The sequence below is a fragment of the Pleurodeles waltl genome, chromosome 1_2 (genome assembly GCF_031143425.1).
Source record: "Pleurodeles waltl isolate 20211129_DDA chromosome 1_2, aPleWal1.hap1.20221129, whole genome shotgun sequence".
NCBI classification, from domain to species: Eukaryota; Metazoa; Chordata; class Amphibia; order Caudata; family Salamandridae; genus Pleurodeles; species Pleurodeles waltl.
In genome coordinates, this window is record NC_090437.1 from 1,085,022,711 (window position 1) to 1,085,094,799 (window position 72,089).

The following is a 72,089-nucleotide window of genomic DNA, read 5'->3' on the forward strand; positions in this document are numbered from 1 at the left end:
TTATTGGATTGGGACCAGAAAGTGCATTGCTGACATACCAAGCCATTGGACGAGGCTCTGAAATATGCAAAGTATTGGGGTGATGAACAAGAGGTGAAGTAAAGGAAATATAAGGAAAAGTATATGTTATCCCAGACAAAAAAATGGCACAGAAATGCTTTCAGAATCAGTCATTTGCAGGGAATGTTGGTGCAATGCGAAGTGTTGATTTTCCAAATGAAATGCAAGGGGTTGCGTTTCAAGCTGGAACTTTAAGCTGATCTAGGAGGCATGGTTGATTGACAGGGTAGAGGTCGAGGCATTCCGTTTGATCTGAATTCTGATGTAGATGTTGCAATGTTGAAGAAAATGGCTCCCTGTCACTTCTGTAACAAGATTGGGCATTGGAAGAGGAAGTGTAGGCTGAACCCAAATAGAATGAGTGGTAATAACCAAATGCTGGGAGAAAATCAGATGCAGAATGTATGCATTCAGCAAATGCAAGTGCCCATGCAGACACAGGTTCCAATGATGTAGGTCCCACAAGCCCTGATAACGCCACCAAATGCAAGCAACCCCATCTTTGACATAAATCAGATGCCCAATGTAAACAAAAAGTCATTCCAGACCCAGAATCAGAAACCATTTCAACAGTTTACTATGTTTGACAGTGAGAGTTTTGGCTCTGACAATTTGCAATGACGGTATCTGAGGGGGAAGGATGATTGTGTATATTGCGCAATCTTAAAGGAAGACCAGAGTAGATAATTTGTTGAAGATACAAATGGTATCTTGGCAGATGGTCACTAAGTATCATTTCCTATTAACACCAGGGCTACCCGTTCCACTGCAGACGTCTCAGATCTAATCCTCTTGGGAAAGATGATTCAAGTGGTTGGAGTTACAAATAAACAGATTACAAATCCAGTTTCAGAAGAACTACCTGTAAAAACTAAGCTCATACAAAAAAGCACCAGTTTGTTGAGTGTAACTCGATTCCTGTAAATCTGCTAGGAAGATATTTGTTATGCAAGTTAAATTGCACAGTCTGTTGCACACCGAATGGAGGCGAATACGTGATGAGGATATGGAATTTAAGTTGGTCTAACAAGATACTGTAGGGTTGTATCCCATGGGAACAGTAGAGGAGTTACCTCCTGGTTTGAGAGGGACTATGAACCGACAAGTATGGGATTTTACAGGAAAAGACATCAGACTAATCAAAGGTGCAGAACCAGTTTGTATCACAGTGATGCCAAATACAGAGAACACCACCATACAATTTGACCCCTGATACAATGGTAGGAATAACACCATTAATTGAGGATATGTTATATATCGGGATCTCTAGGGACATAGTTGGGAGCCCTTGCAACTTGCCAATTATGGGCTTGAAGAAACCCAAGGGGATGTATAGGATTGATAAATAAAAAAAGATTACACACGGTTCCAAACAATAAAGAAGGTTTCTTTCAAAGGGGTGGTTCAATCAGTAAATGGAAACCAATTTTTTTTTCGAAGCAAGAGCCCTCACTCACCTTCCGGTGACATGCTTCATCATAGGGCTCAGCTCCTCGTCAGGCCGGCGCTGCAATGCCTGACGGGCCCCACAAGGGGGCTCTTTGCCGGAGATCTTTTAAGAGTCGTGTATAGCCGGTCAAGAAAAATATAGTGAAGGATTGGTATATGGGAAAATATTAAAAATGACTAGAGGTAACTAATAATGATTTTTATTCTAATGCTGATACCTCTGACATGATTAAAACCAGTATGCGGGGAATTAGTGGAATGATGTCTACATCCCCCATAAAAAACAGGTAGGTATAATTGCTATGTCTCATAATAGAGAATAGTAAGAAAGAGACAGTGAACACAGGATCCCCTATATCACTCTATATAGTTGGTCAACATGTTTCTCGCTTTTTTCTCGTCACAAAATGATCTTATGCGATTCATCAGGACCTAAGTACATACCTAATCCTTTAAACAATGGGTAATCCCAAAAATAAAGAAATCAAAACCTAAAGGAATTTGGAAAGAAAGAAACCAAGGTTAGAACATAGCATGATTTGCAAGGACAATGTGTTCACAGTATCCTATGTTGTGAAACCCCATACGTAGGTGAGGGATCCCAAAAGTGCCATGTGATGAAGGAAAGTTATATAATGATAACATTATTAAAAATGTGCGAAAGCCAATTTGGCAATGAAAAAAGATCCACATTGCTTACCCTCCAAAAACTAATGGTAGGGCCTCATCGGGTGGTACCAGGCTCTAAAAATCCACTATGATCTATGTATACACACAGAAAACACAAACATCACTATTATATATGGTAGTCAACAAATTTGTTTGCGCAACACATTGATTATGACTACAAAAGATAGAGTGAGTTATTCAATATAAAACTCCTTTTTTTAAAAAATAATAGTACCAGACCTCTTATTATGTCAGGTAAAATACATCAAATTGAATAAATCATATAAGAAAAGATCACATTGTAGAGGTAATAACCATCTTATTGGTGACATAAGTATTCGGTTAGACAAAAATCCATGTGGAATTGCACAGGCATTTTATAAAAAAAGAAAGTTCCCTATTGAGACACACATCAAAGAAAGAAAGAAAAAAATACAGAAGTGGCACAAGACAAAACTGTCATTGGTATAATGAGGAAAGAGCTCGACAGTGCGTCATAATTATAGATATCTCGAAAAATCGACGTAGGTGGAATGCTAGTCTGAATGTCAAAAGGACTTCAATCTACACAAATTACAATATCCGCAGTCGGTATAAATTTAGGAACACGCGCCATTTTCAGCGCGTTCGTAGTCACGAAGAAGGTTGTACTGAAAAGGAGTGAGCGCGTGAGTGTTCCCACGCGTCTCACTAATTTGCCAGGGAGAGACGGGAGAGCGCGCGAAATCAAAAGCGCGTCTCTCCTGATAATCCGGTGCCCAGGCGCCCAGAGGCATTCTACTCTGTGTCCGCATAAAAACGCGGGCACACACGTGTAACGTCAAAGAAACATGGCTAGAGATACTAGCCCATGTAACAACGGGACTCTAGAAATACCAGTCGAGAGTTTTAACAATAAAGAGGGCACTTACTTTCACAGAAGTCGAGCAATGCAGGACCACCTACGCCTGTTCCTGTCCCCCGGTATTCAGAAGACAACTGATACCGAGATGTTTTTTGAAAAAGGAAAAGGAAAGCTTAAACCGAGAAAGGACTACCAAAAAGGTGAATGTATTAGATGTATTTTTTATGGGGGATGTAGACATCATTCCACTAATTCCCCGCATACTGGTTTTAATCATGTCAGAGGTATCAGCATTAGAATAAAAATCATTATTAGTTACCTCTAGTCATTTTTAATATCTTCCCATATACCAATCCTTCACTATATTTTTCTTGACCGGCTATACAAGACTCTTAAAAGATCTCCGGCAAAAAAAATTTGGTTTCCATTTACTGATTGAACCACCCCTTTGAAAGAAACCTTCTTTATTGTTTGGAACCGTGTGTAATCTTTTTTGATTTATTGATTATTGGGAACTTTACGCACGGGACCAGAAGTTTGCACTCCAAATATCCCATTTTTTGCCCCTCTTTTTGTTGTTTCCTTGATGATTTAGTGTAGCCTTTGGCTACGGGGCGTTCTCTCTTTCTCTTTTTCTGCACTCCGATAGACTATATCCAGTGGTGAAACATGTCGGACCTACAGGGTCTCAGCTTTGATGATAGTATGGTGCAGGCTATTCTACAAACTCCCTCTATTCTTGGGGACGATAGTAGCGGTCCCTCCAGCGGCACTAAAGAAGACTGGACAAAATTATCGGCTCTTAAGAAAGAACTCATCAAGACCGTTCTACACGGTACAATTATGACTCAATACCTCAGGGCTAATATATCTCCAAACGGTCTTATTGTCACCAACGTGCCGAGGATCTTCCTACAAGATCTTCAATTTCGTTTGGATTGGTCACAGATATCGTGGAAATGCACTTGTGATTGGTTGATCTTTATTATCAATACCTCTAAACGATTGGCGGACTCTATCACCATCCAGATCTCCATTACTGAAGCAGCCATGAAGACCACAGTCCAACTTGCACAATTTAAGTCTCGCTTAGCCGAGATCAATATAGAACTAAACGAGACTAAGGAATACCTGACACACCAAAAAGTTAACAAACTACAGAAAGACATTAAACGCTTTAGCAGAGAAAAAGTTTATCCTTATACTAAAGATGACTATCAATGCGAGGGTGCTTCTGAAACTTCAGATGACTCAGACACTCCACAACGGAGGCCCCGCACACCACAGAACAGTTCCAGTTCGGATGACTGGAGCGGTGATGAGGGACAGACAATGAATCGGAATCGCTACGTCCCACCCACCCATTTCAACTCTCCTTTTCCATTCCAGCCGATGCCACCTTGGCAATCTATGCCTATGCCTTTCTTCCAACCACAGCCACAATACAACTTCAATCCTTTTTTAGGAAGAGGCCGGGGCAGAGGCAGAGGCAAAAACAGAAGGAGAGGAAGAAACGTCCATTGGGCACAGGAAGAGCCACAGATGATCACCAGAAGTCGCAGTGTGACGAACCAAAAGAGACCCTAGTGGTCAATCTTTCCAGTTCCATCTTGACCCCTCCGGAGCTGGCAGTCCTAGAGAAAGGCCTAGGCTTTGTACCCACCCCGAAGGAGGATCAATTCAGACTACATTGCGAGATGGCAGCCTTGTTTTGCAAGGTGAGGCTGCACTTTTTCTTTAAGGATCGTCCACAATTGGAGATGAGGGGTGATACCAATTTAAGGAATCCTTCAACTTTCATGCCCCCTACTACTACGGTCCCTTTGGAGGTACTTACCTTTGAAAAGGCGGTCCGCCATGAAATTCAACGTCTGGACTCTAGAAAAGTTTTCCAGAATGTCTCCAAATCAGAACGGGCAGCTATTCACTCTCTATCTTCCAATCCTGATATCACGCTAAAACCAGCAGACAAAGGTGGTGCTATTGTGGTTATGGATACAAACTACTATAAACAGGAATGTCTAAGATTACTCAGCGATACATCCTATTATCGCCCTATCTCTACCGATCCGACTCCGCGCTTACAACGCAAGATTCGCGGCATGATAATGGAAGCAGAAGCAGCCGGTTGGATTACCCAACAAGAAGCGGAATTCCTTGATACAAAAAATCCTAGGATTCCATACTTTAATTGCCTCCCTAAAATCCATAAGGGTCTTCCTCCCCCAGGATGCCCCATAGTGTCCGGGATTGGTTCTCTTTTAGAGCCCCTGTCTAAATTTTGTGACTTTTTCCTGCAACCTATTGTCCAGAAAACATCTACCTTTTTGAAGGACACAAAAGACACATTGGTTTTATTAAATGACATCAATGAAACAGGTACTACAGATATATTAATATGTCTAGATGTAGAGGCTCTATACACTAATATTCCGCAAGAGGTCACACTCGCAGCTGTGGAGGAAATACTCCTGACAGAGACTTGGACCTACAACACCCCAGTGAGCTTTATTATGCAATGTGCAGGTGTGGCTCTCCAAGAGAACTTTTTTCAATTTGAGAAAAGTCTCTTTCATCAGATACAAGGTACATCTATGGGGAGCACTTTCGCACCTAGTCTGGCCTGCCTATATATGTTTACCTTCGAGCAACGCCACATTTTGACTCCTGACCAACCTTTCTTTTCCAACATTAAACTGTGGCGCCGATATATAGATGATATCCTAGTGATTTGGAAGGGCGATATGGATCGTGCCATAGCTTTCACCCAGTGGGTCAACACTTTGGATACCCACCTTCGTTTCAGCTCCACCGTCTCTGACAAAGAAGTATCCTTTTTTGACCTTCAAATCACACTCAGAGATGGATTTCTTAACTCGTCCGTATACCACAAACCCACGGATCGAAACAGTCTTTTTCTTTACAACAGTCACCATCCAAAAGCCCTGCGAGATAATTTACCTTTTGGGCAATTCCTGAGGATACGACAGAACTGTTCAGATAAAAATGATTTCCACACACAAGCTAACACTTTATGTCGGAAACTTTGTGAACGTAACTATCCTGTACCTAATATTCGACAGGCAAAGAAAAGGGCCAGTAACATCCCTAGGGAAATATTATTGACTGACAATATTCGTACACAACAATCGAGATTAACCTGTGTAACCACGTTCACCCCTCTTAGTAATCAAATAAAAGGCATTGTCCGTAGGCTTTGGCCCATCCTCACTAGTGCAGGCGCTACATTAGAACGTCCTCTATTTGCCTTTAAGAGAACCCCTATCATTAAGGACTTAGTTGTCCATACGAGACCTACGACAAACAGGCCCCTTGACAATTCTGGCTCTAGCCAATGACTTAAAGTGAAAGGACATTACCCTTGTGGCTGCTGCAATGTTTGTCCCCTTACTGACAGTATCCAAGAAGTGGAAATAGGTGAACAAAAGACCTGGCAATTGATATCCCATACCAATTGCCGTACTAAGAGTTGTATTTAAATGATTACATGTCCGTGCAATTTAAAATACATTGGTATGACGACTAGAATGGTGAAAATTTGAATTAACGAACACCGTAGTACCATTAGATGTAAGAGATCCTCCACCAAATTGACCAACCATTTTATTGAGAAACAGCACACTCCTAATGACATCAAGTGGATTGTTCTAGAAACCATGAGAGATAACATAGACTGTACAAATAAACTCCTAGAAAAAGAACAACGGTGGGTCTTTAGACTTAAGACCCATTTATCTGGTCTAAATGACGATATCCAGTGGACCAGTTTTATTCATTGACAACCACACTTTCGTGTTCACAGTTACCAATACTGATTTTTCTATACAACAGTTCACACACTTATAGTCTTTTAGAATGGCTACATGGTGGTGTCTTATGTTTGAAGGACTGGTGGTAACGATTTTACTTATTTTACTTTTTCAGAGGGGATTACACTTGATGGCTTCGTGAACAGACCACTTCAAAATGGCCGACACCATTTCTTAGTCCATCTTCTAATACATTCACCCTTTTGGTAGTCCTTTCTTGGTTTCAGCTTTCCTTTTCCTTTTTAAAAAAACATCTCGGTATCAGTTGTCTTCTGAATACCGGGGGATAGGAACAGGCGTAGGTGGTCCTGCATTGCTCGACTTCTGTGAAAGTAAGTGCCCTCTTTATTGTTAACACTCTCGACTGGTATTTCTAGAGTCCCGTTGTTACATGGGCTAGTATCTCTAGCCATGTTTCTTTGACGTTACACGTGTCTGCCCGCGTTTTTATGCGGACACCGAGTAGAATGCCTCTGGGCGCCGGATTATCAGGAGAGACGCGCTTTTGATTTTGCGCGCTCTCCCGTCTCTCACTGGCAAATTAGTGAGACACGTGGGAACACTCACGCGCTCACTCCTTTTCAGTACAACCTACTTCGTGACTACGAACGCGCTGAAAATGGCGCATGTTCCTAAATTTATACCGACTGCGGATATTATAATTTGTGTAGATTGAAGTCCTTTTGACATTCAGACTAGCATTCCACCTACGTCGATTTTTAGAGATATCTATAATTATGACGCACTGTCGAGCTCTTTCCTCATTATACCAATGACAGTTTTGTCTTGTGCCAATTCTGTTTTTTTTCCTTTCTTTCTTTGATGTGTGTCTCAATAGGGAACTTTCTTTTTTTATAAAATGCCTGTGCAATACCACATGGATTTTTGTCTAACCGAATACTTATGTCACCAATAAAATGGTTATTACCTCTACAATGTGATCTTTTCTTATATGATTTATTCCATTTGATGTATTTTACCTGACATAATAAGAGGTCTGGTACTATTATTTTTTAAAAAAAGGAGTTTTATATTGAATAACTCACTCTATCTTTTGTAGTCATAATCAATGTGTTGCGCAAACGAATTTGTTGACTACCATATATAATAGTGATGTTTGTGTTTTCTGTGTGTATACATAGATCATAGTGGATTTTTAGAGCCTGGTACCACCCCGATGAGGCCCTACCATTAGTTTTTGGAGGGTAAGCAATGTGGATCTTTTTTCATTGCCAAATTGGCTTTCGCACATTTTTTATAATGTTATCATTATATAACTTTCCTTCGTCACATGGCACTTTTGGGATCCCTCACCTACGTATGGTGTTTCACAACATAGGATACTGTGAACACATTGTCCTTGCAAATCATGCTATGTTCTAACCATGGTTTCTTTCTTTCCAAATTCCTTTAGGTTTTGATTTCTTTATTTTTGGGATTACCCATTGTTTAAAGGATTAGGTATGTACTTAGGTCCTGATGAATCGCATAAGATCATTTTTTGACGAGAAAAAAGCGAGAAACATGTTGACCAACTATATAGAGTGATACAGGGGATCCTGTGTTCACTGTCTCTTTCTTACTATTCTCTATTATGAGACATAGCAATTATACCTACCTGTTTTTTATGGGGGATGTAGACATCATTCCACTAATTCCCCGCATACTGGTTTTAATCATGTCAGAGGTATCAGCATTAGAATAAAAATCATTATTAGTTACCTCTAGTCATTTTTAATATTTTCCCATATACCAATCCTTCACTATATTTTTCTTGACCGGCTATACACGACTCTTAAAAGATCTCCGGCAAAGAGCCCCCTTGTGGGGCCCGTCAGGCATTGCAGCGCCGGCCTGACGAGGAGCTGGGCCCTATGATGAAGCATGTCACCGGAAGGTGAGTGAGGGCTCTTGCTTCGAAAAAATTTTGGTTTCCATTTACTGATTGAACCACCCCTTTGAAAGAAACCTTCTTTATTGTTTGGAACCGTGTGTAATCTTTTTTTATTTATTGATTATTGGGAACTTTACGCACGGGACCAGGAGTTTGCACTCCAAATATCCCATTTTTTGCCCCTCTTTTTGTTGTTTCCTTGATGTATAGGATTGTCCAAGATATCCCAAAAATGTATGACATTGTTCTTCCATGTGGTACCGTGGTACCACCATTCTTTTCTAAATTCCATGCACTGCAGAATGTTTTACCATTGTGGATCTTTGCCATGCATTTTTCTCCATACCACTGCATAAAGACACTCAATTCTTGTGCACTTTCATTTTTTGTGAAAGAGCTTTGGCATGATACTATTCACAAGTGTATACTGAAACTCCTTCTATTTTCAACCCAAGAAAAATCTTGAGTCTCTGTTGATGCCTTTTGATTAATTACTTGTGCAGTAGATCGATGATCTATTTGTGGAAATGAATACTAGAGAAACTTGCAAACAAGATACCATTGCCTTGTTCAATCATCTAGCTGAGAATGAAAAAAAAAGACCCTCATTACGAGTTTGGCGGTTTTCGGGCAAGACTGCCATGCGAAATGGTGCCACCATACCGCAAGTGGTGGCGGTATAGCGACTGTCAGATTACAAGTCTCAATACACAAACCACCTAAAAACAGACACAAAACCAACACCACCAGGGCAATCCATGGCAAAAGAGTGACTGATCAACTGCTGTCCTGGCACGCAGACACCATTCCAACCCTCATTTTTAGAGGCAACCTCCAGCACAGCGGCACATGTACGGTGGTAAACCGTTGGCGGTTTGCACAGCAGTGGTACAAAAAGGTACTGCAGAAAGTAGCCACACCACATTGGCCAGTTTGAATGTCCCACACCTGAAACTCATACACACACCATGCACACGCCACCTTACAACACCCCCACACACCCACCCACAATCCCTAGTGACAACTATGAGCAGACCACTCGACATGAAGCACACATCAAACACAATAAGGTCAATCACACTGCACACATTCTACAACTTATCACCACAGCCCACCAGCATCCACAGCCAAACACCCCCACATCACCACACACCATGCACTGTACCCGACACACACACCACATACCCACTCTACAACATGTGATGCCAGAAACACCCACGGTTCACCGACAATGAGTTGCAGGTCATGGTGGACGAGACCATCAGCGTAGAACCACAGCTCATGAGAGTCCAGGTACAGCAAACATTGATATGCATGAAAACTGAGTTATGGCAGAGGATCGTCAGCAGGGTCAATGCAGTCGGCACTTACCTACGCACAAGGGAGGACATCAGGAGAGATGGAATGACCTCAGGCGTCCAGGCATCAGATAGTTATCAACAAGACTGGTGGTGGGCCCCCACCTCCTCCCCTTCAGTTGACAACCTGGGAGGAGAAGATCCTGGACATCATGCAACCCGAGGGCCTGACTGGCATCAGCAGAAGGCGCAACTCTGGTAAGTCAACAACACGCCCCAAGCACCAACTACTCCTGCCCTGCATGCCTCCCCACCACCCACTACCCACCAACTTACTACAACCCACCCCGCTGCACCTCTCCCAAACATCCCACACCTCCCCTCTGCATGCCACACCACCCCACTCCCACCAACCCTACTCACTCACGCCTAATGCATGGATGACAACCACAATGTGGAGAACCACAGCTCCCACAATCCTGCACAACCCACACAGCAACAAACCACAGACCCACTGCACAGTGGAAAATCTGCATGAACAACCATACCACAGCCCACACCAACTGGTTGCCACAACTTCATCCCAACACATGGCAATGACAGCAATTCCAGCCACCATCCACAACCCCCCAGGCCACATGGAAAACATGCCACAAACTCCTACACCACATCAATGTCTACAGTGCAGCCACTGTCATTGCCATCACTGGGAAGCAAGTCGAGCCACTGCATGCATCACAACAGGGGCATAACAACTACAGTAACACAACTAATCTGTATGATTTCTTTCCACAGGTACCCCTGTCACTGCCACCCTGCAGAGGATGCCAGGCTCAGACAGCCCCCCCCCCTATATGAAGGCCCCACTGGAAGTCTGGATGGGTACGACTTGCCTGGGCAATCTGGGTCCACTGGATAGTCCACTAACAGCAGACCCACCCTGGACACACCAGACGCTCCCACCCATGTGGCAACTACACCACAGCCAGCCCCTGAACCCCAAACCTGTGCCACAGGGACCTCACAATCAGAGGTGTGTCCCATAGTACTGGGGCCAGAGTCAAGGGCACACACCCCAGACAATGAAGGCCCTGTTGCTACTGGGAGTGGGCACACTGTGCCAGGGGCATAGGCATAGGGGGGCCAGTGGTAGTGGGAGGGAACTGTGGTCCAGAGCTTGGGGCAGTCACACCAACTGACTGCCCAGTAGACCCTCAACCAAGTCCTGGGTGTATACCAGCAGACCCAGGACACAGTAGCCCAGATCCACGCTACCATTCTGGAGACCCGGAGGCTGCAGGGGGAATACCATCAGGAGGCCATGCAACAGTGGCAAGCCCACAATGCCACCATTGCCTCCATAGCAGGGGTGTTCAAGGACCTGAACACCATCATGCGTGAGTCCACCACCACCAGCAGGCCCCTTCCACTGGCCACATCACATCAGAGCCCTCCACGTCAGCGGCAGCCAGTGGTATGGAGGCCCGGCCACAGGACATGCAGGACTTCAGCACACCTGCCCCTGTAGCTGAGGAACCCCCACACAAGCGAGGATGTCCAACTAGACATCCAGCCAGACATGATGTTGAGACCACGACCACCGCCAGGAAGTGACCCTCTCCTGAACATTTACCCTTGTGTGTGACTGAGACACCCTGTCCACTGTCCGTTCTCCTGTCTCCTTTTTCCCATGGCCAGTAGACTGGACCTGGACTAACCACAGCTGGCCTCACTAGTCTGATGATCTCATCCGCCATGACCCTACTCTTCACCTTTGCACTTGTCCCTCTCAAATAAACATCATTGACCACAGTTATTGCCTCTGTCTTTATTTATCATGAGTATGAATGGAACTGCCAATACATGTGCAACTCGCAACCCATCACCCAGCACATGTCGGGGAGGGTGACAAAGGGGGAGCAAAAGGCAGGGAGGTCAATCGTGGAACAGCCAGTGGTTGGAGATATGTGTCAAGGGTGGCAACAGGTCAGGCAGGGACCACCACTACAATGTCCTGAAAGTAGAGCAAGACAGGGACAACAATCACTATATGAGTCACAGATGCCAACTCAGCACAAATGCACTGTAGAAACATGTATCCAAAGCAGTTATGGCAGTCAAGTCCATGACGATATGGCCAGTACCGACACACAAAAATAACACATACCAACCCAATGGTACCACCCTCACAGCACCCAGCGCCAGAACTGACCCCCTACCCACTGCCACCAACCAACAATGTAGCACTGCCACCCAATGTCGACTCCCAGGATAGATACTGCACAGATGCAACAACCCTGTGTGGCACACGCAGAGCACTTGAACTGGCATCTCAGGGAACATTGTACATACACGTTGATGGCACTAGTGTACCAGCACAATAGCTGCCTGACTATAGGCCTGACCTATACACTGTGACTGCCTAAGTCATGGGCACATGTGACACCTTCCCAATCTACCCACAGGCAGAGCTCAAACCAATACTGTCAGTGGCCACAGACAACCGGTGGTAGCAGGGACAAGGCAGACAGTCATAGAGGACACATACCAGACAGTTAACACATACCTGCATCTCAGTAGAAATATTGTTGAATCAGCTCTGCGCTGGAGTCAGCTGCATCATCATCATCCTCCTCTTCATCACTCCATATGTCCCCTTCATCAGCCACTGGTACAGCTACCCCCTCCTCTGCATCCAGCAATGGGATGTGATGCCTCAGGGCCAGATTGTGCAGCATGCAGCAGGCCACCTTCTGTGGGTTGTAGAGCAGGGCACCCCCGGAGATATGGAGACACCAGAATCTGACCTTCAGCAGGCCGAAGCACCTCTCAATTACCCGTCTGGTACGACCGTGGGCCGCATTGTAATGGACCTCTGCATCTGAAGTTGGATGCCTTATGGTTGTCAGGAGCCAGGGCAGGTTGGGATAGCCAGAGTCACTTGTGTGCACAGAGGTAAGAGGCATGTCAAGACCGGGAGGGTGATAGGGCAGGGACAAAAGAGTGCAGACAGCTGACCGGCACACGTATCCAGGGGTACATATCGATGAGCCAGGCCCGGGCCCTCGTAAGTAGTGCCATCATGTGTGGGACACTGCTGTCCTGCAGGATGAATGAATCATGCACAGAGCCTGGGAACCTGGCCGTAACCTGGGAGATATATTGGCCTGTGAGACACACCACCTCCACGTTAACCGAATGAAAGTTTTTGCGGTTCCTATATACCTGTTCACTCCTCCTGGGTGACACCAGGGCAATGTGGGGGCCATCAGTGGCCCCAATGACATGAGGGATATGTGCCACTCTGTAGAACTTAGCCTTGACAGTGGGCAATTTTGCACGTTGGGGGAACCGTATGTAGCCGCCCAGATGTTTGAGCAGGGCACATAGTACATCCCTCAAGACGTTGCTAAACATGGGCTGTAACATCCTTGCTGCCAGCCCCACTGTGATCTGAAAGGAGCCTGAGGCAAAGTAGTGGAGGGCTGACAGGACCTGCACTGTGGAAGGGATGGCATTGGGATGGTGAATGGCAGGTACAAGATCCGGCTCCAACTGGGCCACCAGTTCCATGATGGTCTCACGGTTCAGCCGATAGGTCTGGATGACATGACGCTCCTCCAGGGTGGCAATGTCAACTAGGGGCCTGTACACCTGTGCATTCCTCATCCTCAACCTTACATCGTACCTGGGAACAAGAGAGAGTGGGTATAATGTCATGCATCATAGACTGTGTAGAAGGTGTTGATGTGGCCACAGGTCACCAAAAGTCACCCATGACGCACTAACATTTCACCCACAACACACATTGTGGATGTAAAATGACAGCCACCTGTCCTGCATGCATGGGACAGGTGGAAGTGAGCTCATCCCACCGGCGTAACACATCATGGCGGTAGGCGGTCATGACCGCCGTGCAACTCACCATTGGTTAACACTGTTGCCTATGTAAGGCAGGAGCCTATGGTGATCACTGCCAGTGGTAATGGTCATGTCAGTGGACAGGTAATGGCTGTGACTACCATTTAATGTGCTCATGCTCACTTGACACTTGAACCTTGTGCACTGAAGACCTCCACTGCATGTGCTGCTGTGTTCTGACTCTGGTAGCCAAGATGCCACGTCCTGCAGGAGATAGGCCCCCAGCCTTCACCCAGGAAGAGTTTGAGGGGGGTTGTGCCCCTGTATGGAAAGTTTTATGGGGCACCAGAGCAGCAGGGGAGCCCAATGTCATTGTCCTGTATGTGAGTTGTGCTCATCGGGATGGAGGCCTTGGTGGGTGGCTGTGTGTCTGGAGCATGGACATAGGTGAGGGACCTAAGGCTACTTTGGGTTACAACGTGTGGGTGTGGAAGTGTGATATGTGCTGTCCACTGCTGCCCCAGGGATGCCACTCTACATGATTGTGTCCTTCGGTCTGTGTCTCCCATGCAGGTCAGCGCCCATCAGAAGAAGGGGATTTGGCATGCCATCACCAAGCAAGTGTGGACCCTGGGGGTCAATGTCTGGCAGAGCATTCACTGCAGAAAGCGGTGGGAGGACCTGAGATGCTGGGCCACGAAGACCGCGGTCACCAGCTGGGGATGTCCTCCCAACTAGGGAGGGGTGCCTGTCAGACCCTGACCCCCCCCTAACGGCACGCATATTGGCGGTGGCTTAGCCTAAGGTAGATGGGCACTTGAGGGCAGCACAGAAGCTACATTGGGGTAAGTACCCACTCTCACTTGCTATATGAGTTGCCAAAGTGGCCCTGGGTGGGCACCATTGGGTAGCTGTGGCGTGGGTGCTTGGTACAATGATGTCCACTGTGGGTAGTGTCCATCTGGGCAGAATTGGCATCACAGATGTGGGTAATGCCATGCAGTCAGTGGTAGCGGGGCAGCTTCCTCCAATGTTGAAACATTGTGGCCACCTACTGGATAGTAGTGGCAACAGGATGATTGGACCTGGGGTGCCAGGCCATTGTGATCAGTCGTTGCCAAACACTGTGCCAGGGGTGGATTTCGGGACCTCAGTCAGCTAGCAGGCACTGCATGTGTAGTGGGGTAGGGTGCACCAAGTGATCACACTGCTAATTGACAGTAGCCTAGTAGGCCTGCCAACTCGCCATGCAAGCTTCTGTTGGGTGTGCAGATATTCTACACTGATTGCAGCCGGTCTCTCTCTAACTCTCTCTCTCCATCCCTGTCCTTATCTGTCTTGGTGTACATCAGCATCATCTGGTGAAGGAGAAGGGGCACCGGCGAGTGAGGAAGCTGCAGCCCACGGGACCCAGGAGGCTGACACCAGTGAAGGTGAGGGGACCAGTTTGACGGAGGGCGAGGTGAGTGCCACAGGGGAGACAGGATCGACCACACCAACTTCTGATTCCACCCCTGATGGTGGCTCCCTGGCAGTGGCAGACCCATCTCGGACCACCTGCGCCCCATCCTTGTCCACCACTCCCTTACCAGCACCGCCATCCCTGTAGCTCCCCACCCAGTTGCCCATGCCCGCTCACCCAAATGGGTGGGCAGCTCCTTCGCAGCAGGCACCTCTACGCCTGCCCCAGTCAGCCCTGCTGCCCTCAATGAGGAGGCTATTGACCTCCTAAGGTCCATCTCTGTGGGGCAGACAACTATTGTGAATGCCATCCAGGGACTGGCATCCCAGATGCAACAGACCAATGCGTTCCTGGAAGGCATTCATGGTGCCTTGTCTGGCCTACAGAGATTGTTTCAGGCTCTGGCCTCCTCCTTGATGGCAGCCAGTGTCCCTTCTTCTGCTGTCCACCCTCCAGCTACCTGTTCCACAACCCACAATCAGTCACTGATCCTGCCACATGTGCCCTCACTGTCATCGTCACCACATTATCTGACCCCTGTTCATGCACCCTACACACCGCTGGCGCAGGCACGACTGTCAGCCCACCCACATGCAGCACATCCACCCTACCTGCAGACACCACCCCAACATACATTCACACATCCCCTGTCATGCCCTGCATCTCCTCCCCATCTTCTCCCAGTACATCTAAATGCCTGCACTCACCCACCCAACAGCCCACCAGCACACATATTTCATTCACCCATGTCCCTGCACCCAAGGCACCTGAATGTACACACCTCACAGCCTTACCCACTCCCTCCATTCCCAAATGTCCTTTCCTTGACCTCCCTTGTGTCCCGAAAAAACTTTCCTTAGAGAGTTTTCCCTGTTCCCCACCACTGCCCCAGTCCCTGTTCCCCCCAGCATCCTGCTACCCTTCTAAGGCCCCTGCCTTCCGCCTCCCAGTCCACCACTGCCCCTCGCCATGGCCCTCCATCACCTGTCACTTCCTCCCCTGTCATGTCCACTGCTCCTCCTGACAAACCCAAGCCCATGCCAGCTCCCTCCACTTCCAAGGCCAAGCCCACTCCCTCCACTTCCACTTCCAAGGTCAAGCCCACTCCTTTCAGTTCCAAGGCCAAGCCTAACCCTGCCCCCGGGTAAGCCCTCACCCTCCAAGGGCAAGCCCAAGAATCCCCCTCCAAACCAAGCCCAGACCAAAGGACCCCCCCCCTCCAAGCCCAATGCCCCGCCACCCCACCCCTGAGGTCCCTGGACACCCCATTCATGCCCCTGTCCTGTGGAGGCCTGCACTTTATAGTCAGGAGTCCAGCTGGGGTGTCACATTGTGCCCAGTGTTCTCAGGGCTCTGTGGGACTTTTAGACTGGCCCTTGGGCTATGTGTACATGGTTTTATTCCAGATTTTAACATGTATAAGATATCTGTGCCACAACACCATTGGTGTTGATAGTACCTACCTAGACCTGGCTTTCCTTCCACATGTATGTGTGGTGTTTGTGTGTATTTGTGTGTATGCATGCATGTGTATGTGTGTGTGTCTGTGTTGGTACAGGTGTTTGTTTGCGTGTGTGTGTGTGTGGGCATGGCTTCCTGTGTTGTGTGTGTGTACTAACATTGTTCCCTTCAGTGTGTGCTAGGCTGGTGTACTTACAGTTGGTATCTTGGTCGCCGTCGCTGGTCCAGGAGTTTCATGCCCAGGTAAAGCATTGGGAGGAGTTGCAATTTGCATGGTTCCTACGGGCGTGCCTGTGTTCCTGAAGGTGGATGTTCCCTTTTATATTTTTCATTTTTGCCAGGCTTTTGGTGGCGGTGGATCCGTTCCAGAAACCCTGCCGGTGTGCAACCTTGTAATGTGGTCATGGGCTACTGCCTGACCGCCGGCCTGGAGATGGCTGCCGCCAGCCAGGCCGCCCCTCCGCAGTGGCGGGCTGAATGGTAACTTGGCTGTGTTCTGCAGGTGCCTTCCCAGCACTTGTGATATGGCGGTCTTAACCGCTGGGCCCACGATGGTGCGACTGCCAACCCCACAGCAGCAGTCTGCTGACCACCAAGCTCGTAGTGAGGGCCAAAGTGTCTCCAAGCAAACTGCAATACTATCAAAAAGAAGTCCAGTACTTTCGATATATCATTGAAAAAGGAACAAGAAAGGTGTCACAGGAAACAATTGAGGCAATATTAAAGATCAGTCCACCAAAACACAGAGAGAAGTCAGAATGTTTTTGGAAATGGTTGGCTGCTGTAGACAGTGGATACCAAAATGTTCCTTAGTGGCTAAGCCTTTACTGAGCCTGACACACAAAGATGTGCCTGATCCGCTTCCAGGGGACTATGAATGCTTGAAAGATTTCCTAAAGCTGAGCGAAAGTCTCTGTCATGCCCCGGCACTAGGAATGCCAGATACAGTAAGATGTTAACATTGTTTTGTAGTGAGATGGATGGTTGCCCTCTCTCAGTGCTTACTCTGATGCATGGTGATTCAAGAAGAACTGTGGCCTACTTTTCAATTACCCGGTTGTCTAACATGCATGGCTGCTGTTGGTGTCAGCATTGAGCGGTGTGAAAGCATAGTGATGACACACCCTTTAAATGTTATGGTCCTACACTTGGTGGAAATTCTTCTTACCAGAAGAAAAACCCAGTACATGATAAACTCCAGACTTATGAAATATGATCAGCAAATCCGTGCTTCAGAGAACATTGTTTTAAATCAATGTTAGATTTTAAACCCATTCACTTTATTGCTGTGGCCTAAGAATAATCTAAATGAGGATGATGATTTTGAGCATGATTCTCTAAAAGTCACTGATTTATGCACCAAGCCACGGCCAGATATAAAAGATTAACCTTTCATTGTGTCAACAAGTAGCAGGAATAACAACCACTGCCTTCTTCTGATGCCAGGACCCTTTCTATAGCTCCCTTGGCCTACAGAGCTGTAACTTCCTTGTGGAGCAAAACCATTCTTTTGATGGAGGCATTGGAGGCGGGAAAGACTGGAAGGGGGAGGAATAGCCCTTCTGTATGATCTGCAATACCCAATTTGTCCGATATTATGGCCTGTCAGTGAGGGATCACTTTCTCAAAGCTTTTGGAGCCATGGTCTGGCAGTCTGAGCATGACTTTGAATCATGGTTGTTGGACCTAGCCCTTTTTGCAAGGTCATCCCCAAACTTTTTGCCTCCTTCCTCCTATTTTTCCTGACCTGTTTTTGTTGGCTTTGGAACTCTGAGCACTTTACCACTGCTAACCAGTGCTAAAGTGCATATGCTCTCTGTGTAAACTGTACTGTTAATTGGTTTATCCATGATTAGCATATTTGAGTTACTAGTAAGTCCCGAGTAAAGTGCACTAGAGGTGCCCCCGACACCCCTAAGGTAGGCCCTAGGTAGCCCCATGGGCGGGGTGAAGTGTATGGTTAAGGTAGGACATATACTGATGTGCTTTATATATCCTGACAGTGAAATACTGCCAAATTCGTTTTTCACTTTTGCAAGGCCTATCTCTCTCATAGGTTAACCTGGGGGCTGCCTTTAAGCATGATTAAAGCGTAGCTTGCCTTTGGGAGCAGATAGACATGTGGATTTTGGGAGCTCTGAACTCTCAATTTAAAAATACATCTTTTAGTAAAGTTGATTTTGAGATTGTGTGTTTGAAAATGCCACTTTTAGAAAGTGGTAATTTTCTTACTTGAACCATTTTTATGATTCTGCCTGTTTGTGGATTCCCTGTCTGGGTGAGTTTGACAGTTGGGCTGTTTACACCTCTCTCCAGACAGTTACACAAAGGAGGCTGGGGTGTAGCCTGCATTTTCCAATGAGCCATCTGTGCGAGGAGGGGGGGGAGGAGTGGTCACTCGCACCTGAAAGGGCTGTGCCTGCCCTCACACACTGCAGACTTCAACCCCCTGGTGTGTGTCTAAGGCCTTGCCTGGGCAAGGCAGGATTTCACAAACAAGTGAGACTTTTCCTTTGAAGTAAGCCTACTTTAAGGGCCAAAATGGTTATAAGAATAGGAGCCAAAACCACATTCTTTAGACACTTCTTGGGGTAGACACTCTATCTCACAGACACTTCTGGACAAGAAACCTGCTGGTGAAGAATCCTTGAACCAGACCTGCCAAGAGGAACTGCCTAGCTGCCCAAAGGACTCACTGGGACTGCTTTTCTGACAAGGACTGCTGCCTTGCTGTTGCCCTGCTGCCTTGCTGCTCCCTGGCTGTGCTGAGAAGTGCTTTCCAAGGGCTTGGATAGAGCTTGCTCCTGTTCCCTGAAGTCTGAGGGCCAAAAAGATTTAACTCCTGAAACTGGACTCCTTGTGCGGTGAAAATTTGACGCACAGCCTGCTAAAAATGACGCACAGCCTGCCCTGCGGTGAGAAATTCACCCCACTCCGAACCGAGACGATGCAGTGCGACTTCGCAAGGAGAAGATCGATGCAGCGCCTGCGTTGCGACTGGAACTTCGACGCACGGCCCACCGGATCGACGCACAGCCAACCCGGGATGACTGGCCCGACTTCCAGATAGGAATTGACGCAGCGCCTGCAGTGCGGGAGAAATTTCCACGCAAGCCCAGGATTCCACGCACAGACCCCGGGCACTAGAAAACTCCACAACCCAAAGAGGAACCAAGTCCCGTGCCGGAACTCCACGCAAAGCCTTCCCCTGCGTGGAAAATAATGGCACAAGTCGTGTGCGAAGTGGCGAAATCGACACACACCTCCCCGTTTTCCACGCATCGCCTCCTCTGCGCTCCCTTGAAGAGATTTTAAATGCAAACCAGGTACTTTGTGCTTGCAAGAGACCTTTATTGTTTTTAAGAGACATTTACTTGTTTTTAAAAGACTTAAGACACTTTATGTCACTTTTACAGTGATATCTCAACATCTACTTATTGCATTTTTATTGTTTTTACCTGTATTTATCCAGATACATTTTATATATTTTTCTAAACACTATGTGGTGTATTTTTGTGGTGCTATATGGTGTTATTGTATGATTTATTGCACAAATACTTTACACATTACCTTCTAAGTTAAGCCTGACTGCTCAGTGCCAAGCTACCAGAGGGTGGGCACAGGATAATTTGGATTGTGTGTGACTTACCCTGACTAGAGTGAGGGTCCTTGCTTGGACAGGGGGCAACCTGACTGCTAACGAAAGACCCCATTTCTAACAATGGTCATGCGCAAGACACCATAAATATACCTGGTGTGGATCCGTCACTGACATGGCGTGATGGCAGGCCCCACAGGGCTTGAGTCTAGTCTTTCTCGAGGTCATCCTCGCACAGATACAAAAAATCTTGACAAAAGGGTCAAAAAAGGCTTGTCAAAAAAGACAGAGAGTAGATCTGTTTCCGATCTGCTCTTAACTGGCATGGAAGGTAAAGAACTGACATCTGCGTGCCTGGGTGGTGCCTTTATAGGCAACTGTGATGTCACAGACAGCACCAACCATGCATTGCGGATCCGAACGACGCCACCCGACAGCGCGCGCAAGGGTATTGCTCATCAAAGTTCCAGATTTCAAGCTGATGCCTTGAAATTCTAAAGGTAAAGAATCTGCAGCTAAAAGTCTATATCAGATATTGTGATTACTAAATGTGCAGCTCACAAAAGTGGTGATGGATATGTTACAGTCTGAAACAGATACGCTGACAAAGTTGCCTGCTATTATGCACTTGTGATCTGCACATTTAATGGGACATACACAGATGAATCTGAAGAGGATACTGTCTTTTCAATGTTGATGTCTATAGCTGATACATGGGCAAAGCTCATGAGATTGCAAGAAAATGTTTCAGCAGCAGAACAGCAGGGTTGGATCAGAGCAGCATGTGGTAAAGATGGAAATGGCATTTGGATTTTAGCAAATGAGAGACCAGGGTTACCAGACAGTATACTGTCCCCTATGACACAACATTTTCATGGCCCCACACATTTAGGGAGAGGAGCAATGGAGAGATTGTTTAGGCAATACTGGTGTAACCCCAGATTCATGAAGCTTGCAGAATAATTGTGTCACTGGTGTGTAATCTGCCAGCAGATGAATGTACAGAAAAGAACACAATCATACTGAGTCATGTAGGGAGATCAGGTGGTCCTTTCAACAGCACGCATATGGATTTTATTGAGATGCCTATGAGTAATGGGTTGAGATACGACCTAGTTATAGAATGCATTTTATCTTGATGGGTGGAAGCCTACTCAACACTTTGAAGTGACAGTCTCCTGTAGCTAAACTGCTGTTAAGAGAGTTAATACCCAGGTACAGATTGTTAAGTTTCCCCGGAGGCAGATCACAGGACTCATTTCAACAATGAGGTCCTTAGGATGTTGTGTGCAGCATTACAAAGGGAGCAGAAACTGCACTGTAGTTATCGTCCAGAGACATCTGGGATTGTTGAGCAGTTTAACGGAGCCATAAGGTCCACACTGGTGAATATCTGTGCATCCACTTCAATGAAATGGCCTGATGCTTTGCACTTGATGTTGATGAGTCTTTGAAGTACATCTGTCATGAAGACAGGATTATCACTGAATGCAATATTGATGGGGCCTGCAATGAGGGTGCCTGTTGTACCTGCAAATGCACTTGTGAACATTACAATTGACATGATACTCAATTATTGCAAAGGATTCACTGATATGTTGTTTTTTGTTTCTCAACAGGTTGAAGCTGTCACTGCAAATCTGCATCAAGGGCAATGCCAAAACCTCACCTCCAGTGACTGGGTGCTGATAAATAAAGCATGTAAGAAAGTCCCATCTAGAGCCGAGGTGGAAAGGCCCCTACCAAGTGATCTTAAACACAACTAATGCTGTTAAATGTGGCGGGGTACCAGACTGGGTTTATGCAACATATACTCAGAGAACCTGAGAAACATATGAAGAAATAGTGTTCTTTGAGTCAGAGCTGAGAGCACTGGTGACAGTACAACAGCAAGTTGTACAAGAACAAGGAGCAATACCACATAAGACACAACAACAAGGAGAAGTAAGGGGTGAAGAATTACAGAGAGTTGCACCAATCCATTTTCCTGAAATGTCACAACGTAACGTTGAAATTTCCAGTGAAGAAGAAAGAGAATCAAGAGTTCAACATGAAGTGACAGTTGAATTATCACCAGATCAAATAGAAGATCCAGATCCAGGTGAAGGGATACATACTGGATCAAGAGGAGTCACTTATAATGCTGAATGGCCAAGAACCTATGGTCGAAAGAAAATGAGATCAAGTGTTTCAGTTGAACGCATACCACCAACAATTGATGAGGAGACAGAGTCAAGTTGTGTAAGTGACACAGAAGGAGGAGATAAACCCAGAAGATCAAAAAGAGCAAGAGCACCTTGTCTGAGTTATTCTGCACCTAATTGGACTTAGTACTAGTAAGTCCCAATATCATATTTTTTTATTTGAATAGAGAGCTGCCTAACCACCTTGATGTCATATTTAAACCCTCATTATGACATTGGTGGAAAATCCCGCTTACTGCCTTGCTGACGGCTGGCAACTTACCGCCACGCTGGTGAATATCCATTCACCATATTATGATACACACACTAATCGACAGAATAAAGCCACAGACACAAATCCGCCAGCCCAGAGGTCAGTGATAAACAGGCGGTCCCAAAACCCACACTGTCACGCCAACAGAACAACGCCCATCACATTATGATCCCACGAATCACCACGGCGGACATTCAACAGAGGTTAACCATTGGCGGTACATACCACCACGCTCACAATGGACACCCATATACAAAACAACACATTGGCCTATACCAAAAACTCACACCTGACAACCATACACACACCTGACCCACATACCCACACCACTATAAAACACACACCCACATTACCCACAACCCTTTGCCAACAACTATTGCCAGCAGGAGTCTGAGAAGAAGAGCACAGAGACAACTAGACACACACACCACATACACCCATACACACCTCACGCACTCCACATCACACACCCCACCACATTACCCAACACACCCTCACCAACACACATCACACAACAACCATGGCACCACAAAGGCACCCCCGTTTCACTGAAGAGGAGTTAAGGGTCATGGTGGAGGAAATTGTCAGGGTAGAGCCACAGCTCTTTGGAGCACAGGTGCAGCAGATATCAATAGCAAGGAAGATGGAGCTATGGCGGAGAATCGTGGATAGGGTGAATGCCGTGAGACAGTACCCAAGTACAAGGGACGACATCAGGAAGAGGTGGAACGACCTACGGGGGAAGGTACGTTTGTAGTGAATCCTAGTTCGTTTTAATGGGATAACAGGAGTTAGCTTAGCCTCTGGCTTATAGACTCGTGCCCCCGTCACCTAGTGACTTTTAACCTACTTAGCTTGCTCTGTGTTAGCCCATTTAATTATTTATTTCTTCTAAGATGGCTGCCTTGTTTATACTTAGGCCACTTATTATGAGCATGCCTGTTATCTATTGTTTTGGAATACACCTACGTCAGGGGACCTTGTAGATCTGTATAAATACATCACACTTTAGACAGATAATCAGAGGGATTCCGACCAGAGGGCATCGCCACCATCGCTGATACAGATGCTGCAGTCATCTTGACGCTGACCCAGTCTTCATGTCCCTGCGGAGTCTGAGATAGAGACCTCATTCCAAGGTAACGAGGGTTGGGGACTCCTCTCATGGACACAGCTTTGGCAAATTAGGTTTAGCGAATCCAGCTCTCCTTTAGGTACGAGGTTAGGCCTATTCTCATTAGGGTATTAGGGCATATTCCATCTTAAATATATCTCTTTCATGTATTGCAAAATTGTGGGGGGTCTTCATAACAATGACTCTCTTCTTCACAATACTGTTACTTGCTATATTCATTATCCTAATCATTGCAGTTCATGCAACTTATCGCAAATTGCAGTTATGTTAAATAAAAACTATTATAACTTCACTGCATCTGTGTTATTGCCTTTGTTTGTATGAGACATAATATATCTGTGAGAAAAGGGTAATCTCCGTTTAACCACGACATTCCCTGAGATATCTTATTTTGAGTCCATGTGTAAACGACTGCCATAAATCACCTTTTACTATAGTGTTTCTGGTGAGGTACTGCTAGTAAGCCGGTAAGGTTGGGACAACAGTTGCAACTTGTTGTAGGAAAGACTCAGTCGCCTACAAACAAAAGTACTGTCATCCTTAAACCAGTAGTCTTGCTCATAGCAAGAGTCCAAACTACGACATGGCACCACCAACGATGGTGTTTAGGCACTAATTTACGGATACCCTGACTATCACTGTCTCACAGACAACAGGTACCCTAAGTACCATTATACGGAGACGTCCGTGGTCTTTGGGAGAAACCTCCTCAGCTGAAAAGGTAACGCCCAATTAAGCTGTTGGTTGTTTGAGCTCGAACTCATAAAAAGGAAAATACTTCCCCCATCTGGTGTTCCGTTTCCCTAAACAACTATTGCTAATACCATAGACATTCCTGCGAATGCTAGACATGCACTGACACAACATTTATTAGTGCATGGCCTTACAGACGAGGGCGGGGATGTTACTGTGATAATAGAAGCAACTGAAGCATACCAAACAGAAACGTTTTGCTGTTGGGTTACCTTTCCTGAGGTTGACCAAAGAACGCACACATTTCACACATATGAAGTTGCAAACGTGCCTGTATGGTACGAAGCATACCAGTATCATGAAATATCGCTCACATATCAAGAGCATCAGAACTGGTTTGAAGGTGCCCTACCACATGTACTACGAAGAGTGAGGTTAGGTCCCTTAAGTTATGAGGGACCTACATGGCCTATGTTTGCCACATATACACCTCACCCAGGCATACAGAATATGCCGATAGCAGATTTACGATTTTTATATAATGAATTAGTGGCATTATATAGACGATTGGTTCAGTTCGTAATGCGTACATTGAACACAACACCAGCGCGTCCAGCACCGCCAGTAGCTGGTGGTTATCAATTGGCTACTGGGATTAATCCGCAAACAGTGCATACTATTATGGGTAAAGTGTCCACGGAACGGGAAAAAATACCGTTCTGGATAGCACAGAAAACTAATCAGCTGGAAGCTGTGTTTCCCCATACGGGACCACAGGAAAAACATAGATTGCTCACTATGTGCTTGCCGTTTGGGATGGTTCCCACGGTGGATGACTGTGCAACTTGGGGTACAGTCTTCGCTGCCATATATACTACTACACATGGTACCCCGACACTTGCTAATTCACCGGAAGTGTTAAAACAAATACAAAATGAACATGGGGCTGCACCGGCCCTGGATCTTTGGATGAAATTAATGCGTAACTTTGACGCCGTCTCCTCAATCATTCTGAGTAATATTAAAGGGGAAGCGGTGGCACTGGCGATATGCCAGCGTCTCCGGGAAACTCCAAATCTGGAACAGGAGAGACAGCTACCGAAAATAATTTCCTATACCTATACTAGTATAGGACGGTAAGGTTTGGGAGCCAAACCTAAAAAATTGGAGTTACAATGTACCGCCCATAAGGAGGGTACTAAGCAGGCACAAGAGGGCTCTAAAAAGCGCTTGGACAAACAAAAAGATTTAAAAGAGAGAAGGAAATAAGAGAGCTGATTCTCCACATCCGGATTACTCCGAAAGGAGGTATAATCTCAGAAATAGGGAGCACATTAGACCTCCAGACAGATATACTGATTCACGTCCCTCTCGTTCATTTCAGGACGCACCGGATAAACGTAGCGAGAGAGGGGGCTGTCAAGATCGACATCCGGAATACGTGAAAGAAAAGAAAGACTCACCACAGTATACCATTATAAAAGAAGAAAAGACTCCTCACCAAAAGCCGCAGTTTAAAAAGAAGAAGGTGGCAGCACTGACAGTTAAGAATGCCAGTAGTATTGAGAACACTGTTGAGGAACAAGAAGTGGGCTGTGACTCTGTTGGACAGCGCGGCAGAGGTCACGATATGTCGCCAGAGTCTGAAACATATTCTGGATGCGACAGCAACTAGCGATTACATCGCAGTTGAAACAGCGGATGGTCACGTTCTTCCCCCCGATAGGGTTTATGATTTAACAATTCAGATAGAGGGAGACGTGAAACGCACTATTAGTGTAATATTTTGGGATGAGCTTACTAGTGATATCCTATTGGCTGAGAGAGACTGGCCACCTGAACACGTCCGCAAGCTCCCGCATGGGGAAGATGTCATTTTGCCTTCTTTCTCCGATCTTGTGCCTGAAGCAGCTAAAGAAGCCTATGCTGCTGAATGGGCTTTAGCACAGGCACCTGCACTATACCGTAATCATGTAGGTTGGGACAAGGAGTCTCCTTGTCATGTTATCCCTGTTAGGTCTACACCCCAACCGCAGCCACAATACCCTGTTAAACATGAAGCGAAAGCTCCAGTGAAGGAGATACTATCACAACTGGAGTACCAGGGAGTAATTGAGCCCTGTACGTCTGCGATGAATAATCCATTATTCCCCGTTGCAAAGCCTGATCATTCATATAGAATAGTAGTTGATTACAGAAATAGTCATACACGCACATATGCTATACAAAACTCACACAGCACGGCACTAATAAACAATATACTGCGTAAAAAAATATAAAACTACATTGGATATATCTGATGGATTTTTCTGCCAGAATTTAGCACATGAAAGTAGGGACCTTAGTGCATTTTCATTTGGCTCTCAGAAACGCTTTTGTCGTTTACCTCAAGGCTATAAAAATAGCCCAGGCCTGTTTTCAGCCCGTGTAACATCAATTTTGGACGAAATTGATTCGGATGCATTGTCATATGTGGATGGTATCTATCTTACTGACTACGCCCTCGACATTCATCTTGCGAGGGTCGATCGGATCATTTTGGGATTTGCAGACCTCGGTTATAAATTTAATTTTAAGAAAAGCAAGATAGCCTTTCTTAGTATATTATTCCTGGGATATGAGCTATCAAACGAGGGGAAGAGCCTGGCCCGCACTTTCTAGAAAAGTGTGCTCAACTACAGCCTCAAAACACACTTAAGAAATTACAGTCATTACTGGGTTTCTTCAATTTTGGCAGAACATACATTCCAGATTATGCAGAACACATCAAGCCACTTTTTGACTTAATTCAGCCCAATTTTTCTAGCAGACGATTGAACACACACACATCCTTAGGGACATGCAACGGGACATGCTAGAAGCTAAACACTTACACACACGTGACAATAAAACAAACTTGGTCATCAGAATAATTGCTGGTGCCCTTGGATTTACATATGTCACCTTTAATGAGGGTGACATGGTGCCGATAGCATATAAATCACATTTATATTCAAATGCTGAACATTTTGCACCTACAGAAAAGATTCTGACAGCAGTTCAGATGGCCGTCATAAAAGAGAGGCCACTTGCCCAGAGGAAACGCATTATTGTTGTCTCCCCGGTGCCGGCCTTAGAGGCTGTCACTAAAGCAAGCGTTCCGAATGCTAAAGCGCTACATCCACGCTGGATTGAATGGGCAACGTCTCTGACCGCAACTGATGTCGATTATATATTCGATCCAAGACTTCAAACACAAGAATTTCTCCAGTATGAACAGGAGTACCCCGCTCCTCTAAATATTTTGCCACTAGACAGTTATAATACTATCATTTATACTGACGGATCGGCACAACCAGCTGTAGGTACTAAACATCAATACTCAGCAGCTTGCGCAGCCGTGTGGGGAGTGATGGAAGATGGAGTTTTCCACCCTCACAGTACCTGCATGCAGACCTTAGGGGACTGCACAGCCCAGTTGGCTGAGCTTAAAGCTCTTATTCTAGCGCTCGAACATACTGAGGCAGGAAGCCAGACTTTGATAGTCTGTGATTCATATTACTGCGTCCAGTCATACAATGAATATCTCAATCATTGGAAACTGAACGGGTTTAGGGATTCTAAAGGGAACACCATTAAACACAAAATATTGTGGGGAAGGATGGCTGGTTTTAAGGATAAGCTACCATGTGTCCATGTAGTTCATACATTAGGACACCAAAGTGTAGGAATACACGTTGCCGGTGATACATTGGCTGATGAAGCGGCCAAAGCATCAGTAGCTACGGCTTCTGTGGCTGCAGTGACTCGTTCTCGGACGAGGTTGGATAATGAAATACTGATTGCCGTTAAAGCTTCGGCTGCAGGCAAGACCCTTCCGAAAGGTTACCCTACAAACTATATTTACCATATCAGTGCACAGAATGTTGCTTATACAACAATTCCTGGGGTTGGAGATCAAGTGATCGCCAATGAAGACCAGAGATTAGAGCTGATTACAGCTGCACATGAGGGTGTCGCTTCTGCACATGCTGGTATACAGGCCACGATAACAATTCTACAGCAACGATACTAGTGGCTTGGTCTATGCAGACAAACGAAACAGTATGGGCCATATTTATACTTTTTGACGCACAACTGCGCCAACGCAGTTGTGCGTCAAAAATGTTAACGCCGGCTAACGCCATTCCAAAGCGCCATGCGGGCGCCTTATTTATTGAATGACGTTAGCCGGTGGAGCTGACTGGTGTGCGTAAAAAAAAATGACTCACACCAGGCAGCGCCGGCGTAGGGGAAAATGGAGCTTGGGCGTAAAAAAATGGGGCAAGTCAGGTCTGAGGCAAAATTTTCGCCTAAACCCGATTTGCGCCATTTTTTTTTACTCCCAACCCCCATTGCAAAGACTCCTGTCTTAGCACAGACAGGAGTCATGCCCCCTTGCCCAATGGCCATGCCCAGGGGACTTAAGTCCCCTGGGCATGGTCATTGGGCATAGTGGCATGTAGGGGGGTACAAATCAGGCCCCCCTATGCCACAAAAAATACCCCAAAAAAATACTTACCTGAACTTACCTTAAGTTCCCTGAGATGGGTCCCTCCATCCTTGGGCGTCCTCCTGGGGTGGGCAAGGGTGGCAGGGGGTGTCCCTGGGGGCATGGGAGGGCACCTCTGGGCTCCTTCCGAGCCCACAGGTCCCTTAACGCCTGCCCTGACCAGGCGTTAAAAAATGACGCAAAAGCGGCTGGACGTCATTTTTTTTGACCCGCCCACTCCCGTGCGTCATTTTTGCACGGGAGTTTAAATAAGGCGCACATGCCTTAGAGTCATTTTTGAGAAGGGAACGCCTACCTTGCATTTCATTAACGCAAGGTAGGTGTCCACGCTAAAAAATGACGCAAACTCCAAGATCTTTGGCGCTAGACGGGTCTAACGCCAAAGTATAATTATGGAGTTAGCTTTGCGTCGGATTTGCGTAAAAAAAACGACGCAAATCCGGCGCAAACAGAGTATAAATATGCCCCTATGTCCTTTGCTGTGACATATGCCAGCAGATTAAGGGCTCTAATATCAAACGCCCAAGCCACTTCAGTGTGTGTACCTAGACCATTGTGGTCCCTTACAGCCTGATGGTGCACACAAATACATTCTAGTGACTGTGGATTCCTGTTCTAGATTCCTGTGCGTATGGCCACAGCGGTCGGCTGACGCCCGGACTGTTATAAAAGATTTGCTGATCTTTATCGGTACATATGCGGTTGCAGCATTCCATTCAGACCAGGGCCCTGCATTTGCCTCTAAGGCATTTAGGGACACCATGGGGACGATGGGTGTTGAACTCCATTACTCCTCACCATACCATCCCGAGAGAAATTCGGTCGTGGAGAGGCGGAATCGTGATTTAAAGCAGTCCTTAACAGCTCGAGTATTAGGTTCAGGCCGCAGTTGGTTACACCACCTATATGGGGTCCAGAGAGCACTGAATAATCTGCCAAGACGGTCCTTGGGGGGAAGATCTCCATATGAGGTTCTCTTTGGGATACCTATGTATGTCCCAGATCTTGATGCCCCTGGTATGGTGGCAGCAGAAACACCATTTGACATAAAAGAACGTCTCACTGTTTTACAGGAGCTTCAACAATTTCGTGATGATAAATCATCTGCAAGTGCTGCCACTTTAGGAATAAGGGAATTGGCGAAAACTTTGACTGGCTGGATTCCTAACGTTGGGGATCTGGTTCATGAAAAGATCGCTGTGAAAAAGTAGTTCGGTCCATCGTACAGAGCACCTGTGCCAGTCTTGGGAATAAAAGGCACCAGGACTGTCATCTTACCACCACTGTCTGGTTCTAAATCGAACAGATTCATCTCCATTGATGACATCAAATTACACCATGTGGCCGATCCTTCACAGTAGGCCAGGAGGTCCCTTGGGTGGTTCCCGATCCCCTCTCACTACCCAACAGGACATCCATCTACATAGTAGGATGAACATCACTACTACTGACTATCCAACTATGTCGAATGCTGTTCCAGTCACTTCCTCGACCATGGGGAGGGCGGAAAATGAACTTTTGTTGGTTCCAGTCACAATTTCGGTGACCACCCCGCTTCAAGATTTGGCTGTATTCTACACGAACACTTCCACGACTAATGACGTTGTCTATCAAGAACCTCCATGAGCGGTGGATCAGAATACAGCGGCTCCTGTGTTTGCAGAGACTACCTCTGGCTATGTCATTGACATTGATGATTTTTCTTCGGATTCATCCTCCACAGTGATTGACAATATTTCAAAAAGTAGTAAGCTGTATCGATGGCTTAAAAAGACCTATTTGATCTACCCATGGAACTATCTATGGTTCTGTTTGACATTTATTGCATTATTTTTATGGATTGGTTTTGTGTTTTCTTTTTGCTCATAAATGGTCACTATATTCCTGATCGCTCCTCAGTGGAGCCTGTTGATGAAATTTTAACACCACTTCATTCTTCACATAAGGTCCGAAGAGATTTGTCCCCTGTAAATATTACAGCAATACCCATTACTGATGGGATTGTGTGGGACAAAGTTCCATTCGATATATACGGGCCTACAGAGATTATTCAAATACGATACGTGTTCAAAATTGCAATGTCTGATGTTATTACACCTAATGTTGTCTCTGATGATTGGGATGTCCAAACAGTTGATTCCATGCTAACTGAAATGAAGGACTATTCCGCTTTTGAAAGTGATGATGTATATGATTATAAAACGAATTATGGGGAAATGTTCTGCCACAACAATTGGGGACATCACTACCTACACCGTGCCACTAGATATAGGCCTCTCTTGAACTACACACAGTGGGAACACTGTTCGACACCACAGGTGGGGAGTCCAAAGTATTATAGCGATAAATTTACATACTTTTCCGGGCATGATACAAAAAAAGCAGAGTCGTATTATTTTAAAATACCTCCGGCACAAATTAGGAAAGTTTTGCTAACAGATACGAAACTGATTTATTCAGATCCCTTTGTTTCCCGGCTCTCGATTGAGGGTTACGAATATTGGAAAAGCACTATTGACTTGAAAAGCGTATGGGGAACAAAAGATTGGCAGATACAGGGTAGGGAGTCTTTGTTTCGAGCATGCCTGATTCCTATGCAAATGATTTTCTTAAATGACACTACTGAGCAGACATCCTGTCTGGGGTTAGCAAAAATTAAAGATCTGAACACGCCCAGTATCCCTACTCTGGAAAAATTCAAAGATTGGCAACACTTCCTTAATATCACAGAAGACAGGCTAGATGCAATGGTTAAGGCTGGTACCTATAATTCTTCACTTTCCAGTCCCGGCTGGTGGTTGGTGTGGCCCACCGACACTAATGAGTGTCAAAGACGTTTCTTAAACTCTTCAGGTGTTTTTTCAATTAACAGGCCTGACCCTCGCTTTATATCAGGTCAACATACAGGTATAGTTACAACATACAGTGTGGGTAAGCTGTGCCAGCAATGGGTGCAATCAAACACGTTAACAGCGGTTAAGAAACACCTGAACACTCTATCTGACAGTATAGACTTACAGGATTTTCTGCTAGGTCCTAGAAAACAGCGCTCGAAGCGTTTTTTGTATGCTATGTACAATGAAATTTGGAAACTTTCCCAGATTGAGGCTGCTGCACGTTTAAGGCAACTGGATAAGGAAAATTTGGAAAAAACACGCTGTCCAACAGGATTTATTCACTATCAAATATAGTGTCGTCTGCTATTGACATCACTCAGACAGACTTGTCCCGGTTATATCATGGGCAAACACAGCTACGTTCCATCATACAGCTGGGTTGGACATTACAGACACTGAAAAGTGGCCATATTCCATGGAGATATATTAATGGGAGTGAATTCTTCACTGCTTTTAATTTTTCCAGGGAACAAGAGACAATGGCTAAAAGGGAGGCTAGTTTCACCCTGCTTCAAGTAGAGAAATTAGATAAGTTGCCCTTCACGGTAGCAGAGAGTCCTTCAACTATCTGGCTCTTACACGGCATTATTAATTTACCGATTTCGACCTTTCATTTCTCGAGCTGCCTGAAACATCTTGCAGTGGGATGATATGAGCAACTAGGAGATAGCTTTATTAAGGAAGAGTGGGAGATGCCCTTTGACTATAGATGTCTGAACGTTGAAAAGGAGGTCTTTCTTAGCGGAAGTGAATGTGAGACTGCTGTTCGTCATTCTATGATATGCAAATAGGTGTCTCTTCACGGTCTTTGCAATGCGGGGGTCTCAAATTTGGCCTGTTTTCTGAAGGGTACTCCCGTCCCCTTGATTCGTCCAGTGTTTCATGTACTTTCCAATGGAAGTTATGTGGTACTGAGCGATCAAAGCTGTTGCGGCATGCGACCTGGAATTGCCTACACAATCTCGGTCACGAAGGTTGTTACGTGTTGTGGACATGTTTTGTTTCCCCCCACACGAGAGATAAAAGTATCTGACATGTGGCCCCACATAGATACTATTAATGTGAACTATGACAAGCTGAGTAGGCTAAAGGCGCTATTGTTTCAGAAACAGGTCGCCTTGACATCCGCAAAAGAGACGTATGCTCTCCAGATTGCGAGATCATCAGCCGAGATACAATCCCTTTTAAATACCAATTTCCCCAAACACTTTGGAGAGCTGGTATCGAGAATATTCAATGCTTCAAGCACCACTGGGATTGTCCATTTCTTTAAGGCTGTCAGGTTTTGTTTCGTGTCCATCTTCCAGACTGTCTTCGGAGTCATCCCGTCAGCCATCCATTCGCTCTTTTCGAGTGTATTTGGTGGCTTTCCAATTATTTTGGCTTTGATTTGCGGACTACTACTGCTATTTCTTCTGATTCACAGTGGTTGTTTCTTTCCAGCAACACAGAGCAATGGAGCCGCTCCCGCCAACTCCACTGTGCCGTGAGCGCATGGTTCGGATCTTTGGTTATCCTTTGCTGGTGGAACTGGAGCTTGACTGGTCATTGTCATTTCGGCCACTTCTCTGGTGTGTACAACCAGTCTTCGCTGCATATGATGTCTCTTTGAACATCTGCCTATGGTCCGTCTTGCTGTGGCACTGACATCTACTGTGGACCACGAACTGCTGATGTCCCCGATGAGGGTTCATACACGGTCATGCCCCTTGAGACTGAGGTTGCTCCGCGAGGCTACCTATGAGCCTTCCGTTGTGAGATCTACCATGGATGAGGACACTGCAACGAGAGACGATACACCAGGAAATACGGCTCACTTCTGCTCTGTGGATACGTTTGTCCGCCCTGCACTAGACTTAACTTCGGATGACGTTGGTTCCTTTTTGGGATCTTTAACTGATGACTTCGATGACATTCTTCAAGATCATGCGTATAACAAATAATTTGATGAATTGACTTGCCTTTCCCGATTCCAAATTATGCATTTAAATTAACATTTGCTGTTGCACGCTATCCTTGTCATAGTTGACATTAACATCTCTGTATGTATTTTAAACAGATTGGTTTTAACATATTTTTAACACATACGAATGCTTTTTTAGCTTGTTTTTGCCTTTCGCTTTTAGTTCAGACGCAACTTTTAGCATTTGGGTTCCTGTACCTTCATCATACCTGTTACGGCAATGGGGAGGGTGTAGTGAATCCTAGTTCGTTTTAATGGGATAACAGGCGTTAGCTTAGCCTCTGGCTTGTAGACTCGTGCCCCCGTCACCTAGTGACTTTTAACCTACTTAGCTTGCTCTGTCTTAGCCCATTTAATTATTTATTTCTTCTAAGATGGCTGCCTTGTTTATAGTTAGGCCACTTGTTATGAGTTACATTATCAGTGTCACCGCGCCAAAGCGTCAAGATCAAGCACCAAAGACAAACAAACAGTAGATGTTCACACTTAGGGATTTTCCCTCTCTAGACTTTCGAGGGATTGTTGATATTAATTGCCGTCCCAAGCATGTCTGTTATCTATTGTTTTGGAATACACCTACGTCAGGGGACCTTGTAGATCTGTATAAATACATCACAATTTAGACAGATAATCAGAGGGATTCCGACCAGAGGGAATCGCCACCATCGCTGATACCGATGCTGCAGTCATCTTGACGTTGACCCAGTCTTCGTGTCCCTGCGGAGTCTGAAATAGAGACCTCATTCCAAGGTAACGAGGGTTGGGGGCTCCTCTCATGGACACGGCTTTGGCAGATTAGGTTTAGCGAACCCAGCTCTCCTTTAGGTAGGAGGTTAGGCCTATTCTCATTAGGGTATTAGGGCATATTCCATCTTATATATATCTCTTTCATGTATTGCAAAACGGTGGGGGTCTTCATAACAATGACTCTCTTCTTCACAATACTGTTACTTGCTATATTCATTATCCTAATCATTGCAGTTCATGCAACTTATCGCAAATTACAGTTATGTTAAATAAAAACTATTATAACTTCACTGCATCTGTGTTATTGCCTTTGTTTGTATGAGACATAATATATCTGTGAGAAAAGGGTAAACTCAGTTTAACCACGACATTCCCTGAGATATCTTATTTTGAGTCCATACGTAAACGACTGCCATAAATCACCTTTTACTATAGTGTTTCTGGTGAGGTGCTGCTAGTGAGCCGGTAAGGTTGGGACAACAGTTGCAACTTGTTGTAGGAAAGACTCAGTCACCTACAAACAAAAGTACCGTCATCCTTAAACCAGCAGTCTTGCTCAGAGCAAGAGCCCAAACTACGAAGATGGAGCTATGGCGGAGAATCGTGGATAGAGTGAATGCCGTGAGACAGTACCCAAGTACAAGGGACGACATCAGGAAGAGGTGGAACGAACTACGGGGGAAGGTACGTTCTATAGCAGCAAGACACCAGCTCGCCATACAGAGGACTAACGGGGGACACCCACTACCTCCCCCACAGCTCACAGCATGGGCGAAGCAAGTACTGGCAATACTGCATCCTGAGGGACTCGCCAGAGTTGGTGGAGGACTGGACACTGGTAAGTTAACTTTGAATAATTATCACCCCTATACCTGCATACCATCACACACCCTCACTCCCATCACTCCACCACATCCCACACACTCCACCAACACATCTCACTAATCCCAATGCCAGGCCCTCCATGCTGTACTAATGCATGGACACCCCTCCCAGCCCTGCATGGACACTCATCACTAAAGCATGCATAGCATAGGGAAACTAACAATCCCACAATACACCAACACACACAAGCAAAAACTTGCAGGGTAACAACAACCATAGAGGGGAATCTACAGAAGTACAAATGTCATATACTTGAAGCATAATACATAATTTACATCCCCACAGGTACCCCAGCCAATGTCACTGGAGACGAGGTGCTACCACTATTTAGTCCCCCAACAGAAGAGGCGGACAGTGAGGACAGTAACTCCGGAGTTCAGGATTTGGACGACCTACCTGGCCCATCCAGGACCACTGGACAGCCGGTCAGGTCACCCAAGCCCACTCACAGACCACCACAGAGCCTCCCCCATCAGGAACCAACACCACAGCACCCAGCCAGCGTACCCAATCCTCTGTGCCCAGGACACGTCAATCAGCAGTGTGCCAACCTGTACAGGGACCGCAGGCCACACCTAGCCCACAATACAATCAGAGACCTGGGGTCGGTGGCAGTGGGCACACCATTCAGGGGACAGAGGCACAGGCCAACAGGGAAACTGGGAGGACTGCTGTGCACTAGGGGGAGGACAGGGGCAGGGAACCGACTCTCCAGGAGGCACTCTCTGAGATCCTGGGAGCCTACCAACATTCCCAGGACACGATGGGAAAGATCCTAGACAACGTGCAGGAGAACAGGCGGCTGTAGGAGGGACAGTATCAGGGGATCAGGGAGAACATGCAGGCCATCAGCACCACCCTGATCTCCATAGCAAGGGTGCTGGCAGACATGGCCAACATCATGAGGGAGGCAACAGCACACCAGCGGGCCCCTGACACTAGCCAGTCATTTGAACAGCCCTCCACGTCTGCTGCCGCTAGTGGTGGACCACAGGCCACCAGCACCCCTCCCCCTGCAGAAGGTGAACCACTCTGCAAATGTTCCCTGTGAACCTGACAGAAGCCAGAGACACTTGCCAGGACCACCACCAGGAAATGAGACTCTCCTGACTGTCCCCTTGTGTCCCACTCAGTCACCTTGTCCACCTTGAACTGCCATTGCTCCCCTTCCTATGTCCCTTTGGACAATGCACATGTGCTCCAAACAGACTGCAACAATACCCTGGACTTTCCTCTATCATCCCCCCAATGAACTGTAAATAGTATGAGCATAGAATTAATGACCTGTTGCTGGCTGTTGTGATCACATTAGGACAATGTTGTCATTTCACCAACATCTGTAAAATGAATATCCAAAGGTAACAGTAATTGTATGTAATGCCAGCATGTCAATGCCACACAGAATACACCAACAGTCATAGAAATGTGAAGTTGCACTGTCTTACCTGTGTGTCATTGAAAGTACTGATGTATCACCAATGTTCTGTTGTCCTCATCCTCTACCTCCTCATCCTCACTGTCCTCAGGGTCCTCTGCTGTCCTCTGCTGCCACAGGGGCATCTCCAGTCTCCTCCTCCTGCAGAAAAGGTACATGGCATCTGAGGGCCCACTTGAGCAAAATGCAGCATGCCACTACTATATGACAGACCTTCTTGGGTGAGTAGCACAGGGATCCACTTGTCAGATTGAGGCACCTGAACCTGGCCTTCAGGAGGCCAAAGGTCCTCTCAATGATCCTTCTGGTTCGCCCATGTGCCTCATTATAACATTCTTCTACCCTTGTCCTGGCATTCCTCACAGGGGTCAGCAGCCATGACAGGTTTGGGTAACCAAAGTCACCTGCAAATATTGAGGGACAACGTTTAGCCACACACTATCCTATATGGCCAACAGCATAGGCATACACCAACATATACTGGGTGGGCACCAAGGCTCACCTATTAGCCACACCCTGTCCCTCTGTAGTTGGGATATCACATCTGGGATGCTGCTATTCCTTAGTACAAAGGCATCATGCACCAATCCAGGATACTTAGCATTGACCTGGGAGATGTACTGGTCCACCAGGCACGCCACTTGCACATTCATGGAGTAGAAACTCTACAATTCCTGAACACCTGTTCATTTTGTCAGGGGGCACACGCAATATGTGTTCCATAAATCACCCCAATTATATTGGGGATATGTCCCATTGCATAAAACCTGGCCTTCACAGTGGCCAAATCCTCCACCTGGAGGAAAGCAATGTAGCTGCACATGTGTTTTGTCAGGGCAGATAAGACTCTTGCCAGCATGATTGAGAACATTGGCTGTGACGTTCCTGCTGCCAAGCCCACTGTCACTTGGAAAGAACCAGTTACCAGGAAATGGAGCACTGATAGAACCTGCACAAGAGGGGGATCCCAGTCGGATGGCGGATAGCTGAGATCAGGTCAGGTTCCAACTGGGCACACAGCTCTGTGATTGTGGCCCTGTCCAGTCTATAGGTGAGGATAATGTGCCTGTCCTCCAGTGTAGCCAAGTCCACCAGTGGTCTGTACACGGGGGAATGTCTCCATCTCCTATTCATCCACAGCGGTAGATATCTAAGGGACAAAAGAGTGGGTAGGCTGGCACAATTTGAACGACTATACCACAACAGCAGTCCACATCGTGCAATCATGTTTTGGGACGGTGTAATTTCAAAGTATGTGCATATTTATCTTGTGATGCAGCAATTATCGATAGGCAGGTTCACCCTTCCTGAAATGGCGCTCCCTGTCCTGTGTGGAGGAACAGGAGTAAGTGAGATAATGCTGCAAACGGTGGGCGCAGTGGTGGTAGGCGGTCATGAACTGCCGGTCAATTCCTCATTGGATAATATTGGGCCTTATGGGGTACAGTGGCCAATGGGGATCTACGCCGGTGGTGACAGTATACACCGCCGCAGACGTGACCACCATCTTATTTCACATTCCCCACTAGTTTCCTGACCTTTCACAGGAGAGGACCTACACTGCATGTGCTGCTGTGACCTGTGTCTGGAATTTACCATGGCCTGTGTGACCAGGGAAAGGGCCCCAGCCTCCACTTCTGAGGAGCTGGAGAAACTGGTGGATGGGGTCCTACCCCAGTACGGACTGTTGTATGGGCCTCCAGACCAACAGGTGAGTCCACTGTGGGCACGATACACATGGCATGAAGGCATGGAGAAGTGAGTGAAGGCATTGTGTAAGGGTGGGGGGGGTTGTCTGTTGGTGGTGTACATGTTGTGAGCTGGCCTATGTATGTGCCCATAGTGATGGGATTGGGTATGGTGACCCATGTGTGTGACAGGCTGGACTGTTTGTTTAATGGAGTTCTCCTGTATGTATTCCCTCTGCAGGTCAGCGTCCATCAAAAGAAGGGATTATGTCGGGCCATCGCCAAGGACGTGCGGACCCTGGGGGTCTATGGAAGGCGGAGCACCCACTGTCAAAAACAGTGGGAGGACCTGAGACACTGGGCATGAAAGACCGCGGAGGCCCAGCAGAGGATGGCGTCTCAATGAGGAAGGGGTGCCCGTTGGACCCTGACCCCTCGATTGCCCGCATACTGGTGGTGGCCTACCTTGAGCTTGATGGGCACTTGAGGGCATCACAGCAGCCAAAAGGGGGTGAGTACAGTGGCTATCATTACAACTTACGGCTGGTGGGGTGGTATCTGGGTGGTGGTTGTGTGTCAGTGGGTGCCTCTAGGCCAGGCCAGACATTGCAGCGTAGGCCCTCTGAAGGCTAAGGCTTGTTAGTATTCACTTCTGCGCAGGGCTGCATGGGTCCCAGGTGTGCTGCAGTTGCTGGTGTGTACCCCTCCTCATGCCTTGGTGACTAGCCATTTCACTGGTAGTGCAATGCATAGTGCGTAGGCCTGTTCCCTGTGTGTGAGGGTGCTGTGTACGCCAACGGTGGTATTGGTGCAATCATTGACCCAGTGTATACTTTGTCTCTCTCCCCCCCTTTCTTGTTTTGTCATCCTGTCATTATGTCCATTAGCATCACATCCCACAAGACCCTGGAGGCAGAGTCTACTGACGCCGAGGGAACCAGTGGGACGGTTGCGAGGGGAGCACCACAGCGGAGACTGGAGGGGACAACACAGACTCTGATACCTCCTCTGATGGGAGCTCCCTGGTGGTGGCGGACATCTCTGTGACCACCCCAGCTGTAGGTACAGCTGCCATCCCCGTACCAGCACTGCCCTCCCAGTAACCCCTCAGCAAATTGCCCGTGCCCAATTCCCTGGGAGGGTGGGCAACTCCTTCTCCCCAGCTGCCCTGGGTGAGGAGGCTATTGACCTCATGAGATCCATCTCTGTAGGGCAATCAGCCATTGTGAAAGCCATCCGGGGCTGGCATCCCAGATGCAGCAATGCATTCCTGGAGGGCATTCATGGTAAATTGGCGGCCCAAAAGAGTTCGATTCAGGCTCTGGCCTCCTCTCTGATGACAGCCATTGTCCCTGTTTCTACCGCCCCCCCCTCCAACTTCCACTTCGCAGTCCCATTCTCCCTAACCCCAACCCATCCCAAGCACACATACAGACGAGCATGCACATAACACAACACAACATACAAGAGTGGCACAGGCAAACACAAGACCCATACTTCATCCCACAGGCACTCACACAAACACCATTCAGTTGCAGACACGACAACATCCAATGCCTCCACTGTCTTCCCCTCCTCCTCCTCCTCCACCTCCTACACAGTTATGTCCACAATCACACCTGCATGCGCTACATCAATATCCACTTCCAGCATCATCACCACACCAAGCAGGACACATACCTCACTGGCAGACACCTCCACAACATCCATGCACACATCCCCTGTGTCCTCTCCCACCGTGTCTGCTTCCCCTCCTAAAGGACACAAACGCAAGCACTCAGACACCCAACAGCCATCCACCTCACAACAGCATACAGCCCATGCACCTGCACCCAAATCCAGCAGACATACATCTCCAACAACCACTCCCTCATCCTCCACTCCCATTACTCCTCCATCCTTCTGCCCCAATGCCCCTAGAAAGCTTTTCCTTTCCCAGATTGACCTCTTCCTACCCCTCCCTCGCTCCGTCCTGCACATGTGGGCAGGGTAGCAAGGACACAGCCCAGCACCTCAGCCAAACAGTCCACGGGGATAATGGTAGCACCACCTACTCGTGGTTGTAGGGATACCAGAACAACAACACTGAAAGTGAAGGAGGCAGCACAACCTGGGATGAAAGGGAAGAGTTCGGCACCAGCTGTGAGGAAGGGGAAGGAGCCTGCACCAGCTTTTAAGAAGGGGAAGGAGTCTGCACCAGCTGTTAAGAAGGGAAGGATCCTGAACCAGCTGGGAAGAATGGGAAGGAGCCTGCACCAGCTGGGAAGAAGGGGAAGGAGCCTGCACCACCAGGCAAAGAGGGGAAGAGCCCATCCACCCCTGCCAGGAGGAAAAGAGGCACTCTACACCAGCAGATGCTGTGAGGCAAACACCACCACCACCACCATTACCAACAGCTGTCACAGGGCCCCCACTGCCAACCATGGATGTGCTGCCATCACAGAGTGCAGGGGCTGCCCAGGAGCCTCTCCCAACCACCACCAGCATGCAGCCATCACAGAGTGCAGGGGCTGCCCTGGAGCCTCCCCCAACCACCACCAGCATGCAGCCATCACAGAGTGCAGGGGCTGCCCAGGAGCCTCCCCCAACCACCACCGGCATGCAGCCATCACAGAGTGCAGGGGCTGCCCTGGAGCCTCCCCCAATTACCACCAGCATGCAGCCATCACAGAGTGCAGGGGCTGCCCAGGAGCCTCCCCCAACCACCACCAGCATGCAGCCATCACCACTGGCGGACGCTGTGTAGTCCACCCTCCAGGGGCTACTGTGTGGGCTGCCACCTGCAGAACCAGTGGGCAAGTCACCCACTTGAGAGACTGTGGCCTCGCACTACCCAGGACAAAGCAATGGGCATGTTGCACCCTCCAGAACCAGTGGGCAAGACACCTACTCCTGAGACTGTGGCCTTGCACTCCCCAGGACAAAGCAATGGGCATGTTGCCCCCTCCAGAACCAGTGGGCAAGTCACCCACTTGAGAGACTGTGGCCTTGTACTCCCCAGGACAAAGCAATGGGCATGTTGCCCCCTCCAAAACCAGTGGGCAAGTCACCCACTTGAGAGTCTGTGGCCTTGCACTCCCCAGGACAAAGCATTTGGCATGTTGCCCCCTCTAGAACCAGTGGGCAAGTCACCCACTTGAGAGACTGTGGCCTTGCACTCCCCAGGACAAAGCAATGGGCATGCTGCCCTCTTCCAGAACCAATGGGCTTGTTCCCGCATATGGCTGAGGTGCCCCCCCTCCCCTGAGGTGCCTGCCTATTTGTAAACTAATGTCCCTGCAGTGTTCTATCCCGATGTGCTCAGGTTTTGAGTTGGCCCTTGGAATGTGAAGTGTCCATGTAGGCCCTTTGAACTTTGAACTGGATAGTGTCCCTTTTCTATACAAGTGTATATATCTGTTTCATTGCCAAATTGGATTATTAATTTTGATGTTGAACTGATTACAATCACTTTCGTCAATTCCTGTTGTCCTTGCATTATTCTGCCAATTTTCGGGGTCAAATTGTTTTTGTATTACAGCTGGTTGTGTGTGTGGTGTGTGTTTGTTTCGGGTGTGTGTTGTGCGTGTGTGTGTGTCACTTTCTTTTTCCTCCCACACTCCCTTGTGTGCTGGGTAGCTGTACTCACCGTCATCATCTTCATCAGCGTTGGTGTTCCAGGTGGAGCAAGACGTGGAAGATTATCGGGAATACTTGCAGTTCGGGTTCCATGGCAGCGGGGTTCTTCCCTGTGTCTCCAATGGTGAGTCCTTTGACTTTTGTGCTCTGTTACTGACAGGCTTTTGATGGCATTGGTACCGCCCCGGAAAAGGTGGTGGTTTGCAGGGTCTTAATATGGTGGGTGGAACTTTGACTTCCACCTGGCTGTAGGTGGCTACCGCCGTGGTGGCTGTTGTTTCCGCCCTGGCGGTTGGTGTGGTACATTGGCTGTCTATCAGAGATATCACCGCCATGGTCATAATTTGGAGGTACTTGCCGCCAGCCTGTTTGTGGTATTACCGCCACTTTATTACCCACCGCCAGGGTAGTAACGAGGGCCTTAGTCTGTCATTGGAAAAGGCTGCTGTAAAAGATTTCTGAAAGAAAAAAAAAAGTTGTTTGATTTTTTTTTTATTGAATTAGAAATATAATAGACTGAAATATAAACTGATATATTGCTAACAAAAAGAATTTAAAAGATTTCCCTAGGTCCAAGGCTGCAGTAGAAGAAAAGGGATAATGTTTTAAAAGGAGAAGGAGCAGGGTTAAGAATGGCTATATGAAGACTGCTGTAAATTAAGCTGCAAGAACTAACTGAACTAAAAAGAGAGCATACATTGAAAGGCTTTTTGGGGAATAATTATCTTTGAAAACAAATTATTAACATTTTTGCGGCTACACTTTGCACTGACTTTAGACAAACGTGTTTCCTAACCAGAGCTAGATGCAAGATTTTTATGGGTATTACAGTTTTAGTAGTAGTATTAGTAGCCATAGCATTATTGCTAGTGATACACTTTACACCAAACAAAGAAAAATTTGTTTATTCATTTAGTAACATGAAATCAGCACATGCCATAGGTGAGGATAAATTGAAAGCTTCATTTATAGATTACATGAAAGAAGATTAAACAACCATTTATTCTGGGTTACTTCAAGAATATACATAGGTTTTAGATGCAAAGGACTGTTATTTGTGCACACTTACCTCCAGCTATGGAGGAGGTAACATACCATCACATACTTTTGTCATATGTGACTACGGGCCAGATGTTCAAAACTTTTTGCACGTCGCATACAGCGAAGTTCGCTGTCTGCGACGTGCAAAAAGCACTTCCGATGCCCAATACCCGTTTTGCGAGTCGGTAACCTGGTTACCGATTCACAAAACAGGACTGTAAGTCGCAATTAGGAAGGGGCGGTCGCAAAACAATCGCAGTTACCACCAGTGTCACACTGGTGGTAACCCATTCGCAAAAGGGAAGGGGTCCCAATCGGACCCCTTCCCCTTTGTGAATGGCATTAAAAACATTTGTTTTAGAGCAGGCAGTGGTTCTATGGACGACTGCCTGCACTGAAAAAATGAAACAAAAACATTTCATTTTTTAGTTTTGTAATGCATCTTGTTTTCCTTTAAGGAAAACGGGCTGCATTACAAAAAAAAATGCTTTATTTAAAAGCAGTCACAGACATGGTGGTCTGCTGTCTCCAGCAGGCCACCATCCCTGTGAGTGACGCCACTCGCAAGGGGGTCGCAAATTGCGACCCACCTCATTAATATTAATGAGGTGGGCCTTTGCGACCCCCTTGCGAGTCGCAGATGGTGTCAGGGACACCATCCTACATTCTGAATTGCGACTCGCAATTTGCGACTCGCAATTCAGAATTTTACTACATCTGGCCCTACATGTAGTATTTTGCTCGGCTTAGTTTATAGTCAAAAACACTTTGAATATTATTATTCTAACTTCAACATGATTCTTTCAAAAGTACCTTTACAGAAGAGCATGAATTTACATCCACAAGCATAAGAAATGGAAACAGCTTGGCATTATTTTAGACCTTTTCTTTCTATAGACACTGTTAAGGCATACTAAATAATTTGACATATTTAATGAGACCATTAGAGAATACATTTATCATGATGTTAGAATAAAGGAGATTACACATTTTGCACAGTAAAAACAGAAATGAAGATGTTTTGAAAAATGATTGGAAAAAGGAAGAATAAAAATATAGAAGTAATAAGATTTATCCAAAATGAAATTAGGCAAAACACAAAAGGGGAAATAAGTGCTTTCAGACGAATAAACCAACTTAGAAAGAGACCTGTAGGAAATAGTAATTGTGAACACACATTTGAATTATCAAGCGGATCATGGCAAATTTTACAAGATGATGAACTAGTTATACCAGGATTCCATTTCATTTGTGGACAAGAAGTTTACTTCAAATTACCTACTGATGAGGAGGGTATTTGCTTTTCAGATTTGCTTATCCCAAAAATGCATCATGTATATAGTATAGTTTCTTTAACAGTTAGAGCGAGATATTTTTGGTGCACCTATCCTACCAGTAGGAATGATTGTGAACGATAAAAAGATTTGAAAACTTTCAACAGTAGTGGATAAATTAGCAACTAGTACTTCTAGTGTGTTATTAGTGGTTAACACCGAATTAGTAGCTGTTAGATCAATGGTTTGGCAAAACAGATTAGCATTTGACATTTTACTCGCAGAAAAAGGCAGAGTCTGCAGGATGCTGAAAGTTCAGCGTTGCTACACTTACATACCAGATGAGAGTTAGAACATTTTAGAGTGCATGAAGAATATTAGTGATCTGAAACCTGAGTTGGAATCATAGGAAACCACTAGTGTTTTAGAACATTTTAGCAAATGAGTTTCTGTAATTGGCAATTGGTTTGCAACAGCTGGAGGAGAAATTCTCAAAACAATACTAGTACCTATATTAATTGTTGATGTTTTTTTCCTGGCCTTGTTAGGAGTTTACAAAGCTATCAAATGTTATCTTGAGAAGAGAAAGAACAGAAAGAGAAACAGGCAGATGAGAGAATTGGAATTAAATGATCACATCAATAGAGAGTTTAAAAAGTTGAAAGAATCTGAGAGTTTGAAAAAAAAAGAAAGACTCAAAGGAAGATCTGGGTCTGGTGGCTTAGTGGACTAATACATCCATTATAAGGGTCTGTGTTTGAACTCATGGTCACAGGTTAAAATTCTGGTGGGGACACTCATCCTTTCATCCTTCTGAGGTCAATAAAATGAGTAGTGTTCCATAACAATAAACATCTGTTATTTAGTGCCAAGATACCCATTTGGGTGAACATGTGCTTTACAAATACACATGTTTTGTTACGATGAGAGTGACCTTTAAAGATTAATCCGTGAAGAGTTTGTAATGGCTAGAAGCCATCAGAGGGGGAAGGTTGCTAAAGCATTTAAAAAAAATGAAAATTAACACAACATTCAGAATTTACATGTAGGCCTTAGGTAATAATAAATTATTTTAAATTTAGGTGAAAGGAGTAGACTGTCATATTTGCATGTATAAGGCTTGAATAACTGGAACTGCATTTTCTGCAACGCTGATCTAGGTCAAGAATGTGAAATGTTACAATTCTGACAAGCTGACATGTTGGGAGAGAAATTAGTTAATGTAAAATAAGTTAGTTTTGACCTTTCCATGGCCATATTTACTATAGAATACAATAATGTATTACATTGTTTTAGTTTAACTCTGCAAAATGTTTCTAATAATACAAAAACTCACTAAAGTGAGTCAATTGGTGGCTTGTGTTTTAGTAAAATGATGTAGAAGCCTAGCCATGAAACTGTTGTTTTCTTAAGGAAAGTTAATGATAAGAACCCTCGTGGATTTATACAAAGTATTTGCTAAAAATGATTCACTCAAACATTGCTGTTTGTGGGCTATTGTTTCACCAGTGAGAAGATGACAAAATATTCCTGTTCCCATGAAGACATTAAAAGCTGATTAGCTGACTGGAGGAGAAGAAGAAACCCGTTGCAAAAGATTAAATTGCTGTTTATATTAATGTTTATATTAATGTTTATATTAATGCTTATTCCTTGAGTAGGTTACCTAATTTCTATGCTGCTCTGAGATTCTACTCAGTTTCTTGAGCCTCTCTTTATGGGAAGTTCTGCTTTGATATCATAGTTGATCTTTGACTCTGAGGTTTTATGCTTTTACCTCAATTTGGAGCTCTTTATGGGTGCTGTCTGCAAATATGCAACATGTTTGGTGCTCCAAAGATAGATCTGTTTGCAGAGGTTCACAATCTTTTGCTTCCGAGGATCTGCACAATGTTTTGGTCAGAGAGATTTTACAGGATAGATGCTCGAAGCGGCCCCTAACTGGAGGGCCTACTGTTTGCATTTCCTTCTTTGTTTGTAACTCTCAAGCTGTGGGCTCACCGTCTGAGAATGAATCAAACGAGGATTTTGATAGTGCTGCTCTGACCTCATAGATCAGGGTTTCTCTGCTTGTAGAGATGACTATCTTATCTCCAACTCTTTCTGTGGATGAATGTCAAGGGCTGAAACTATGTGGTCTTTTTGATGAAGTTGTCAGCACTGTTCAAGTTTTTAGGTGTCTTTATGATAGTAGGGTTTACAATCATCATTGGTCATCCTTTCAGAAGCTGTGTGGAGAGAAATGTGCAGTTCCTTGGGTGTGCACGACCCAGTCCTTGTCTTTCAATTCCTTCAAAATTGCTTTGCCTAGAGGTTATCTCCAGCCATTTTAAGTGTTTATTAGGCAGCCATTGGGCCAATTAGAGAATCCTGGGGAAGTCTGCACACTATTGAGTCTTTAGCGGCACACTTTCTCAAAGGTTTGTCCTTGTCTTATCCTTCAGCCCTGCAGGTTCTGCCTTGGTACCCAGCATTAGTGCTCCCTGTTCTTTAATCTGCTCCCTCTTTGTTATCTTTCAAGAACTACTCTAAATAGCCACAATTTCTGTCTGACTCTGGGATCATTGATGTACCAGGCCCCCCTTTCCTCAGGTACTTTCCGGCTCTATGATTTTCAGGCACTTCCTGATTTTGTTTCCAGGGTGGCTCACAGATTTCATAAAGAGTCGGAGGGGATGTTGCCGTTTTCCCAAACCCTGTTTCCCTTCAAGAACATGTTCTGCATTTTCTGGACTTTTGTAGGACGGAATCTATTTAAATCGATCAGTCTCCTTTCTTGGCTTTGACAATCTTTTGTCCCCATTGCAAAAGCTCGTCTGGATTTCAAAGCTTTTTTTTAACTTTGAGACATTTTATTAAGCCCTTTACATCTTTAGTATTCAGACTTGCAGGTACGGACTTTGCTAGAACTGTTTAAGATGTTCTACAAGAGTATGGTGACACTCTGCACTACTTCTCATGTTGTTTCGGTTAATTACATTTTCTCGGCAGTAACGTGGGCTGCTTCCTCTTATTTTCTGGCCTATTACTTGCTGGCCATAGGTTCTCATGATCAATTATCCTATGGCACTGGTGTTTTATTTGTTGTCTCAAGATCTGTGTTGGATTGAGTTATTGTGTTGTATGACTATGCTGCAATTCCGAAGCTGCTGTTAAAGTCTTCAGTATGTCCTCATTTGCACATTTGGGGATGAGGGAAAAAGATGAGGAGGTCTAGATTACTTACTAGTTCTCCCTTCACTCTATTTCCTTCTTCCTTGTCTGTCTCTTTGTGTCTGCAGCTATGACTGAGGTATTTTTATTTCATTAGGAGGAAGTCTGGGGAGGATGCTCATTATAGGACCTACCATAAGGGGTGGAAGTATAACTATGAAAGTGGCTGCCAAGGAGGAGGGGGCTGCTCATATGTAAGGCCTGAGACGAGCAAGAAAGAATAGGAGATTATTAGATTACAGTACGTAATCTAGACATTTGGAAAAACCTACAAATCTTTTTCAGAATCCCTGTTTGGTACTGTAAGGAAATGCCTCCTTGGCATGGTTGCCCCCTGACTTTTTGCCTTTGCTGATGCTATGTTTACAATTGAAAGTGTGCTGAGGCCTGCTAACCAGGCCCCAGCACCAGTGTTCTTTCCCTAACCTGTACTTTTGTATCCACAATTGGCAGACCCTGGCATCCAGATAAGTCCCTTGTAACTGGTACTTCTAGTACCAAGGGCCCTGATGCCAAGGAAGGTCTCTAAGGGCTGCAGCATGTCTTATGCCACCCTGGAGACCTCTCACTCAGCACAGACACACTGCTTGCCAGCTTGTGTGTGCTAGTGAGGACAAAACGAGTAAGTCGACATGGCACTCCCCTCAGGGTGCCATGCCAGCCTCTCACTGCCTATGCAGTATAGGTAAGACACCCCTCTAGCAGGCCTTACAGCCCTAAGGCAGGGTGCACTATACCATAGGTGAGGGTACCAGTGCATGAGCATGGTACCCCTACAGTGTCTAAACAAAACCTTAGACATTGTAAGTGCAGGGTAGCCATAAGAGTATATGGTCTGGGAGTTTGTCAAACACGAGCTCCACAGCACCATAGTGGCTACACTGAAAACTGGGAAGTTTGGTATCAAACTTCTCAGCACAATAAATGCACACTGATGCCAGTGTACATTTTATTGTAACATACACCCCAGAGGGCACCTTAGAGGTGCCCCCTGAAACTTAACCGACTATCTGTGTAGGCTGGCTAGTTTTAGCAGCCTGCCACAAACCGAGACATGTTGCTGGCCCCATGGGGAGAGTGCCTTTGTCACTCTGAGGCCAGTAACAAAGCCTGCACTGGGTGGAGATGCTAACACCTCCCCCAGGCAGGAATTGTCACACCTGGCGGTGAGCTTCAAAGGCTCACCTCCTTTGTGCCAACCCAGCAGGACACTCCAGCTAGTGGAGTTGCCCGCCCCCTCCGGCCAGGCCCCACTTTTGGCGGCAAGGCCGGAGAAAATAATGAGAAAAACAAGGAGGAGTCACTGGCCAGTCAGGACAGCCCCTAAGGTGTCCTGAGCTGAGGTGACTCTGACTTTTAGAAATCCTCCATCTTGCAGATGGAGGATTCCCCCAATAAGGTTAGGATTGTGACCCCCTCCCCTTGGGAGGAGGCACAAAGAGGGTGTACCCACCCTCAGGGCTAGTAGCCATTGGCTACTAACCCCCCAGACCTAAACACGCCCTTAAATTTAGTATTTAAGGGCTACCCTGAACCCTAGAAAATTAGATTCCTGCAACTACAAGAAGAAGGACTGCCTAGCTGAAAACCCCTGCAGAGGAAGACCAGAAGACGACAACTGCCTTGGCTCCAGAAACTCACCGGCCTGTCTCCTGCCTTCCAAAGATCCTGCTCCAGCGACGCCTTCCAAAGGGACCAGCGACCTCGACATCCTCTGAGGACTGCCCCTGCTTCGAAAAGACAAGAAACTCCCGAGGACAGCGGACCTGCTCCAAGAAAAGCTGCAACTTTGTTTCCAGCAGCTTTAAAGAACCCTGCAAGCTCCCCGCAAGAAGCGTGAGACTCGCAACACTGCACCCGGCGACCCCGACTCGGCTGGTGGCGATCCAACACCTCAGGAGGGACCCCAGGACTACTCTAAGACTGTGAGTACAAAAACCTGTCCCCCCTGAGCCCCCACAGCGCCGCCTGCAGAGGGAATCCCGAGGCTTCCCCTGACCGCGACTCTTTGAATCCTAAGTCCCGACGCCTGGGAGAGACCCTGCACCCGCAGCCCCCAGGACCTGAAGGACCGGACTTTCACTGAAGAAGTGACCCCCAGGAGTCCCTCTCCCTTACCCAAGTGGAGGTTTCCCCGAGGAATCCCCCCCTTGCCTGCCTGCAGTGCTGAAGAGATCCCGAGATCTCTCATAGACTAACATTGCGAACCCGACGCCTGTTCCTACACTGCACCCGGCCGCCCCCGCGCTGCTGAGGGTGAAATTTCTGTGTGGACTTGTGTCCCCCCCGGTGCCCTACAAAACCCCCCTGGTCTGCCCTCCGAAGACGCGGGTACTTACCTGCAACCAGACCGGAACCGGGGCACCCCCTTCTCTCCATTCTAGCCTATGTGTTTTGGGCACCACTTTGAACTCTGCACCTGACCGGCCCTGAGCTGCTGGCGTGGTGACTTTGGGGTTGCTCTGAACCCCCAACGGTGGGCTACCTTGGACCAAGAACTAAGCCCTGTAAGTGTCTTACTTACCTGGTTAACCTAACAAATACTTACCTCCCCTAGGAACTGTGAAAATTGCACTGTGTCCACTTTTAAAACAGCTATTTGTGAATAACTTGAAAAGTATACATGCAATTTTGATGATTTGAAGTTCCTAAAGTACTTACCTGCAATACCTTTCGAATGGGATATTACATGTAGAATTTGAACCTGTGGTTCTTAAAATAAACTAAGAAAAGATATTTTTCTATATAAAAACCTATTGGCTGGATTTGTCTCTGAGTGTGTGTACCTCATTTATTGTCTATGTGTATGTACAACAAATGCTTAACACTACTCCTTGGATAAGCCTACTGCTCGACCACACTACCACAAAATAGAGCATTAGTATTATCTCTTTTTGCCACTATCTTACCTCTAAGGGGAACCCTTGGACTCTGTGCATGCTATTCCTTACTTTGAAATAGCACATACAGAGCCAACTTCCTACGTTGGTGGATCAGCGGTGGGGTACAAGACTTTGCATTTGCTGGACTACTCAGCCAATACCTGATCACACGACAAATTCCAAAATTGTCATTAGAAACTCATTTTTGCAATTTGAAATTTTTCAAAATTCTTAAAAGTCCTGCTAGGGCCTTGTGTGTTAAGTCCCTGTTTAGCATTGTCTTTTAGAGTTTAAAAAGTTTGTTAAAAGTTTGAAATTAGATTCTAGAAACAGTTTTAGATTCTTTAAAAAGTCTTCCAACTCTTAGCAAAATAATGTCTGATACAGAGATGAATGTGGTGGAACTCGACACCACACCTTACCTCCATCTTAAGATGAGGGAGCTAAGGTCTCTCTGTAATATCAAAAAAATAACCATTGGCTCCAGACCTACCAAAATTCAGCTCCAGGAGCTGTTGGCAGAGTTTGAAAAAGCCAACCCCTCTGATGATGACATCACAGAGGAAGAAATTAGTGACTTGGAGGCCAATGTCCCTCCTCCAGTCCTAAATAGGGAGAACAGGACCCCTCAAGTCCTGTCTCCAACTGTGTTAGTCAGAAATAGTGAGTCCCTCACAGGAGGGTCCCACATTTCTGAAATCACTGAGGATGCTCTCAGTGAAGATGACCTCCTGTTAGCCAGGATGGCCAAAAGATTGGCTTTAGAGAGACAGCTCCTAGCCATAGAAAGGGAAAGACAAGAGATGGGCCTAGGACCCATCAATGGTGGCAGCAATATAAATAGGGTCAGAGATTCTCCTGACATGTTAAAAATCCCCAAAGGGATTGTGACAAAATATGAAGATGGTGATGACATCACCAAATGGTTCACAGCTTTTGAGAGGGCTTGTGTAACCAGAAAAGTGAACAGATCTCACTGGGGTGCTCTCCTTTGGGAAATGTTCACTGGAAAGTGTAGGGATAGACTCCTCACACTCTCTGGAAAAGATGCAGAATCTTATGACCTCATGAAGGGTACCCTGATTGAGGGCTTTGGATTCTCCACTGAGGAGTACAGGATTAGGTTCAGGGGGGCTCAAAAATCCTCGAGCCAGACCTGGGTTGACTTTGTTGACTACTCAGTGAAAACACTAGATGGTTGGATTCAAGGCAGTGGTGTAAGTAATTATGATGGGCTGTACAATTTATTTGTGAAAGAACACCTGTTAAGTAATTGTTTCAATGATAAACTGCATCAGCATCTGGTAGACCTAGGACCAATTTCTCCCCAAGAATTGGGAAAGAAGGCGGACCATTGGGTCAAGACAAGGGTGTCCAAGACTTCAACAGGGGGTGACCAAAAGAAAGGGGTCACAAAGACTCCCCAGGGGAAGGGTGATGAGACAACCAAAACTAAAAATAGTAAATAGTCTTCTACAGGCCCCCAAAAACCTGCACAGGAGGGTGGGCCCAGAGCCTCTTCACAAAACAATGGGTACAAGGGTAAAAACTTTGATCCCAAAAAGGCCTGGTGTCATAGCTGTAAACAGCATGGACACCAAACTGGAGACAAGGCCTGTCCCAAGAAAGGTTCCACTCCAAACTCCCATCCAGGTAACACTGGTATGGCTAGTCTCCAAGTGGGATCAACAGTGTGCCCAGAGCAAATCAGGGTCCACACTGAAGCTACTCTAGTTTCTGAGGGTGGGGTGGATTTAGCCACACTAGCTGTCTGGCCGCCTAACATGCAAAAATACAGACAGCAACTCTTAATTAATGGGACTAGAATAGAGGGCCTGAGGGATACAGGTGCCAGTGTCACCATGGTGACAGAGAAACTGGTTTCCCCTGGCCAATACCTGACTGGAAAAACTTACACAGTCACCAACGCTGACAATCAGAGAAAAGTACATCCCATGGCAATGGTTACTTTAGAATGGGGAGGGGTCAATGGCCTGAAACAGGTGGTGGTCTCCTCAAATATCCCAGTGGACTGTCTGCTTGGAAATGACCTGGAGTCCTCAGCATGGGCTGAGGTAGAACTAAAAACCCATGCAGCAATGCTGGGTATCCCTGAACTGGTGTGTGTGAAAACAAGAGCACAGTGCAAGGCACAGGGTGAACAAGTAGAGCTGGAGTCTGGAAGAATGGCCCAGCCTACCAAGAGAACAGGAAAGTCAGTTGGGAAACCAACTGCAACACAGCAAAAGAAAGGGAACCTCTCTTCTCAGGAAGAAGTTCTGCCCTCTGAGGGAACTGAGCCTTTGGAGCTTGAACCTTATCAGGTTGAGCTCTTAGGCCCAGGGGGACCCTCAAGGGAGGAGCTGTGTAAGGGACAAGAAACCTGTCCCTCTCTTGAAGGCCTTAGGCAGCAAGCTGCTGAAGAGTCCAAAGGCAAGAAAAATGGAACGCATAGGGTCTATTGGGAAGATGGACTCCTGTACACTGAGGCCAGAGACCCCAAACCTGGTGCCACTAGGAGAGTGGTAGTGCCTCAGCTGTTCAGGAAGTTCATCCTAACATTGGCCCATGACATTCCCCTTGCTGGACATTTGGGACAAACCAAGACGTGGGAGAGGTTAGTCAACCACTTCTACTGGCCCAATATGTCCAACATGGTTAAGGAGTTTTGCCTCTCCTGCCCCACCTGTCAAGCCAGTGGTAAGACAGGTGGACATCCAAAGGCCCCCCTCATTCCACTTCCAGTGGTGGGGGTCCCCTTTGAAAGAGTGGGTGTGGACATAGTTGGTCCACTGGAACCTCCCACAGCCTCAGGAAATATGTATATCCTGGTAGTAGTGGATCATGCTACCAGGTATCCTGAAGCTATTCCCCTTAGGTCGACTACTGCCCCTGCAGTAGCCAAGGCCCTCATTGGTATCTTTACCAGAGTGGGTTTCCCTAAGGAGGTGGTGTCTGACAGAGGTACCAACTTCATGTCAGCATACCTAAAGCACATGTGGAATGAGTGTGGAGTGACTTATAAATTCACTACACCATACCATCCACAAACTAATGGCTTGGTTGAGAGATTCAACAAGACATTAAAAGGCATGATCATGGGGCTCCCAGAAAAACTCAAAAGGAGATGGGATGTCCTCTTGCCATGTCTGCTTTTCGCTTACAGAGAGGTGCCACAGAAGGGAGTAGGATTCTCACCCTTTGAACTTCTGTTTGGTCATCCTGTAAGGGGACCACTTGCCCTTGTTAAAGAAGGCTGGGAGAGACCTCTCCATGAGCCTAAACAGGACATAGTGGACTATGTACTTGGCCTTCGCTCTAGAATGGCAGAGTACATGGAAAAGGCAACCAAAAACCTTGAGGCCAGCCAACAGCTCCAGAAGTTTTGGTATGACCAAAAGGCTGCACTGGTTGAGTTCCAACCAGGGCAGAAAGTCTGGGTTCTGGAGCCTGTGGCTCCCAGGGCACTCCAGGACAAATGGAGTGGCCCTTACCCAGTACTAGAAAGGAAGAGTCAGGTCACCTACCTGGTGGACCTGGGCACAAGCAGGAGCCCCAAGAGGGTGATCCATGTGAACCGCCTTAAGCTCTTCCATGACAGGGCTGATGTCAATCTGTTGATGGTAACAGATGAGGATCAGGAGGCAGAGAGTGAACCTCTCCCTGATCTTCTGTCATCAGACCCAAAAGATGGCACAGTAGATGGAGTGATCTACTCAGACACCCTCTCTGGCCAACAGCAAGCTGATTGTAGGAGAGTCCTACAACAGTTTCCTGAACTCTTCTCCTTAACCCCTGGTCAGACACACCTGTGTACCCATGATGTGGACACAGGAGACAGCATGCCTGTCAAGAACAAAATCTTTAGACAGTCTGACCATGTTAAGGAAAGCATCAAGGTGGAAGTCCACAAGATGCTGGAATTGGGAGTAATTGAGCGCTCTGACAGCCCCTGGGCTAGCCCAGTGGTCTTAGTCCCCAAACCTCACACCAAAGATGGAAAGAAAGAGATGAGGTTTTGTGTGGACTACAGAGGGCTCAATTCTGTCACCAAGAAAGATGCTCATCCAATTCCAAGAGCTGATGAGCTCATAGACAAATTAGGTGCTGCCAAATTCTTAAGTACCTTTGACTTGACAGCAGGGTACTGGCAAATAAAAATGGCACCTGGAGCAAAAGAGAAAACAGCATTCTCCACACCTGATGGGCATTATCAGTTTACTGTTATGCCCTTTGGTTTAAAGAATGCCCCTGCCACCTTCCAAAGGTTGGTGAATCAAGTCCTTGCTGGCTTGGAGTCCTTTAGCACAGCTTATCTTGATGATATTGCTGTCTTTAGCTCCACCTGGCAGGATCACCTGGTCCACCTGAAGAAGGTTTTGAAGGCTCTGCAATCTGCAGGCCTCTCTATCAAGGCATCCAAATGCCAGATAGGGCAGGGAACTGTGGTTTACTTGGGCCACCTTGTAGGTGGAGGCCAAGTTCAGCCACTCCAACCCAATATCCAGACTATTCTGGACTGGGTAGCTCCAAAAACCCAGACTCAAGTCAGGGCATTCCTTGGCTTGACTGGGTATTACAGGAGGTTTGTGAAGGGATATGGATCCATTGTGACAGCCCTCACTGAACTCACCTCCAAGAAAATGCCCAAGAAAGTGAACTGGACTGTGGAATGCCAACAGGCCTTTGACACCCTGAAACAAGCAATGTGCTCAGCACCAGTTCTAAAAGCTCCAGATTATTCTAAGCAGTTCATTGTGCAGACTGATGCCTCTGAACATGGGATAGGGGCAGTTTTGTCCCAAACAAATGATGATGGCCTTGACCAGCCTGTTGCTTTCATTAGCAGGAGGTTACTCCCCAGGGAGCAGCGTTGGAGTGCCATTGAGAGGGAGGCCTTTGCTGTGGTTTGGTCCCTGAAGAAGCTGAGACCATACCTCTTTGGGACTCACTTCCTAGTTCAAACTGACCACAGACCTCTCAAATGGCTGATGCAAATGAAAGGTGAAAATCCTAAACTGTTGAGGTGGTCCATCTCCCTACAGGGAATGGGCTTTATAGTGGAACACAGACCTGGGACTGCCCATGCCAATGCGGATGGCCTTTCCAGGTTCTTCCACTTAGAAAATGAAGACTCTCTTGGGAAAGGTTAGTCTCATCCTCTTTCGTTTGGGGGGGGGTTGTGTAAGGAAATGCCTCCTTGGCATGGTTGCCCCCTGACTTTTTGCCTTTGCTGATGCTATGTTTACAATTGAAAGTGTGCTGAGGCCTGCTAACCAGGCCCCAGCACCAGTGTTCTTTCCCTAACCTGTACTTTTGTATCCACAATTGGCAGACCCTGGCATCCAGATAAGTCCCTTGTAACTGGTACTTCTAGTACCAAGGGCCCTGATGCCAAGGAAGGTCTCTAAGGGCTGCAGCATGTCTTATGCCACCCTGGAGACCTCTCACTCAGCACAGACACACTGCTTGCCAGCTTGTGTGTGCTAGTGAGGACAAAACGAGTAAGTCGACATGGCACTCCCCTCAGGGTGCCATGCCAGCCTCTCACTGCCTATGCAGTATAGGTAAGACACCCCTCTAGCAGGCCTTACAGCCCTAAGGCAGGGTGCACTATACCATAGGTGAGGGTACCAGTGCATGAGCATGGTACCCCTACAGTGTCTAAACAAAACCTTAGACATTGTAAGTGCAGGGTAGCCATAAGAGTATATGGTCTGGGAGTTTGTCAAACACGAGCTCCACAGCACCATAATGGCTACACTGAAAACTGGGAAGTTTGGTATCAAACTTCTCAGCACAATAAATGCACACTGATGCCAGTGTACATTTTATTGTAACATACACCCCAGAGGGCACCTTAGAGGTGCCCCCTGAAACTTAACCGACTATCCACAAACCGAGACATGTTGCTGGCCCCATGGGGAGAGTGCCTTTGTCACTCTGAGGCCAGTAACAAAGCCTGCACTGGGTGGAGATGCTAACACCTCCCCCAGGCAGGAATTGTCACACCTGGCGGTGAGCCTCAAAGGCTCACCTCCTTTGTGCCAACCCAGCAGGACACTCCAGCTAGTGGAGTTGCCCGCCCCCTCCGGCCAGGCCCCACTTTTGGCGGCAAGGCCGGAGAAAATAATGAGAAAAACAAGGAGGAGTCACTGGCCAGTCAGGACAGCCCCTAAGGTGTCCTGAGCTGAGGTAACTCTGACTTTTAGAAATCCTCCATCTTGCAGATGGAGGATTCCCCCAATAGGGTTAGGATTGTGACCCCCTCCCCTTGGGAGGAGGCACAAAGAGGGTGTACCCACCCTCAGGGCTAGTAGCCATTGGCTACTAACCCCCCAGACCTAAACACGCCCTTAAATTTAGTATTTAAGGGCTACCCTGAACCCTAGAAAATTAGATTCCTGCAACTACAAGAAGAAGGACTGCCTAGCTGAAAACCCCTGCAGAGGAAGACCAGAAGACGACAACTGCCTTGGCTCCAGAAACTCACCGGCCTGTCTCCTGCCTTCCAAAGATCCTGCTCCAGCGACGCCTTCCAAAGGGACCAGCGACCTCGACATCCTCTGAGGACTGCCCCTGCTTCGAAAAGACAAGAAACTCCCGAGGACAGCGGACCTGCTCCAAGAAAAGCTGCAACTTTGTTTCCAGCAGCTTTAAAGAACCCTGCAAGCTCCCCGCAAGAAGCGTGAGACTCGCAACACTGCACCCGGCGACCCCGACTCGGCTGGTGGCGATCCAACACCTCAGGAGGGACCCCAGGACTACTCTAAGACTGTGAGTACAAAAACCTGTCCCCCCTGAGCCCCCACAGCGCCGCCTGCAGAGGGAATCCCGAGGCTTCCCCTGACCGCGACTCTTTGAATCCTAAGTCCCGACGCCTGGGAGAGACCCTGCACCCGCAGCCCCCAGGACCTGAAGGACCGGACTTTCACTGGAGAAGTGACCCCCAGGAGTCCCTCTCCCTTACCCAAGTGGAGGTTTCCCCGAGGAATCCCCCCCTTGCCTGCCTGCAGCGCTGAAGAGATCCCGAGATCTCTCATAGACTAACATTGCGAACCCGACGCCTGTTCCTACACTGCACCCGGCCGCCCCCGCGCTGCTGAGGGTGAAATTTCTGTGTGGACTTGTGTCCCCCCCGGTGCCCTACAAAACCCCCCTGGTCTGCCCTCCGAAGACGCGGGTACTTACCTGCAAGCAGACCGGAACCGGGGCACCCCCTTCTCTCCATTCTAGCCTATGTGTTTTGGGCACCACTTTGAACTCTGCACCTGACCGGCCCTGAGCTGCTGGCGTGGTGACTTTGGGGTTGCTCTGAACCCCCAACGGTGGGCTACCTTGGACCAAGAACTAAGCCCTGTAAGTGTCTTACTTACCTGGTTAACCTAACAAATACTTACCTCCCCTAGGAACTGTGAAAATTGCACTGTGTCCACTTTTAAAACAGCTATTTGTGAATAACTTGAAAAGTATACATGCAATTTTGATGATTTGAAGTTCCTAAAGTACTTACCTGCAATACCTTTCGAATGGGATATTACATGTAGAATTTGAACCTGTGGTTCTTAAAATAAACTAAGAAAAGATATTTTTCTATATAAAAACCTATTGGCTGGATTTGTCTCTGAGTGTGTGTACCTCATTTATTGTCTATGTGTATGTACAACAAATGCTTAACACTACTCCTTGGATAAGCCTACTGCTCGACCACACTACCACAAAATAGAGCATTAGTATTATCTCTTTTTGCCACTATCTTACCTCTAAGGGGAACCCTTGGACTCTGTGCATGCTATTCCTTACTTTGAAATAGCACATACAGAGCCAACTTCCTACAGGTACCATATGCTTTATGGATTTAGTTATCTCTTCCCGTATGTGCATTGTTTAATGGGCTATTTTACTTTTAAATAACATTTGATATCCTCAGTTCTTTGTTAAATGAAAAGTACATCGGCTCCACTGCAATACATTAAATGATATATTACTCTGAAATGCAACATTCTGAATTGATCTACTGGAAGAAGGTTAAAAATAATTGTACACTTTTTTATTTGGCTTAGTTTGAAAATGGAATATGGCAGCAAAACCGAACTATTTATTTTTAAATCATTTATTCATAGATGCTACATACTATTAAGTGTTTTTTAGAAGTGTTCTTTGCAATTAAATAATTTGAATCTCTCTTCGATGGTTTGGTGCACCACCTAGACATGTTACCAGGGTATTTCCCTTTTTCTTAGATTCCCAGAGTTTTTTCAATACACAGAGCTTGAAGTCAGTTGAAGTGCATTTCAAAAGACATGCAGATAGATAGACAGATTGATAGATGGCTAGATAGAGAGAGAGACAGATAGATAGACAGACAGAAAGACAGACAGGCGCTTATGCTTAGTGGACGTCATCTATTAGCCCCTTAAGCTATCATTAGCATTTAAATATAGCATGGGACAAAGGGTGAGCCCACTTCAGCCATTCGATCCCTTACTGTGAGTGATGGCATTCTTCCTGTGTATGTGTATACATTCATTCACAAAATAGTTTGCTTCAGTACCAGGCTGTCTTTAATTTTTTTTTCATTATGTTGGCTTTGCATGTAATGTTTGTTTACTTTGCCAATGTTGCTTGGCATTTTGGCAAGGGCCCATGTGAAAATCTGTCAGACACCTAACATGTCATGAGTGATATTTGGTTTTTAAACATTAATTTTTATGTTACTTCAACACCTAACTATAACGTCACAGTGATATTCTTTTTTTTTTTTTAAACATAAGCTAAGTTTTTATCACCATACCTAACCATGATATTACTTAAATGTTTGTTTTTTTCAGCAAATTTCTGTTTTTTTGTCATATTCAACTCCCACACTGAGCACGGCCTTTAGATGTGAGTGGTGGGGTGGGGGGGGCTGTTGGCTGCAGGGCATGGTCTCGGACTAAGCCCTGCACCCAAACCCTCACTGTTCATGGCTTTTGGTTGTGTGTACAACAGGGGACTGGTCACCTCTGGGTAGGTCTTGCACCCAAATTGGCTGTGTGTAGGGGGTGTAGGTTGGCCACAATGTCTGCGCCCAACAATCTGCAGGTGGCCAATTCCCCTGGTGCATAGAGTTCATAGGGGGTTGCCTGCAGGGCCTAGCTGCCAGCCAGGTCCTGTGCTGACCCTCCATGGATGCCCATCCCCGCCTCCCCACAGACCACAAACCCACATTTCATTTGTTTTTATTTTTAATTTTTTTTTTGCAGGTACCCGGATAGCACTCAATCAATCAATCAATCAATCAAATAATTTCTTAAGCGCACTACTCACCCATTAGGGTCTCAAGGCGCTGTGGGGGGTTGCCGGTTACTGCTCAATAAGCCATGTTTTAAGGTGCTTTCTGAAGGTTAGGAGGTCCTGGGTCTTGCGTAGGTTGGTGGGGAGGGAGTTCCAGGTCTTGGCGGCGAGGTGGGAGAAGGATCTGCCGCCGGAGGTGGTGCGTTGGATGCGGGGGACTGTGGCGAGGGTGAGGTCAGCACCTGCCACTCAAGCATCACCTACATGATCCTGAAGTACTGGCAAGCTTCCCCCGAAGAAACTTAATAGTACTGTGGTACCATGGTGATGAGGCTTGAACAGCAGGAGTACCACAGTAAAACACAGGAGGGCCGCGCTGGGTCCAGAGGGAGTACTGCAGTACGGGCGGCATGAAAATGTTGTTCTTACATTTTGCCCCTGGGGGGTTACTCTAGCCCCCCACCCCCACCCTCTAAAGTGCTAATGAGTCAAGATATCATTAACCTGCCCTCTTATAATCTGTATTTTACCATTTCTGGACACAGGGTCCCTCAGTCCTGTATGAAATGGAGGATGCAACAATTTTCTCTGGGTTGTGGAAAGCCAATAAGTTCAATTAGTACTAGGGGTTCAGTACCGGTCCTGCAGTGCTGAAAAGCCCGACAAGAGAAAAAGCTCCTTTGGCCACTCAGAGGGTCATTTAAAAAAAAAAATTGATACCGCAGAATTGCCAAGGGACTCCCACAAGACTAATAGTCCAGATATACCTAATGTTTTAACCCCTTCATGACCACCTCAAGCACCTCTTTTAAAGCATTTTTTTCAAAAATGGCTCAATGGATTTACACAAAACATCCATATGGGATTTCATGAGAGAAATCAATGTTTTGGAATCCCAATTTTTATATCCCACACTTGACAGATTGGTAATTTTCAGGAAGAAGCTGAGGGCGATAAACTTTTTTGGGGGGCAATTTTGCACAGATTTGCAAAACAAAAAATGCTCTTCTTACTATACATTGGCTTTGCCACTGTGTAATACTCAGCCTTAATCACATGACCACCAGTGCTATCCCAAACCCTATAAAGTGTTCAACTTATCAGTGTTCCATACACACTGATGAGTATTGAAGATAACAACGTGGGGTCCTGTCAAAAGATTCTTTTTTCTTTTCTCCTGCAATAAAAAGAAAACATATATACTAGTAACAAAAATGGCATAACACAATTGCAGAATACACATTAATATTGCATATCAATTTTCAACCATCCTCCAAATGTATCTTCAACTTCCCCTTATTATTTCATCCTAGAGGCCTCAGATCAATGATATACCTAGATTCATTACTCCTATGTATCTGTGTTCTTCTGCCCCCTCTGGTATGATAAGGGATGTGTTCAATGGCATAGTAGGAAAGCTTATTCCTGTCATTGTAGTGGATGTTCCTAAAGTGTCTAGCCATGGTGGATGGCCCAGACTCCCCACATACTTTATATTACATGGGCATTTCATGACATATATCACAAATTGTGACTTGCATGTGAGAAATTCAGTGATGTCTCTAGTGCGCGGACCTTATGGGATTACATATGCTCTCCTGCTTTTGCTGTTCATTTAGCTTTTTTTTATTGATGATCTGCTTCTCTTTTGATCCATTAATTATGGTAGTCCAGGGGGTCTTATGTACATGCTCATAATAGGACTGTTTGAGGAGAAACCAGAAATATATACCTGTAGTCCTTGGCAGCTGTTATCTCTTTTTAATGTGGATACATTCAAGATTAGTTTGTGAGAGGTTGGAGCAACATCATTTTCACCATTCAAAATGGTACGTTGGTACACTTACACTGCCTGAAGACAAAGGGAAATTTAACAGATGCTGTAGTGACTACTCCAGAAGCCACAAGACTTGAAGTAATTTATAACAGGATTACCCAGCCACAGTATACATTAGAAGGACTTAACACAAAAACTGCTACTGTCAACAACAGATCCTCTTAGAATGTTGACCACATATAATTATACATGGTATCACTGTAAACACATGTATGTGTCCCTCACAGAACAAGTTACATGTGAAGCCTCTTTAATAATATACAACACAACAAATGTGAACAACCTTAGCTTGGCAAAACACGGGGTGAGGGTAACTCCTTTGGCCTGCCAGATGGGGGTATATGTGTTTTGCTAGAATTTTACAGCAGCTTCCACATCTTGAAGGAAGGCCCAGAGGTCCACTAAAAGATGCCAAGACAATGTGTTTGCTGAGGGAAGGAGATTCCTTTTGAAGTCAACAAGGCAAAAACACGATGAAGGAGAGGGCAAGCAAAAGAGAGTTCTGGACAGATGAGACTGGGAGTCACAATTTTGAATGTTGGGGTCATGTACCTCTTGGATTGTTTTTTCAATTAGTTTCTACCTAGAAATGGAAGTGTATCACTTAGCTGCAAACCCAGAATAATAAAGGGAATATATTAAGATAGATTGGTTTTCACCACTGTTAGAAATTGTGTCTTTGGTTGGCAGTCAGGTTACCCCCCTGTCCAAGCAAGGACCCTCACTCTAGTCAGGGCAAAGGGGAAACACACCCGGTTAATCCCCGCTCACCCCCTTAGTAGCTTGGTACGAGCAGAAAGGCTTAACCCAGAGACAATGTGTAAAGTATCTGTATCAACACACACAGTAATACAGTGAAAACACTACAAAATGACTCAACCCCAGCTTAGAACAATAGGCAATATTTATCTGACAAGACTAAAACAACAAAAATTCAACATACACAAGCAAAGTTATGAATTTTACAAGACTAAACACCAAAATGGCGCTTAGAAACACAACTGCTTAGATTAGGTGATATCATGGCCTCTTAAGGGAGTCGTTCTCAACAATATGATGCCTATGGCACCGGTCACGGAGTAACGTGGACCCTCAGGTACAATACCTTGTGCAAATGCGGAAACAAGCTGGTGCATGGATCGCTGGATCCGAGGTGGCATCGGTTCCGGTGATGTGGAGCGGAGGTGTCAGAAAGAGGCACTGGGTCCTTGCAGGAGACGCTTCATTGGTGCAAAGCGTTGGATGTGGGTACTTCTGGTGGAGTTGACATCCAGCGGTCACGTCGTGTTACGGAGACTTCCACGGAGTCGTGGAATTCAGCGAGGCTGCAGATGTGTTGGGCTTGCCAGGTCGTCACACTCCAGCATGGAGCACGGCTTCGGTTGCAGGCAGAGTAACGGGATTCAGACGCGCCGTCGGGTTAAAGTAGGTTTACTTGGTTTTTCTTGCTTTTTCCACCAGCTTCTCCTTTCAAGGGCCCAGGGACTGGACTAGGCACCACTTGGCAGGGCAGGAATCTCAGCAGAGAGTCCAGGTGCTGGCAGAGGAAGTCTTTGATGGCTCTGAGACTTCAGAACTGGGGCAAGCTCAGTTCAGGCCCTTGGAGATTCTTCACAAGCAGGAATATACCACAAAGTCCAGTCTTTGACCTCCTTCAGGCACAAGCAGTAACTGCAAGCCAACCCAGCAAAGCACAATCACAGGCAAGGAGGCAGTACTCCTCCTCCAGCTCTTCATCTCTTCTCCTTGGCAGAGATTCCTCTTGATTCCAGAAGTAATCTAAAAATCTGGGGTTTTGGTTCCAATACGTCTACCCCTTTCTGCCCTTAAAGTTGGCAAACTTCAAAGGAAAGTCTCTGTTATTCACAAGACCCTGCCTTGCCGAGGCCTTGCTACAGACTCACACCAGGGGGTTGGAGACTGCATTGTGTGAGGGCAAGCAAAGGCCATTCAGGTGTAAGTGACCACTCCTCCCTCCACTCTAGCTCAGATGGCCTATCAGGATATGCAGGCTACACGCCAGCTCCGTTTGAGTCACTATCTAGAGGGGATTCACAAACAGCCCAACTGTCAGTCCGACCCAGGCAGGGAATACACAAGCATTTAGAGTTACAGAATGGCTTAAGCAAGAAAATGTCCACTTTCGAAAAGTGGCATTTTAAAAACCAACTTTACCAAAAGATGTATTTTTAAATTGTGAGTTCAGAGACAGAAAACTCCAGATTTCTATCTGCTTCCAAAGGGAAACTGCACTTAAAAGATATTTAAAGGCAGCCCCCTTGTTAACCTATGAGAGAGATAGACCTTGCAACAGTCAAAAATGAATTTGCCAGTATTTCAATGTTAGGACAAGTAAAAGACATAATTACATGTCCCACCTTTAACATACACTGCACCCTACCCATGGGGCTACCTAGGGCCTACCTTAGGAGTGCCTTATATGTATAAAGAGGGATGTTCTGGGCCACTTGCCAGGTTGAATTGGCAGGTTAAAACTCCAGTGACTGGACTGAGCCATGTTTACAGGGCTACTCATATGGGTGGCACAACCAGTTCTGCAGGTCCACTAGTAACATTTGATTTACAGGCCCTGGGCACCTCTAATGCACGTTACTATGGACTTACAGTAAATCAAATGTGCCAATCATGGAAAAGCCAATTATACATACATTTTGCACTTTAGCACTGGCCAGCAATGGTAGAGAGCACAGAGTCCAGCATACAGTCAAAACATGGGAAACAGAGGCAAAAAGACAGGAGAGACCACGCCAAGGATGACAGGTCTAACAACCACCATTTACTGAGTGCAAACTCCAAACTCTTTAATATGCCCTGTTTGACTCACTAGAAGGAGGGTATATGCCTAGATTTTGCTACTCAACTCAAGAAGTTCTGACTGACTTATAGAGTATCAGACATAGTAATCTCCTGGAGTCTCTTGAACTTCTGTGTTCCACCATTTTGCTCCAGGATAGGTGGAGCAATTATTCTGCTGAGCCACAATGCTAAAGGAGGTTCATATCCCTGCCAGTGAAGCCTGCTTGCCCTTTAAATCTTCCTTTCTATTTCTGGACAGCACAGATAGTCTCGATCTAGAGGATGCTGTTGTTTGCTTGTAATAATTCAATATCTCTATTGGAATTAGTTATTTCTTGTGGTAAGGGAAGTAGAATTATAGGGTTGCTCCTTCAACTGAGAAAAAATTGGAGCCTAAGGGAACTAGTCTTGAATGCATGAACAGCGCTACAATATATTGTGAATAAACCTCAGACTTAAAAATAGTACTGTTGGGGAAGTAAGACACACTACCAGGCCTTCCTGAACAAGATGCAACTTCAGCTTTGCAATTTACCTGCTCTGGAATTTCAGTTGTAAGTTTAAGGGAACAGTTTGACTAACGTGTATGATAGTTATGAACATTGCAAGTCAGAGACTCATATTATGCAGTCTCTTTTGTTCAGTTTATTTTACAGCCAGTCAAAGAACTACAATTCTCATACGGCCGTTCTTTCAAACAGGAAATTATGATCAAGGCATTAATTAAGTACACTGTATAAATAAGGCAGAGACAATGTACACCACCTCTTCTTGCTGCTTAGAAACTTTTTGTGTACATGCCAAGACTCATTATGGGTGTTATATTCATGGAGTTAATTCCTGTGTTTAAGAACTTTTTGGAAGGATGTTTTCTTGCAAACATAGAGTGCTGTGAAAGTAACTCCAGATTGCTCACTTAGAGTCTGTTTCATTTAATTGTTTCAGGCTCCCTGGTTGAGGGGCGGTGAGTTAGTTATTTTGTAAAAGTGTACTTTTTTGTGCTGAGTCAAGGTTTTCAAGAGGAAGTTTATATTTAAATACATGTTCATTTATCTTTTAGACCTGTCATCCTATTTTTCCTGAATTTATTTTTGTTGGTTTTAGACCTGTCAGCCTTAAGGTGGTCTTCCTCTCAATGATGTGCCTTCCTCCTCCATTTTTCTGATCTTGTTTTTCCTGGCCTTGGCACTCTGCACACTTTACCACTGCTAATCAGTGGTAAAGTGCATGTGCTCATGCCTTAAAAAATGATAACTTTGGCTGATGCTCAACTGGTATATTCAATTTACTTTTAAAACCCCAGTAAAGTGGCACTACATGTGCCCAAGGACGGTATATTAAATGCTACTAATAAGCCTGCAGCAATGATTGTGCCATCCACCATGTAGCACTTTAAACATGTGCAACACAAAAGGATGATGGACGGAATGCTAAACAATGCTAACACTCACCCCCAGTCACAGATCTGGGTTTAATCCATTGTTCTTTTGCTTACCATGTCACCCCAGTTTGGACCCAGCCATATGCAAATCAGTCTTGTCCCTGTTCCTCATGGGACAGTCCAGCCCGAACTGCCAGGCAAGGTCCTCCCTGGACCAGAAACAAGCATCCTGGGACCAGTTTCAGAGTATCACACTTCATCAGCCAGGCTAGCTCGAATCCAGTGGCACAGTGAGCAAGGGACCCACGTCTGGGCATACCCTTCCCACTTAGGGTAACTTTAGCAACACAAAAGGATGATGGACGGAGTGCTGAACAATGCTAACACTCACCCCCAGTCACAGATGTGGGTTTAATCCATTGTTCTTTTGCTCACCATGCCACCCCAGTTTGGACCCAGCCATATGCAAATCAGTCTTGACCTTGTTCCTCGTGGGAACAGTCCAGCCCGAACTGCCAGGCCAGGTCCTCCCTGGACCAGAAACAAGCATTCTGGGACCGGTTTCAGAGTATCACCCTTCAACAGCCAGGCTTGCTTGAATCCCAGTGGCACAGTGAGCAAGGGACCCACGTCTGGGCATACCCTTCCCACTTAGGGTAACTTTAGCAACACAAAAGGATGATGGACGTAGTGCTGAACATGTCTCAGGCCTGCCAGTGCACAGCCTTCATATGCAAGTTTTAAAATGGCATTTTGACCTGGCAAAATAAATCTTTTGCCAGGCCCAACCCTTCCTTTTAATACGTATATCACCCATAGGGTAGGCCCTGTATAACCTAGAGAGCAAGGTATAATGTACTTAAAAAGTAAGACATGTACTTTTAGGTTTTACAAGTCCTGGTATTGAAAAGCTCTTAAATTCATTGTTTACTACTGCAAGACCTTTCTCTCTCATAGAATAAATTGGAGTTGCCTTCTTACACTTTATAAGTGTAATTTCCAAATGGGAAAAGATAACAAGTTCCTGTTTAGTGTCTCTGGAATCACAATTTAAAATCCTTACCTATGGTGAAGTCAGACTTTAAACTGCAATTCTGAAAATTCTGAAAGTTGACATGTTCTTGCCTTAGCCATTTAGGGCCTCCAGTCTGTCTCCGGTCACCTGACCTAGTGTAGCTGACAGTTGGGCTTTGTATGTTCGTCCTAGACAGCCACATGCAATAGAGAGCTTAGGTGTGCCTGGATGAGCCATCACTGCCAGGATGGGTGAGCGAAGCTGCGCACAGCCCTACTTACACTTGAATAGGGTGTGTCCTGCTTCACACAAAAGGTTGCATACCCCCTGTAGATAGTCGGGAGCGATTATTGAGGACGTAGTAAGCCTGGGCACTTCAAATAGAATTTCTAGAAGCTTCTTCCATACTCCAGACATAGGGCACCCAGTAGAAATATTGGACCTCAGACACCAACTCTTCAGTACACTTCTGGACCTGTGAATACTCTGCCAGGAAGAAGGACTTCTGCGCTGCTGAAAGCACTGTTACTCTGCTGGACTGCTGCTCTGAAGAACTGCTGCCTGCTGCGCTGACCTGCTGCCTGCTGCCCCCTTACCTTGGTGAGAATGACTGGAACTGCATTTGTTGAACTCAGGGCTCCAAAGTTACTTCATGGGCTAGCTGGCGGGCCTCCTGACTAGAGCCTCAGGGACAGAAGACTTTAACAACCTTGAACCAGGCACCTGGACTCTGACACCTTTGAGTACTAAAAAATACATATAGTGGTGCCCCAGCAGTAAATATTAATGTGAAAGAGTCCAAATCAAAATGTAGAATGTCCCATATCTTTTTTATTGTGTTAGCACAGTGGACACATAGATCCAAGTGCTACAGGAAAACAACCAGGCAACACATTTTGTTCACCACTGTGAACGTATTCAGGGTTGTTTTTAACAAAGACAAAACATATTAAAATAAAATCACAAATACAATACATAATATACAACCACTACCATAAACTCAAAATAAAAAATGATCCCTACCCAGCTTCCAAAGACAAATTAAGGGTATTTTCATTTAAAAATAATATCCTACCACTTACATTGATAAAAAAAAGATACAATGGATTCATAGAACAGTCTTGAAACCACATTAAAAACAGTCACCATAGACACTGTGGAGTAAAAAGCAAACATGCTCCCAACATCTCTAGTCTTTACACGTTACAGTTATATGAAAACACATCCAATCAATTATTCTCAATATTTGATGTACCAGTCACAAGATATTGTATAGCATACATCAACAAAAGGGAGACCTACCAGAGTCCATAGGTCTGAAAGTAAATAAACATAATTTGGCACATGTTCCAGTGTGTACTAGTAGAATTCACAACATAACAGGCAAAGGAAGAGAATGAATTTGACAAAGTCAGTAATTCCAATGAATATACAATTTATATCATGATATTGTTTTGACAACAAAACGGAAGGAAAGAAATACAATACATCATTCAATGGACATTAGTAACACCCATACTGTCAACTAATATATCCATCATGTGACCATCTATATACCATTGCAACAACAATTATCATTACAAACCATTCTTGTTTTGTACAGCTAATATACCAAAATACCCATCTCGTGAAACTGTAGTTCACCATATGGAAATATACCATATATGAGTGAGGTCCCATGAGATTACACACCTTGGATCCTTTTAATATCAGGCCAGGCCACCCTCGTACTTGCCACCTAATTAGATTACATACTGCCCCTTGTAAATAAGACAAATTATAAACTAATATCACCTAAAAAATAGAGCTTAAAATTATAAATAGAGAACATTCAGCAAAATTACAAAACATACACAATAAATACAATGACAGTGAAAAATAAGACAAAAACAACAAAGGAGAAAAAGAAACAAAGGGGTCAAAAAAGATATATATTCTGTTACAATCAGGCCATAAATGTGCTGCTGATCTATAATCAACCAGAAATATAGCACCACAACAATGTCTCAAAGGATTGTGAGGCAGGTGCCCAAACACAACTGTGAAAGCAAGTCAGCCATATTAGAATGTAGTCTTAAAGAGCAATATCCCCATATTTGAGCTCCAGCTGCTCTGATCCAAAACACCCTCAGTCAGAGTGCCTCTACAGGTATAACGCATTCCTATAATATAATAAATGACAATGTCTCTGTACCAAAAAGAAAGTGAAGATAAATCATACATGAAACAATAAATCCAAAAAACAGAGCACAATTATGCCTAATCGCATGCCTCCATTCACAGGTCTCGAACCTCAACGCACATTGTATGAAAGCCATGCATTCATCCTGTCAGGCTACAGTAGTTGTCTATTCAAAAAGGAAGGAAGACTCTTCATCAGTGAAAAAAGTCCCTCTTATGCCCTCTTAGGCCTATTTACTGTAGTTTTGGTTAATTATGTATTGCATTTGTGGGTTTTTTAAGTGTGCTTTTCTCTTTGCTAAATTACTGCCCTGAAGAAGTTCAGAGTGGTTAACGAAACATGTTGGCTGTATTGGTTAGCTGTAACACTAGGATCTATATGTCTACTGCATGAGCACAATAAAGAAGATATGGAACATTCTACATTTTGATTTTGACTTATTCACATTATTATTTACTGTTGGTGCATCACTGTATGTGTTTTTCTATATTGTGGTCTCAGGACACACCCTTGAGCAGTGGGTGCTTATAGTGAGTGTTTGGAAATTGCTTACTGTGGTACAAAAGGAAGATGATGCTCATTGGGCTCCCTGCTCATTTTGCATTTTTGTGAACTGTGACCACTACCCTGCCAAGTGGTGCCACCCCAGTCCTTAGTCCTTGGAAGTGGGCCTGAAGGTGCTCTGCCTGCCCATCTACGGGTTCAGCAGAACCAATGCATCTCCTTTGCTCCACGGTGCAACCCCAAGCAGAACCGACGCATCACCACTGCTGGGAGGGTTCTCCCAATCCAAGGACTGCTCATCAGCCTCACAGTCTGCAAAGGAACCGCTGGCTGTGTGAAGTTTTTCTGAGGCAGGCCCTTACTTCGCAAATCTCTTGCCATTGGCAGCTTTGACAATGAAACAGGCTCTAGCATCACAGCCTTACAGCCCTTTGGAAACCAGAGCATTGCCTCAAATGCCAGACGCATCCTTGAAGCTGGACTTCACATTGCAAGCCCTTGTCAACAATGAAGGATATCGCATCATAGCTCTGTAGTACCTCAGAATCAACGCAGCAGCTCGGCTGTATGATGCACCCTGAGCATGGGACCTCTCAATGGTCCGCAATCAGCACTTAGGGTACTCTCTTTGTGTGGGTCTAAATGGGTCCCTGTAGCTGGCCTGCGCTTCATCACAGTTGGCCTGAACTTGTGAGTTTGTCCTGTTCCGGCCTGACCAGATATCCACAGCTGGTTCTTTGTGCTTTTTGGCGCTATTCTTACTGAAATCATAAAATACTGATAGGATATTTGTCATTTTGGTCTTGGTTTAGTTACTAAGAATAATCTATTTTTCTATATCTGTTGTGGCATCCTTTTGTGGTATGTTTTCACTGTGTTCCTGTTTAAACCCTGATTGCTCTGTGCCCAGTCACCAAGGGGTATAGAACATATTTATTTAGGGTTTGCTTGTGACTTCACCCTGACAAAGATTGTGTTTGCTGCTTGCTTAGACTGTTACCCCTTCAACCAGCAACACAATTTCTTACACTAAGGGCCTGATTACAACTTTGGAGGACGGTGTTAAACCGTCCCAAAAGTGGCGGATATACCACCTACCGTATTACGAGTTCCATAGGATATAATGGACTCGTAATACGGTAGGTGGTATATCCTCCACTTTTGGGACGGTTTAACACCGTCCTCCAAAGTTGTAATCAGGCCCTAAGAGTTTAAGGCAAGCAGTAGACCCTAAAATCATTTTTGAATGGACCCAGATAGCCATCTTAATATGAAAGCAGACTCTATGTTGGAGAATATGACAGAGTTAGAAGATGCCTATATTAAAGGAATTCGCCAACTTCTATAAGCTTATTCTTTGCTGGATAAGGCACATACATCATCAATGAAAGTATATGGTTGGGCTTCTCCCAAGGCTGACGATTTTACCAGAGTTGTTTTGCCAGCCAAACAAACTTCTACAGACCTAATTTTACAGTCACTTAAGATTCTCCAGGCCTTTGTTCTTCCCCAGAAAAGGAAGGGAGGATGCTTTGCCAATTATGGAGGACAAACAGGGGGAGGGAGAAACCCAAGGTAAGAGTCTTTACCCTAACTTTACACTGGTTGGGGCAGGTTGGCCCTTTTGTGTAGGGATGGCAACTTATTTATCAGGGCCCGTGGTTGTTTTCATTGGTTTTAGATAGATTTTCATGCCCCTCTCTTTCAGGCAGGATTTCTATTTCAAAGCAATACTTTGAGACAGACAGAATTATTGTCTGTAGAGATGCAAGAGCCCCTAGAGAAATGGGCAATAGAGAGGTGTCACAGGCATCCAGAGATTTTTATCAGTAATGTACTCCTGTTCAAAAGAAGAACAAAATGTATCAGCCTGTTATAAACTTGAAGGATCTCAATCGGTTTGTGTGGTACATACACTTCAGAATGGAAATACCAATCTGTTTAGGGATATCCTTCATCCTGGTGATTGGATAATAAGGTTGGGCCTCAAAGATGAATACCTAACAGATCCTATTTTTCAAGGTCACAGAAAGTATCTTCAATTCCTTTGACAGGAACAAATGTATAAATTCAGGTCCCTGTGCTTTGGTCTTTCTTTAGTTCCCTGGTACTTCACCAAGCTGTTGAAACCAGTGGCAGCATTTCTCTGGTTCAGGAGCCTAAGGATTGTAGTCTACCTGAATTAATCTTTT